The sequence below is a fragment of the Ipomoea nil genome, unplaced genomic scaffold (genome assembly GCF_001879475.1).
Source record: "Ipomoea nil cultivar Tokyo-kokei standard unplaced genomic scaffold, Asagao_1.1 scaffold2827, whole genome shotgun sequence".
Lineage (NCBI taxonomy): Eukaryota > Viridiplantae > Streptophyta > Magnoliopsida > Solanales > Convolvulaceae > Ipomoea > Ipomoea nil.
Genome location: NW_017619255.1, coordinates 1,142,961 through 1,214,119, shown reverse-complemented (window position 1 = coordinate 1,214,119; position 71,159 = coordinate 1,142,961). Strand labels below are relative to the sequence as shown.

The window sequence follows — 71,159 nt, the reverse complement described above, 5'->3', positions numbered from 1 at the left end:
AAGTTCAAATTCTCGGAATCGTGCAACCAATTGTCGAGACTACCATTGCTCATGTAGTCGTAGACTATGGCCTTGAAGTCATTCCCTTCATGGTCGATGCTACAACAAGATGTCAAAACTCTTACCAAGTTTCGATGTCTAATTCGTCTCAATGCTTCACATTCAGTAAGAAAGCTCTTGGATGCTCCTCTTACATGAACTTTGATCACCTTAATTGCAATAAATGTTAAACCATCCTCAAGAATGCCTTTGTAAACTGTGCTGAAGTTTCCTGAACCAATTATATTGGATTCAGAGAATCCATTAGTTGCCTTTTGGAGAGTCCAGTAAGACATCCTAGGGGAGATTTCTATTGTTGATTCCAACAATGAAGACTGCTTCTTCTTCCACTTGTAAACAAACACAAAGAGAGCCACCAATATCAAAATCAGAGTCCCACTCGAAATGAATATTGCCAATTTTTTGTTGCGTGATAGACGATCTTGTCTTTCCCCTTCTCTGATGCACTTTGGCAATCCAAACTGAGGAATGCCTCCACAGAGCTGCTTGTTAGCACTAAGCTCAACACCACTCTGGTTTTTGAAGATTCCTTCAATCGGTATCTCACCGTAAAAATCATTGGAAGATAAATTTAGGTGGTTTAAGAATTGAAGTTTACCAAGGAATTTCGGGATTTCACCCGTGAGGTTATTACAAGACAGATCTAAAGTTTGAAGGCTTTTTAAAGAGCTAAAAGAAGGGGGGATAACTCCATGGAAAAAATTGTTCCTGATGTTGAGATCAAACAAGCCACTCAATGTAGCAAGGGTACTGGGAAGTTCACCTGATAACATGTTATTGGAGAGGTTCAGTGAGACCAACATTTTCAACTCAGCAATTTCTACAGGAAGTGGACCTGTGAAGTGATTGTAAGACAGATCTAAATATACCAGTGATGAACTAGGATTGAAAAAGCTTTTCGGGAGGTAGCCATTGAGATTGTTTTTGGCTAGCTAGATTTACATCTAACAAATTCTTGGATTTTTCAAGACATGCTGGAAGAGGACCTTGTAGATTATTGGAGTGTAGGTAGAATGTACTTAGCACGGACAAATTTCCTAAAGAAGATGGAAGCACTCCAGACAATTTGTTTTCTGAAAGGTCTAAATAAGTAAGCAAATGAAGATTTCCCAATGAACTCGGAATAGTACCACTTTGCTGGTTTCCATTGATGGCTAAACCTTCCATGTTAACCAGAAACTGAATTTCATTTGGGATATCTCCATGAATGACATTCCCACCTAATGAAAGCCCCCTAAGCCTCGTAAAATTGCCTATATATCTTGGCAAAATGCCTCCAAAGTTGCAGCCAAAGAGAATTAAGTCTCGTAATGTAGAACTACTATTGAGAAGAGACAACATGAAATCCAAGTCAGTGGATTTTCCATTACCAAGAGGATTCCTACTAAGCCCAAAATAGTCTAAATGTCTATGATTGCTAAATGACAGAACTCCTCCGGTAAAACCATTCTCAATAATACCAAACATCTGCAAACTTGTAGCATTTGATATTGAGATGGGAAGTGGCCCAATTAAAAAATTTGCATTAATACTAAGACGCTGTAGAATTGGAAGAGCAGAGCCTACAGTTGGTGGAAGATAGCCTTGAAGTCGATTAAATGATAGTTCAAGTACTTCCAATGATGACAAATTGAAAATGGATGTGGGAATGGTGCCAGACAAATTGTTATTACTAAGTTGAAGTAAAAAAAGTTGATGTAGTTGCCCAAGAGAAGTAGGGATCTTTCCTTCAAACTTGTTACTAATAAAAGAGATTTCAAGGAGTGATGTAAAATTCCCTATGTAAGCAGGTATTTCACCAACCAAATTGTTTTGGAAAACACCAAGGTATTTAAGCTTGAACAAAGATTGGAACTCCAAAGGAAATCTTCCAGTTAGATTATTGGTACCCAAAGAGAGATCAATCAAATTAAAACAATTTGATATGTTTTTTGGCATTTCACCTGAAAATGAATTACCCCTAAGATTAAGCACTTGTAATCTTGACAGGCGACCAATCTCCTCCGGAATTATGCCTTGAAAGCTATTGTTGTAGAGCATTAATTCCCTGAGAAAACTCAAGTTACCAATGGAGGGTGACAAAGAGCCTCCAAGATTGCTTGATTGCAAATCAAGTTTGGTGACTCTCTGGTGCTTGCGACCACAAGTGACTCCATACCATTCACAGAAATGAGTGGACTCATTCCAGGAGGTAGTAAACCGAAGAGGATCTGTTACTATGCTTGCCTTCAGTGAAAGCAAAGCTTGATGGTCTGTATAATTTCCAGGTTTGGGGAAGGAGGTGCAGGAAGGTAGGAAAGTGGAGAAAATCAAAACAATAAGTACTGCGGAGACCATTTTGTACTTAATAAGAAAGAGCTGAAGATATAATTAATGTACATGTGATACTTCGCTGTGGGTTGTTTATATAGGAGTTTCAAGGTTGTTTATAGAAATTAGAAACAGAGGTTTTTGGAAAATTAGCTTAGTCTGCGAAGTTAATCTCACGCTGAGCTTGGTCTTCCATATTTTATATGCAATTGTTTTCAAAAATTGTATTATGCAGAAATTTGTACAATAATTTTGTAAACATTCTACAACTACTGTCAAGACAAGATCCAAATTTCCATGTGGAGTTTGGTCCCCCAAAATTTTCACAGCCATTTTGCACATATTCATTTTGAAGTTTATATTTTTGAAATTAGTATGAATGAATCTAATACTTGATTTAATTCTTTCCAAAATTCATAGGACCAAAAAGTGAAATTAATTCTTTCCGGCAACTAATAATAAGCAACACTTGAAATCACATGCATGATTATCGGTGTGTTTCGCACATAATTGTGAAAATTTCCAGCAAGTAATAGTAAGCAACAACAACGACGACCATCATCATCAAGCCTAGTCTGCGAAGTTAATCTCACTCTGAGCTTGGTCTTCCATATTTTATATGCAATTGTTTTCAAAAATTGTATTATGCAGAATTTTGTACAATAATTTTGCAATTGTATACATTCTACCCGTTACTGTCAAGACCCAAAATTTCACCCGGAGTTTGGTCCCCAAAATTGAAATCATATTCTATGAATCATGGTCTATACAACTCTATCACCCAATAGGATAACTCAAGTGGCAAATGAGCTCTCTTTGTGGGGAAAAATTTTGGGATAACTTGGGTTCGATTCCCACAAGTGACGATTCGCTTTGGCCCAGCTCCTGTGCCTCTCGGAGTGAACCGGGTGGACTTGGACTGTTACACGAACAGAGAAAGACCCGAACCATATTGTGGATTACACCCAAAAAAATGGTCTATACAACTCTATGGATCATAAATAAAAATTATATATATTTTTAATATACTAAAAAGTATATTATTTGAATACTGAAAGTACATTATTTTGTATACTAACAAATACTATAAATTCAGTATACAAATAATGTATTTTTAGTAGAATATGTTAGTAATATAATCCTACGAAAATGATTATTTTCACCAAAAATTAACAAGCACATGGAAATTTAAAGAGAAAAAGTTTAGAGTTATTACGAGTCGAGTAAAACATTCTTTCCTTAAAATCATATTTGTTACCTCCCAAATGTGCTAGTAGTATTGTAGCTTAGGTTTCCCAGAATTAAAAAAAAATACTATAGTTTAATGTTTGAACATTCAAACAATTAAACCCAGCGAACTAGAACTAGGAATAAACACAAAAATTTGAGGAGATTGAGCAAAATTTCGGGTGAGAAAACATGGATTTTTTTAGTGTACAAAAGCATATGCTCAACCTCGGTATATATAAGAGAATGAAGGATAAATAACATTTATCATGTCATTAAAACTGATAATAAAATCAGTCTATATAACCCTCATAACAGACAATCATGACTCCGGAAATTAATTATAAAAATTTAAAAATTGAAAATAATTCCTTAACATCAGAATTAATACCTAGGGTTTGAAAGGTAAGCCTAAGTTACTACGGGACATACGCGACATTCGTGCCAACACGATTTGCACCCCTCGTGTATATCGTGCCAGATAGACGAGAGAAAACAAACTAGTCAAAGGAACAAAGGAATAAAGTAGAACCAAAAGAAAACAAAATAAATGGTAGAAAACCTGTCAAATCTGTAGAGTCTCTGAAGCCTTCTCTGAAAAATGATCGGAGGTGATATGAGATCTAACACTTATTCCTAAAACTGCCAGAGGATGGAGTCTACTAATGGTACCGTCGGCTCAATCCTCCATCAGAGCGTCAGCCGGCAAGTCGTCGGGCCTTTACTTCGTGGAGCAGACGAAAATGGGAGAGAAAGCAGTTGAATTTTCAATTTTCGGGAGGGGATTCCCTAGTAGTTAATTTTTAAATTATTAAATTCTTTGCTTATTCAACATGATAAATTGAATATTTTTAATAAAAAAATTAGAAAAATTTACATTGACGAATAGTAAGAATACTCATTTATATAAATTGAATTTAATATGCAATGTAATGATAATTTTTGTAAATAAAGTAATAGTTTTAATTTCATTATTTACAAATAGAAATTACAACTTAGGCTGTGTTTGGAAACTAGGAAAACAACTTCTGGAAAATGAGTCATTTTTTAGAAAATATTTTCTTTTTTCGGTGTTTTGGCTGCTTTCCAGAAAATAGTTTTGATGTGTTAGGTTCATTTTCTGAAAAAAATTGCTGTTGTTGTTGTTGTTAATAGAGTCAGTAGCATTTCCGGAGTAGAAGAAACTTGAAAAACCTATAAATTGGACTAATTCCATGAAATTAGTTAGTTTAGGGACTCAATTGCATGTTTTTGAGTTCAATGACCTTATTGCATTTTGGTGTGTAGTTCAATGGCCTATTTGACATTTATTCTTTACATTTGATCTTAAACCGACCTAACGGACAAAGATCCATGAGTAGGGATGTGCAAACTTCGGATAATTTTTGGTTAACCGACAGAATCGACAAAGTTCAGTTAACCGTTTTCGAACCGAACTTTTTCGGTTCAGTTAATGGTTAAAGGAATTTTAAAACTTCGGTTAATGGTTAATTCGGTTCGAAAGGTCGGTTAACCGAATTAACCGAAACGTTAACCGAAATTTTTAATATATATATATATATATATATATATATATATACTAATTTGAAGTTATGGATGTTTGGAGTTTATAATTAATGTTTTTGTATATTTTGTTATGAATTTATTATGATATGTATTTTATTTTAATTGGATTTATTATTTTAGGTGTTATTTTTAGAATTTAAAATTTTAGCTTTAAAAAGTTCGGTTAATCGGTTAACCGACCGATTAATCAAAAAAAAAAAAAAATCGGTTCGGTGAATTCGGTAGAGCAAATTATATCGTGCACCAAAGCATTGTGCACCCTGCCCAAAACGACGTCGTTTTCCATTTCTGCCATTAACTTCTAAAAAAGATCACTGTTTCGGATGTATAGATTGTATAGTAGAATACACATAAACTCCTAACATAATACACATAATCTAACATAAACATAATACACATAAACTCTTAACATAATACACATAAACTCTTAACAGAATACACATAAACTCTTAATAGAATACACATAAACACAAATATTAAAAAAATAATAATAAAAAAAACTGTAACAAAATTGGACGCACAAAAATTCCCCACACAACTTATAAAAATATAATGTCATTTCGCATTTTGTGCCTGGTGCACGATATAGCGATTGATAAACTAGGGAGCCAACCACTGAACTTGCCGCACAATAGACTCCACTGGCGCAAAATCAACTCCTTCAAAACAGTCCAATTGTTCAAAGTCGGTTGCGAGATCACGAAATGTTGAAGCCATGTTTCTTTCAAATATTTAAAAACTCTGAGATTGTTAGAAGAAAAATAAAGAAACTGTTAAGTTTTGGCCTATTCGCTCGTTGGTTCTCGCGTGATGCTTGTACGGTTATACACCTGGAATTGCGTATGTATATGTATGTGTGTTTGTAGGTGCATAGAGGGGGAAAAGGAAGGAGAAGAATAACACCAAGCTATAGCATAACAATCATGTAAGTGTGTCCCTTTCATTCATCTTCACTCACTTTATATAGTGGTCATATACAACCTTTCAAGTACACAACATCAATACATGATTAAAGGCTAAGCAAGTGAAAGGTCTAAATAGTTTAATGGCCATAAATATAAATATTTACAACACTCCCCCTTGGTCATTAAATAATTATACTCATGCCTCGTTAAAAACCTCGCTAGAAAAACCATGTGGGAAAAGCCTAGTCGAGGAAAAGAGTACATGTAGTATCAATCATGTGTTGCATAGGTTGCCTCGTTAAAAACCTTAGCCTAAGAAAACCCAGTGGGAAAAAAACTTAGCCAAGGGAAAAATAGTACAATCATAAGCCTTCCGGGCATCATCTTCATGATTTAAAAGTCTCCTAGACCGAGTTTATCGCTCCCCCTGAAGACAACTGTCTTCCAAGCCTCAGCATCCCAATTTTATAAACATACTTCTCAAAAGTGGATGTAGGCAGGGACTTAGTGAACAGATCTGCCAGATTTTCACTAGAGCGAACCTTTTCAATGAGTATTTCACCACTCTTCTAGAGTTCATGTGGGTAAAAGAATTTAGGAGCGATATTTTTAGTAAGGCCTCCTTTAATGTACCCATTACTCATTTGTGCAACACATGCTGCATTGTCCTCATATAGGACTGTCGGGGAATCAACATTGCTCATTGTTCCGCATGAGCGATGGATATGTTGTATCAGTGATCTCAACCATACGCATTCGCGTGCGGTTTCATATAAAGCAATTATCTCCGAGTGATTAGATGAAGTAGCAACTAAGGTCTGTTTAATGGACCTCTAAGATATAGCTGTACCTCCACAAAGGAAAACATAACCAGTTTGTGATTTAGCAATATGAGGGTCAGACATATAACCAGCGTCTGAATACCCTGTCAAAGTAATGTCCTGGTTGTTTTCAAAATAAAGACCAATGTCTTTTGTCCCTTGGAGATATCTAAAGATATGCTTTATTCCACTCCAATGTCTTCTGGTTGGAGAGGCACTAAATCTAGCAAGTAAATTCACTGAAAATGCAATACCAGGCCTTGTGCAATTAGCTAGGTAAAGCAAGGCTCCAATAGCACTTAGGTAATGAACTTCAGGTCCTAGAACCTCCTCATTATCCTCCTTAGGTATAAATGTGTCCTTTTCCGCTTCAAGGGATCGGACCACCATTGGAGTGCTAAGGGGATGAGATTTATCCATATAGAATTTCTCCAATATAATTTATTAATGTAGTTGACTTGGTGAATGAAAATTCCATTTGGAAGATGCTCGATCTGCAGGCCGAGGCAGAACTTAGTTTTTCCCAAGTCTTTCATTTCAAATTCTGCTTTTAAGCATGAACATGCTTCTATAAGGTCTTTCTTTGTCCCAATAATGTTCATGTCATCGACATAGACAGATATAATGCAGAAGCCATTAGATGACTTCTTAATGAATATACAAGGGCAAATATCATTTTTAACATATCCCTTCTTCAGGAGGAATTCACTCAAATGGTTATACCACATTCTACCAGATTGCTTTAAGCCATATAATGACCTTTGAAGTTTGATGCTATACATGTTTCGATCTTTATCCCTCATATTGAAATTTTGAATACCCTCGGGTATTTTCATGTATATATCAGCATCTAGTGACCCATAAAGGTAAGCTGTCACTAAATCCATCAACTGCATATCTAATTTCATACTTACTGCCAATGATATTAAATAGCGGAATGAGATGCCATCAATAACAGGAGAGTATGTTTGATCAAAATCAATTCCGGGTCTCTGCGTGAACCCCCTGAGCTACCAATCTCGCTTTATATCTAACCACCTCATTGTTTTCATTCCTCTTCTGTACGAATACCCACCTGGATCCTACTGGGATCACATCTTTTGGGTAAGTACGGTGGGACCAAAAACTTTCCTTTGATTAAGCGAGTTGAGCTCTGCCTCAATTGCCTGTTTCCACTTCAACCAGTCAGAGCGCTTCCGGCACTCGGTTATTGACTTTGGTTCTGGATCCAGATTATTTTGTGGAATATTACAGGCAACTATATAGGTAAAAGTGTCGTCGACGACTATTAAATCTCTATTATATGTTTCTCCTGTATCAACAAAATTTATGGCCGTTTCTATATTGACATCAACCAGATCATCGTCATTTCCCAAAATATTTTGATCTGGATGTTCGCATCAACCAGATCATCGACATAAATCTTTGCTTGTGGATTTGGAATTAAGTCCCAATTTTTTTGAAGGGAATTAAGTCCCAAATTTAATTTACTAATTAATGATGATTGAATTACGCGTATGTAGTTAATAACAGCGCATCTGTTACTTAAGAATATGGCTAATTCAATTCACCTTATAGGCGATATATAAATATACCCACACCCACAAACAAATATTAGAGCAATCAAACAACACACTAAAATAGAAATAGGATGACAGAGAGGGATAAGAGTAATAATCAATTATGAGTGATAAATGCATTATTATGATGTTTGTCTTAACTATTGTTTTACCTTTATTAGTGTCATGCAATAATCCACCTTCTACATTTGAAGACACTATAAAATATACTAATGAAGAGGTAGAAGGAAGAATTCAAGAATGCATTTATCAAGAAACGAATTATGTCTATGCTTTTAATAATGTTACTCCTCTTTCTCCCGACATGAAACAAGAGATTGAAAGGGACTGCAGAGCGTTCACGAATTGTTATTTAGTTGGCAAAGATTGTTAAAAATTAATTACAATTAACCTCAGCTCCATCTTTTTCATATATGTTATTTTTTTCCTTATGTTGGTGACAATTTAAAAATTCCAATGAACTAATCACTAATGAGGGCCGGATGTATGGTAGTCAGACATGATCATGACCGGTCCTGCATATGGAGAAAGGAAGCCAATTGCAGCCCAATAGAAAAGAAGAACGAGAAAAAATTGTGATTTGTCGGAGACTGTGCGGTCTTTAAACCGGCCGTTGGGTTGCATCGCACATAAAATGTTTCTCCACGCCGCACATGGGGTTCCCCTTTCTTTTCCCTCCATAACAATTCAAATGCTCCAAATGAGTTGTTGTTAAAAAGGAGATAAAAGGTTCTTTATGAAAGCAATGTAGGACACAAGGAATGATAGGAGTCATTTCTACACGTTATTGAATGTAGACTCTAACAGGGTTGATTAGCCTCAACCTGTTGAGCATGTTCATATTCCCTCTGGCTTGCAACATAGCATTTCCAAATCCTGAGGAAAGAACTCTGGAATGAATAAAAGTTTTAATCAAACTGAATTGTCGCGATCTACCAATCTAATCAATAAATTATATTTTAATATGATCAAAATATGTTTTGTGAAAGAGTGTTTCCCCTAAGGTCCAAAGTGTAGGAGTAAAATCACGATCTTTATGCGTCCAGAGACCACCACGCCATAAATCCCGTCATCTTCTAAGGAATAACTCATCAATCTTCAATTCGTATATCTTAATCATCAATTTGATGGAAAACATTATCAAATAAAACTAAATCTAAAGATCAGCACGGCTGGTGTTGTGGTGGCAGAGATAATGTGAGTGCCACATAAGCTATCGTCCTTAATTGTTTCCCAATTTTAAAGTATAGGGACGTACCCTGCACCACGGCGCACATAACACTGTGGGTCCCGCGTCTCTCAAAACGACGTCGTTTTGGTAAGTTATGTAGGGAGTTGACGTGATTATGTGTATTTGTTTATACAATTATGTACATTCATGTATACAATTATGTGTATTCTAGTATAAAATTATGTACAGTTTTTAACATGAGATTTTTTTAAAGGAAAATTTACCGCCAACACTGGGTAGCGAAATTTCAAAAAAAAAAAAAAAATCTTAAATGACGTCGTTTTGCATCAGGGCACAAAATGCAATGCGCGCCCTGGTGCACGATATAAATTGTCGGGACCTCATTGGTATTTTGACCGTGAGAAAATGAAACTACAAAATAGAGCACATGCAGTAATGTATATTGTCAAATGAAATTGTAGTGTAATTAAAATGATACTTTGATATTGCTATAATGAAACTACTGTGCGTTGAAAATGAAACTGAAAAACAAAGCAATATTGTCAAATGAAACTAATGTGTAATTAAAATGAAACTAACTTCATGGACCACAATGTTACATGCACCGTGGTCCACAGTAAAATTTGCCCACTTGTGTGAGACCGTCTCACGGATCCTTATCCGTGAGACGGGTCAAGTCCGGTCAATATGCAAATATAATACTAATTAGGGAAAAAAAAGTGTTTGTTACTTAAGGAAAAATATAATACTTTTGATGAAAAAAAAACAATACTTTTACATCAAAATGTAAAAATATTATGTTTTTATACATAAGTAATAATTTTTAATGGTCATGATTGACCAATAATTCAAGTTAAAATTGTCTTTAAATATGGATATGGGGTGAAATAGTAAAATAAAGAAGAATATTTTTATGAATTAAATTATACTCCGTATTAAATATCACGTTAATATTTGTAGGAAATTTATTAAAGGTATGAATACAAATAATATAATCTATAATCAAATATCCTCAAGAAATGCAGACACGACGGTAACAATGGACACACTATGGGCAATGGAGAACACAGGTACGCTCGTGTTTAACACAGCTACACTCGTGTTAAACACCAGTGTGTACAATTAGTGCATGTGCAATCATGTGCGTCCGATCACCATGTGTGCAATCAGTTTCTGGTTAAACACCAGGACCTTAATGCACATGTGCACAATTATGCACACATCTAATAGCACTAAATCCATCATTCATTTCAGTCTTGTCTTGAACTCAGTACTAGAATGCTACAAACACAAACACGCCCACATGATTGCACATACATGCACAAATATGTTAACTTTGTTGCACATCTTATATTTGAAGACTTCATACTGCACTTGTTAACACACATGGGTGGAGATCTATTCTAAAGATTTTGACTACTTACCCCCATCAAACACTACGTTATCAACTGCATAGATCCTTCAATTCATTCGTCACCCCTCAATTCTATAAATATACTATTCCTATAATTGGTACGTATCCTTGTGCAATCACAAGTGATTTGCATGCACACAGCACACACCCATTCATCTTTTGTTCTCGCACACCTCCACTAAAAGAAATTGTCCTCTCAATCTCACTACAAAGATCCTTAATTTTTAAAAAATATTCATCACACGCGTATGCAAACGGACGTTGCCCACACTGCATACGTGTGTGCGTATGCCTCCGGCCTTAACGGCCAATATGCTAACGCATACATGCCCACACGGGTAAAAAGTGTTAATTAGATAAGAAATAAAAATTGTTGTAAAGGAAATTCGTGCATAAGAGATGAAATTTTGTGTTGGGCTTTTTTTTTAGCAAACCTAATTATGTGATGAGATATTTTTAATGCGGTGGACCAACAATGCCATATTAAACGGAGTAACAATTTTACTCCATTGCAAGCTGTCTAATATATAAAGTAGTAAGTATCAATTTTCAATGTCAAGCTATAGCTGCTATCATATCAAATGCCATTAGAGAAAGGATAAAGCATTCACTGAATAATGCAACACAATTACTCTTTCATAATTGTTAGGTAATGTGATTAATCTGTGTAGATAAACAAAAATTTTTTTTTTATCAAAAGCAATATTATTATATTTTGAAATGTGTTAAAAGTTCTAGGAATATGGTTAAATAAACTTTCAAACTATCTATAAAAATACATCTAACTCTTGAACTAAAATAAGGTTCAATTGACTCCTTAAATTTGTTTTGTTTTAAAAAAAAAAATTAAAATTTGTACCAAAAGAATTTAATTTATCATATTCATTATTGCGTCATTCCAAATTTTAAATAATTGATTGACTAGGGGTCGATCCTTTTGTTTCTTTATTTGACCAAAAAAAAAAATAGTGCAATTTAACTTCTCATAGAAGATGATGACGGTTTGTGCTGAAGTTTTACGGCCTAAACCCTAATTTATGTTTGTAAACAAACATCCCGAACTCATAGGTTAGCACATTAAGTAATTCAAGTACTAATTATATTAATTTTAATCCATTGCATGTGGAGTGATGAGTCTATTATTAGATACTAGATAAATAGTCCTTAACAATTATTCCATAAAAGACATCAATGGAAAGTGGTCCATCAATCTAATTATTTAGATGTGATGGATTGCCTTTTGTGTTAATTAGAAAAGAAATAAAAAAATGTTGTAAAGGGAAATTCATGGATGTGAGATGAGATTTTATGTTTGGCTTTTTAAGCATAGTGCAAACCTAATTATTTGGTGAAATATTGTTGATTGGGTGATTGTAAAATGTAATTTGTAATATTTATTCTTATTGAAGTGAAACATTGCATGTGGAGAGCATTAATGCGATCAAATGTATACATATGAGGTGCTGCTCAGCATTATTGATTGACTTGATGACTTTGGTTCAAATAATATAGCACCATATATTCTACTCCGTATATGGTAGAATTCTAATTACATATTTTAATTAAGAGTTAATTTCCTTATTAGTTCTAGATTTATAGGTAATAATCCACTTTTAGGACCAAAAGTGATCATATCACAATAATACTAAGACTAAATAGAATGTTTTGAAAAAAAAAAACTATAAGTGGACTGGCACATAAATCTAAGACTAAAAGTAGACTTACTACGATTTTGTTGACAAATGATCATGTTACGATAATACTAAGAGTAAATGGGATGTTTAAAATAAAGACTAAAAATAAACTTAAAAAGAGTCAATACTACCCCACTAGGACTTCATGAACCCATAATTTCAACTACAAAAAATTACTTTGTGCCACTAAACCACAATATCATTTTAATAATTGAATTAACTCTTAAAACTATAATTTTGTAAAGATTTATGGTTAGGCGGATAGGATATAGAGTTATATATAGTGCATTTGCCTGCCCTTTCATAATAAAGAAAAGAAAGACTCATCTCCTTTCCTTTCCTTTCCTAAATAACCTCCTTTCGTCCTTTCAACGAGCTTGGATTTTCCGGCGAGATCTCCTTCAATATACAGTTTTCCTCTCTTATTAACTACCTATCCATCTCCTTCAGAATGGCACAGCTATATCAGTGGGTTTGCTTCTTATTTATTTGCTTATTACTGAGTGTACCAAGCAAGAGAGAAGCCGCCATAAACGTTACTTTAACCATTGTGGAATCTGCCAAATCTAAAGGAGCAGGTAATATTTAACAGTGTATTATTTTAAGCTAATTATTATTAGAGTAAATTTCATTTTTAGTCCTACTGTTATAAGGATCATTTCAATTTTAGTCCACCATTATTTATCTTATCATGATTACTGTTATTATAAGTGTTCCACTTTTAATTCATTCACGGTTAACATTTCCGTTTGCTTATCGCTATAGTTGGTTGTGATCAAAATTAGAATTGATGGCACCCATCAACTCCAATTAATTTTCTACATGAGCAATTTTGATCACAACCAATTTTTGATACCGAAATACTTGGAATTGATGTAAGTACTCTGTGACCTTTGCTTATCGCTGTAAATTTCGATTTACCTTGAAATTTTTGGAACGGAATGGGGCAACCGAAGTACATTTCGAGTGGTCGAAGGCACTCCACTGGAAATCAAGAAATCCAACACTTGTCCGGTGTCTGGTCCTCTGTCGAAGTAATTGCCTAAGAAAATGATGAGCGCAGATTTGAAATCCGATGGGTCAACGAGGGATTCAAGATTGGATGTCGTAATAATCCCTTGGAGTATTTGTTGGTGAGGGCGCTGCCGGAAGTATGAAATGAAGAAATTGGAGGTTTAGACGTTCAGTGGGCGGTGAGATACTGAGATTTGTATTTTGTGGTGGAGAAAATGCTTTCTTTTTCATCCATTTAATGGAATTGTGAGCTTGCAGAGTTATTGTGAGACGGGATCCATGGCGGCGGCTTTGGGGTTAAGGCTGGAAAATGTGTCGGGGAAGACAAATATAAAAAGACTAAAATGTCCCTGGATTATAAGGCTATGAGACGAAAATGTTAACGGTGAACTAAAAGTGAAACACTGGTCGCAATGTGGCAAGGCAAATAATGGTGAACTAAAAGTGAAATGACCCTTATAACATTAGGACCAAAAATGAAATTTTCTCTTATTCTTATTATTATTATTATTATTATTATTATTATTATTATGTTATCAAAGCTAATATTTTTGACATTTTTTTTTAGTTTGCACTGACGGTAGTGCACCTGGATATAGGGGTGACCGCGGTTCAGGTTCCGGTTCCGGTTCCGGTAGTAAGGTTTCGGTTCAGATCCGGCAGTTCCGGTTGGAACCGCCGGTTCTAACCGGATTTATTTTTAAATAAATAAATAAAATAAGTTATAATTTTTAATTTTTTCTGGTTTGGAACGGGAACCGCCGTTTCCGGTTCCTTTTCACCTCGAACCTTTAACCTGAACCTTATAGGTACAGGTTCGGAACCGGAACCGGAATCGTACGGACGGTTCCAGTTCAGTTCCGGTTAGCACAATAACGGTTTCGGCCGAACCGTGTCACCCCTACCTGGATATTACTATGACAAGGGACATGGGGAAGGCATGGAAAATTGGGTGATATTTCTAGAGGGAGGAGGGTGGTGTTTGGATGCTCAAAATTGTAAGTATTGAGCCATGGGAAATTTAGGGTCTTCAAAGTACATGTCCCCAGTGCATGAATTGAGAAAACTTTTGAGTGAAAATCCTAATGAAAATCCAGATTTTTATAACTGGAATAGGGTTCACGTTGCTTATTGCGCCGGATCATCTTACACCAGTGATGCTAATGAAGTCGATCCGGCTACAAATCTAACCTATAGTGGTGCAAAGGTTTTTTATGCTTTAATGGAGGAGTTTAAGGCCAAGGGTATGGGAATGGCGAAAAACGCAATCTTTGCGGGGAACTCGGCTGGAGGAGTGGCCGTGATGTTACATTATGATCGCTTTGGAGCTTTATTCCCAAATACAACTCGGGTAAAATGCCTTGCAAATTCGTCTTATTTTATCGATGTCCAAAAATTAGATGGTGATAAACTGTTCCAATTCTATGAGTTTTTGGTCGGTTCAGTGGGATCAGCTAAATGGATACCTCAACAATGCACTTCAAGAATGAAACCTTCACTTTGTTTCTTCCCTCAGAACTCACTACAATATGTCAATACTCCGATTTTTCTGACCATGTCCTCATTTGATCAAACCCAGCTTAAGTATGGCTTGTCCATGTCACATGAAGTTTGCGTGATCAATAACAATTGCACCCTCAATGAGATTAGAAGAGTGAAAGAGCTAAGATTGGACTTTTTAAGTTTATTGCCAAAAACCAAATCACACTCATCAATAGCAATTTGGGTCAACAACTGCACCAGCCATGAATTCACATATTTCTCATGGTATGGATCACAAAAACTCAAAGTCATTGGCAACAAGACTTATGGAGAGGTATTTGTTGATTGGTATTTCGATCAAAATGCAATTAGTCCAATTCAGATAATAGACAAGTCTGACAAGCCTGTTGATTGTTCTGCATTTGGGCAACGCCCATGAAAGCCTTAATTAGAATCTCATATATAGTCTATATGTAGAATTAAGGTTACATGAGATTCTAATTAAGGTTTTCGTGGGTTTTGCCCAAATGCAGAACAATTAACAGGCTTGTCAGACTTGTCTATTATCTGAATTGGACTAATTGCATTTCGATCGAAATACCAATCAGCAAATACCTCTCCATAAGTCTTGTTGCCAATGACTTTGAGTTTTTCTGATCCATACCATGAGAAGTATGTGAATTCATGGCTGATGCAGTTGTTGACCCAAATTGCTATTGATGAGTGTGATTTGGTTTTTGGCAATCAGCTTAAAAAGTCCAATCTTAGCTCTTTCACTCTTCTCATCTCATTGAGGGTGCAGTTGTTATTGATCACGCAAACTTCATGTGACATGGACAAGCCATACTTGAGCTGAGTTTGATCGAATGAGGACGTGGTCAGGAAAATCGGAGTGTTGACATATTGTAGTGAGTTCTGTGGGAAGAAACAAAGTGAAGGTTTCATGATAATTCTTGAAGTGCATTGTTGAGGTAGCCATTTAGCTGATCCCATTGAACCGACCAAAAACTCATAGCTTAATTGGAACAATTTATCACCATCCTATTTTTTATCATCGATAAAATAAGATGAATCTGCAAGGTATTTTATTCGGATTGTGCTTGGGAGTAGAGCTCGAAAATGATCACAATGTAAGATCATGGCCACTCCTCCAGCTGAATTCCCCGAAAAGATTGCGTTTTTCGCCATTCCCATACCCTTGGCCTTAAAATCCTCCATTAAAGCATAAAAAACCTTTGCACCTCTATAGGTTAGATTTGTAGCCCGATCCACTTCATTGGCATCACTGGTGTAAGATGATCCGTCGCAATAAGCAACGTAAACCCTATTCCAATTATAAAAATCAAGATTTTCATTGGGGTTTTCACTCAAAAGGTTTCCCAATTCATGCACTAGGAACATGTACTTTGAAGACCATAAGTTTCCCATGACTCGATTCTTACAATTTTGAGCATCCAAGCACCACCCTCCTCCCTCTAGAAATATCACCCAATTTGCCACACCTTCCCCATGTCCTTTGTCATAGTAATATCCAGGTGCACTACCATCAGTGCAAACTAAAAAAAATGTCAAAAATATTAGCTTTGGTAACAACAACAACAACAACAACAACAACAACAACAACAACAACAACAACAACAACAACAACAACATCATCATCATCATCATCATCATCATCATCATCATCATCATCAATCAATCATCATCATCATCATCATCATCAATCATCATCATCATCATCATCATCATCATCATCATCATCATCCATCATCATCATCATCATCATCATCATCATCATCATCATCATCATCATCATCATCCATCATCATCATCATCATCATCATCATCATCATCATCATCATCATCATCATCATCATCATCATCATCATCATCATCATCATCATCATCATCATCATCATCATCATCATCATCATCATCATCATCATCATCATCATCATCATCATCATCATCATCATCATCATCATCATCATCAATCATCATCATCATCATATCATCATCATCATCATCATCATCATCATCATCATCATCATCATCATCATCATCATCATCATCATCATCAATCATCATCATCATCATCATCATCATCATCATCATCATCATCATCATCATCATCATTCTATATATTAAAGTCACCTCCATTTTCCCGCTCAAAGTTTTGGGAGTTTTTTTTTTTTTTTTTTCTTTTTCTGATTTTTTCTTTTACTATAATAAATAAATACAGGCTGCAATTAATATCTAGCTATAATAATTGTGCCACCCAGGCGCTTTAATTTTTTGTCTTGAAACTTTAAAAAGCCTGCTTGAAAGCTCTTCGTATACATAAACTATACTTACAAACCATCAATATGTGTGAATACAATGAATTTAAATGGGAAATGACTGTTGAAATCTTCAAAACTAATATTAATTTTAAAATCAACTTTCCTATATATATATGTGGATATGTGGAGGAAAGGGCAGAAATCAGCAGGCATCCATCATAACCACGGGGCTGCAGGTAAAGAACTGGTCCAGGTCCAGTGTTTCTTGAGCTTTCAAAGAAGATTTTGGAAAGCTTTCAATAGGAGGAAGAAGACGTTTGCGTGAAGATTAAGATGTGTGTTGAGGCCAGAAATGAGAACAACTCCAAAGATGACCCTTATACACTGAGGTGAGCTGATGACAAATGGCAGCTGCAAAAAAAATAGAATTCAAGCAAAATGACAATAAAATGAGGTATTAAAATCTGTCTATTCTAGAAGAATAGAATTGCTATCTGATTTTATAGTTGACTTTAGTATGTAAGTACCAACAATGAACCTTAGAGTTGTCTAGATTTACAATGTCTACACTTAATCTCTTTTTACATGTCTGTTTACAGAAAGTTCTATTTGTCTCAATGAAGCTTTGGAGTCAAGTGGGTCTGGTCGTCCAATATACAAGGTAAGTGCAACAATGATAGTGATTATAGTGTTACTAAAATCGGTAAGAAAGAAAGAAAATAGAATGGAAGTATTTTTACACTAACCTTAGTGTCTGTTTTCTATTATCATTTTGATTTTCAGTTGGACAAAGGACCAAATGAACAGATATCTCCAGGTTCAACCAAGAAAAATTTGATGGACCAATTCTCATCCTATGTTTTTTTTATCTTGGTTGTTTTAACTAATTATCTTATCCTATGTTTTTTTTATTGTGTATTCTTTTATAAATGCTCATGACACATTACTCATTGAAGAATGAAGAGCATCAATTTGTATGAATTTGTAAACATTTATAAATGTCCATGGACCTTTTGGTAAACATTTATAAAAGGATCAACATTCCTAAGAAGTCAAAAGTGCAGCAGTTGTGGTTATGCTTTTGGAACTGCATTTGTAGCAGTGGCTAACCCTTTCACATTGTAATTAATGATTGATCTAAATTTAAGTAATGTATGCATTTATGCTATTATGGTCCTATTTCCAGGCAGACACACAAGTGCTAACAGTTACGTCATTGAGCCTGCAACTTATATTTAGAATATATAAGAAAATTGGACTGAAGCTTGAATCAAAATTAAGCCTTCTCCAAATTATTCAGAATTTTGTCATATTTGGATAAGTACACAAATAAAGTGAACTGATCATTGTTACCTTTAATCCTTCTCCTGATTACATGTAAGAAAATTGGGTTGAAGCTTGAATCATTGAGCCTGCAAACTGCAAAGTCAATTCACATCAAATATTACAAAAGACATTCATAAAGTACAATAGTCTGATTTACACCAGTAAGTTTAATACTATTAGATTCCTTCCACTAATTTATCAACTTGATTTGTTAGGAAACCTGTAAATAAGGTAAAGAACCACTGTCTTTATATTTTGTAGACAATACAAAAAATTTTACTCACTGAGATGTTAAATTTTGATCTCTAATGGGATGCATTCCAATGATTTATAGTGCATGACTACAGCCTCCAAATTTTGTAATTAGAACACACATATGAAAATATAATGACTAAATATTGTTCCAGGTTAGAATAATCTAAAATAAGGTCTATATACTTTCTATAGTTAGAAGTCAGAAATAAAATTAAAGTTAAACAGTGATGGAAAAATAGAGAAACATAATGCAGTCACATTATTAGCCACATAAACCTATAAGCTTTCCAATTCTTCATAAGGTTTCAAGTAATGGAGCTAGACATGAAAAGGGCAGGAAAAATAGTGCAGATGATGAGAACAAAGTGTTATTGATTATTTTTTCCTTAAGGTTGTCAGTTGATCCGTTATTTGCCACCAACCCACCATCAACATGATGATGAGACCGAGTATATCATAAAATGATTTGAAAATAAAGAGTTAAAAATACATAGAATGATAAAAAGTAGAAGCTAAGGTAAACATTTAGCATGTTAGCCTATTTTTAAGATAGACGGTAAGGAACATTTTTTGAAAAGCAATATTCAGATTGAATTAGTTGTTTGATTTAATGTCTCTATTCTCTGCTTTTATAAATTCAAAATTACCTGCTTCAAAATTACTTTAAGTTAAATATTGAATGGATACAACTAAAAAACAACAAATTTTTTTTTTTTTTTGGGTTTAAAGAAATTACCTAACAGCGAACCTGCTTCAAGCCTCTGACCTTCAAATAGCTTGCATTGAGACAAATACTGAAAAAGAACAAGTTGTAAATTTGAATAAGCAAAATGGCATTGTATGGTAATGAATATATGCTTATGTACGGTTATGATTTCCTTTCCCTTCTATAATTTACTCGGTGTATGTCTACTTTAGTATGATTTAAAAAATAATATTTGTAAAAAAAATTACAGTTTGCAATTTAAAATTAAACAAACTTACATATATTGTAAAATAATTAGATTAAAAATAATAGAACTAAATATTACATGGGATTAAAGCGAATCTGGAAATCTGGAAATACTAAAACAGATTTAGTATCATATTTCAACAAATTAACATGGTCACTTTTTCGGATTAAATTTCAAAGAAATATGCATGCAGAGCAAAAAAAAAAAAAAAAAAAAAAAAAAAAAAAAAAAAAAAAAAACAGATTAAATGATTGAATATTCTAGCTAAATATTCTATTTCAAATTTTAGGTCATAGAATTATTTGTTGGTATCTCTTCGAATACGTTTTCAACTTCAAAGCGTTCTGCATTTTTACACATATGCCGTGTGTGTATTTATCTACGAATTACATGAAGACATGAATTAAGGTTTCCCGGAAAATAGTTAAAATTACTATTATATATTGTAAATAAAATAAAGAAATAATTACCTGAAACTGTAGGATATTGCATGCGTTGCTATTGAAGACCATATTTGTCGGTCGATCTGTTTATCGTGTAATTCTTTGAATCAGTTGTGTTTTGTGTTTAAGATTTTGAAATGACGGAATTGAAGGCATTTTTGTAGTATTTTCAGCCATGCGTAGCTTGGATTTAGATTTGGGGGTAAGAAATTTGTTTGGTTTCCATATTTGGTGAGAGCGAGGGTGATTGGATAGAGTAGCGAAGAAGAAGACAGAAATGGGGGAGGGGAATTTGGGTTAAACGGGTGGGTTTTTATTATTTACTTTTATTTTATTTTTTTTAAAAAAATATATTTTTTTAATTGTTTTGATTTGTAATATTATATTTGTTGTGTAATTTTTAATAATTATTTAAATGACAGGTTTTTTTTTTTTTTTTTTTTTTTTTTGTATTCATTGAAGCTCACGAAAAATTATGAAAAGAGATGCAGAGATTGTGATCGTTTTCTCTATTAAGGAAGGACTTTGGTGAATTCTACAATAATGTCTTCGTCAAATTCTAAATCGTTTTCTTCATCTTCATCCAATTTTACTATGCGTAATTTTAACTTGCAATATGAGCTCACTTTTGTATTGCAAATGTGGGTTGAAATCTCCGTTATGTATAGGTCGTGATAGTGGACATAAATTTTTTGATTGTCAACCGTGGAAGGTTAGATTACAATTCTTGATAAAAAATTATTTGAGTATGTGGTTAATTTATATGAATCTTTTAATATCCCGGAAAAATGGTTGTGAATTTTTGATATTTTTGGTTATGAATGTTCAAGTTCAAGAAATCCCGGACATTGACTATGGGGCAACACTAAATGAATCACAAGATTTGAGTTGTATTACTCAACAACTAAGAGATGATATGTCATATGTATAGAGAGAATGGGAGAGAGTTAAGATGTCAATGAGTGGTGCTACTAAAGTTGAAAATGAAAGTTGGTCGAAGATGCTTTAGGTGTGGTTTTATTAGCAATGTTGCTATGCTTGGGTACTAAAAAGAGTAATAATTTTAGTGTGCCCTATTTTGTAATGTATTAAAAAAAATTAATGTTGTAATGGAAAAGATGTGCTGATTGTTTTTTTTAAAAAAATATATATATTTATTTATACGTTAAAATTTAGAGGTCTATTTTTAGGTGTATTAAAAAAAAAATTTAGAGGTCTATTTTTTAAAAAATAAAAGGTTAAAATTTTGTATGTTTAACAGATTTAATACGAGGAACTTTTTAAAAATTAAAGGTTCAATTTTTTCAAATTATATCATTATATTTTTAAATATAAAAGAGTTAACAGTTTTTGTTCTCATGAAAATTAAATTATTTAATGAGAGTTTAGGTGTATGAAAAAATGTATATATGCTCCCATAAAAATAATATAGTTTCTTATTTAAATAATTTAATTTTAAAAATTTATTTTATTATTTTAACAATTTAGATAGTAATATGAATTCATACAATACAGTTATTAATATATATATGCTTCTTCTTTTTTTTTTTTTTTTAGAGAATGTTGGCATATTGTTATTATTTTAGTGTTAATGGGTTATTTTGTAAGGAACAATGAGAGTTTATTGTAGTGTTTTTGTCTACTCATGTTTATGACTTTGGTAAATTTAATATTGTTTTTTAAACATTTTGTACTTTATATTTTGCATTAAATTTATTATATATTTTTCTAAAGATGTGTATTAGCAATACAATTTGAAAGTTGAAAACCCACTGATCGTCAATTTTAAAATTTGAAACTAAACATGGTAAAATCACTATACTTGGATGACCACAAATTACCTCAAATGGTCATATATGACATTAACTCTTTTTAATAATTACAGAGTTTAAATATCAATTTTTATTTTAATTAGAAAAAATTATAAAATAATTAATCTCATGTTCGAAATTTAATAGCGTTAATATTTTTAATAATATAACATAATTTTAATATTTCAAATATTTATTCTGTGCATCGCACATGTTTGTTACTTAAAAAATCGATTTTGTATTGAACCTAAAGGTTTGTTTTTTTTTTTTTTTTTTTTTTTTTAATTATAAGGAAGGGGATGCCCTATATACATACCACTTACCTCAAGTGAGGTTCAAACATATCACCACCCACTTAGAAGAGCAACCAGGTACCAATGGATCACAAGCCACTTAGTACTTAGAGGTCTTTTAAACAATACCCAAAATGTAGTTTACAAATAAATTTTTATTGATGTGTAATTCTCTTAATTGCCATAGACGAATCAATTATATTTTATTTATTTACTATATGTTCAACATTTTATTTACTATATGTTCAACCTATAAAAATATTATATCTTGCACCATAATAACATTGCCGCGCATCGCACGGGTGAAATAGTAGTAGTAGTAGTAGCAATAGCAATAGCAATAGCAATAGCAATAGTAATAGTGATAGTAATAGTAATAGTAATAGTAATAGTAATAGTAATTATAATAATTATAATAATTATAATAATTATAATAATAATAATAATAATAATAATAATAATAATAATAATAATAATAATAATAATTAGCTTTAAAATAACACACTGTTAAATATTACCTGCTCCTTTAGATATTGCAGATTCCACAATAACGGTTAAAGTAACGTTTATGGCGGCTTCTGTCTTGCTTGCTACACTCAGTAATAAGCAAATAAATAAGAAGCAAACCCAATGATATAGCTGTGCCATTCTGAAGGAGATCAATAGGTAGTTAATAAGAGAGGAAAATTGTTGGTCCCGATAGGGTATAACGAGAGCTTAGAGGGGGTGAGTAGACTCTATCCGATTTTTCTTTTGAAAATAACTTTTGGGTAAAAATGCACAGCGGAAAAATGTGAATTCGTTTTAATGTATTCTTTGCACGCTTTTGATATGGAAAGTTACGGTTTGGTCAGTATGCATGCAATGCAGTAAGAGTAAATAACTGAAAGTAAAGAGAGAGAGAGTGAGAGAAGGATTTTTATAGTACTGGTTCGGCTATTAACGAAGCCTACTCCACTCTTCTTCACAACTTGTGGAAGGGTTTGCACCACCACTCCTAGTACAAACTAAACAAGCTAGCTTCCTTGATCACTAAGCCGGACAGCTACTTGTGTAGGTTTTTCAACTCCTCGAGTTTACTCCGTTTCTATCAACTTCTTCTTCAGAGTTAAGGGTTGGAAAGAATTGATGATGTTCTCCAATTTGTGAAATCTTGACTTGATGTTGCTTGAATCTTCAAATATATGTGGCAAGATTTCCTTGTGTTGTGAAGGTTTGAAGTTTGGATAATCTCCTTGAGAAGACTTCACAACAACACACTGGTTTTGAAAGCTTTTTGGAAGATATTCGTAGACAAAGCTTTTGAAGATTAAGATTGAGTGAAAAACCAACACCTTCTTCAGTGGTGAAGAGGGGTATTTATAGGTGAGGAAAATTCATCCATTGGAGGATTTTATACATCCCCACCCCTAACCGCCACCCCCTAAGGCGGGGGCGGTTAGCTCCGCGTTGACCACGTCTTCTTGACCGCTTCCAGGTCGGCCCGTTGATGGCCGACCCCTCCGGGTCGACACCCGCTCCGGCCGAGGTTCTATGGACCGAGGTCCCATAGACACCGGGGTCCCATAGGCCGAGGTCCTATGGGCCAAGGCCCCACGGGTCAGGACCCCGGATCTTGCTCTACCTCCGCGGGTCGGTATGCTCTGCTCGTAATATATCCATCATGAAGTATCGCACTTCCAAATTCTAATGCGATCAAAACATGTTTTGTGAAAGAGTGTTGCCCCAAAGTGCAGGAGTAAAATCACGATCTTTATGGGTCCAGAGACCACCTCGCCGTTATCTCCTAGGGAGTAGCTTGAACTTCTTGTCGTTATCTTTTTACATGTTTTTAAGTATGAGAACAGAAGAACACATGGAGTACGTACTATTTTTTTTTTTCTTTGAGGTGATTCCATGGCAGGAAAATTCATGGAGATCAACAATGAAGTCGATTTTTTAATGAAATGGGCTTTAGGATCGGAGTCGATGTCATCAATGACAAAATGTCCTTTGGTAATATGGAATAAGGGTCAAATTATTTATTCAACTGCATACAAAAATACAATTAGATCATCCAACTAAACATATATGTAATTAACCCCCTGAATAAGTCATTATCTTGCAATTGGGTCAAAAGTGACGGGTTATTCAGATTAATTGCTAACGTAGTTAACATTTAATAAATTATTTTATTTTATTAATTTTAATATTAATTTTTCTTAAAAAAAAAAAAAAAAAAACAACCTCACCCATCCCCTTTGTCGTCGCCGATCATCTCCGATTATCGGCGACGAAGTGCAAACTTCGTCTGCACATGGTCAATCTCCGGCCATAGCGTTGTGGATTTTGCCTTCCATAGGGCTTTCAGTTGTGTGGGATTGATGATCCTCAGCTTGTAGCATGTTTTTATGGTATGTGAAACATGCAACTACGGCTTTCAGACATGCTTGAAAGAATGTGTACATGAAAATGGTTGTTGCTTGTTTTTATGCTCCAAGTCCAAAAGCGCATAAAACTGTCCAATGCAAATGAAATATGCATATAACGGGTTATGTCTCATTTCGGACAGAGTCAACGAGACACAAACATCTTCCCAAGACTTGAAACTCGACAATCTTGTAGTGTTAACAAGTTATAACACTATGGTGTGTTACATAACACAACATACATGCCATATACGGTATGTTGGTATTACTTTCTCACTACTATAGAAATATAATACTACGTCACCTAGTATACATTGATTTTTAATTTACTGCCGTATAAAGTATTATTTACGGTGGTTATTGTATTCAACCGTTGTAGTTGTACATACTATATTATTTTTAGATTTTTTTAAATAGATGTATATACAGTAGTTATATAGTTAACTGCCGTAAATACTGCAATTAATTTTTTTATTTTTTAAATTAAATATTAATGTATATACGTCGATTATACTGATAACCTTCGTGTGTGTGTGTGTGTGTATATATATATATATATATATATATATATATATATATATAATAATAATAATAATAATAATAATAATGTATATACGACGGTTATATGGATAACCACCATATATACTATATTGTTTTTATATATATTTTATTTTTTAAACACTTCACCGCCATATATATTACATTAGATTTTTAAAAAAATATTGATGTATACACGACGGTTGTATCGGCTAACGGTCGTATATAATTTATTATAATTTTTTATTTTTTTTTTCAAACAGATGTATGTACCGTGGTTATACTAACAATCATGGTATATACTATATTATGTATTTTTTCAAATAGATGTATATACGTTGGTTTAATTTAAAACCGATGTAATATATGTATATATTATAAATATTATATACGGTCTCTTAAAATTAAGTAGGCGAATAAATATACTATTGTTTTATCCTCTATAGAATTTAATATACGGCTGTCCTAAACAACTGTCATATATAATATTTATTTACTACGTGGTCACCTATACGTCACGTCGTCACTTAATAAATCACCGTATATGTGTAAAAAGAAAAAATGGTGATAGTATCTATTTTTTGTAGTAGTGTCTTCAACTACCATGATCAATTGACAACCTTTAATTTTTATGTGCATTTTTTTTTTTTTGAAAATATTTTTATGTGCATTTGGTTGACTATAGAGTATAGAACCAAATACCCATGGACCAAGAAAAGAATAGATATCTTGCTTTTCCCGAACAAGCTAAGCTTAAGGGCATGCAGAAATTAAAGAATATATCTCAATTAATCAATTGATTAAGCATTGGATTGATCTCTTCAATAAATGTTCAGCTCCTCTGATCTCCTCCACCCAACACCCCAAGCAAAATTTTCATTAGAATTGTCACAAAGTATACATATTTTTGGGGTAGTTTTGAAGGGGAAAATATTACCAAAGCGATGGGTTTCATAGTCTGGTTCTTGGTTGGAGCTGCATTGGGCGTTGGAATGATAGCCTGTTTTGCAAGATTTCAAAATATGAGGTCCATAAAACGCATTGAGTTGGTATGTAACTATGTCAATCCTTGTACCATATGTACCAGAGTTCACAGTACACTGTGGACCTGGTGCATGTGTATGTTTTATGTTGTGAATTTTTGTATTTTGTGTTATGAAATTCTGTACCTAAAAAAGGTAACTAATGAATTTTTTTAGATTATTATTATTTTTTCTGAACTAAATATGGCAGGCAACAATAGTTGCAGCATTTGCAAGAATGACAGTTGAAGATTCAAGAAAAATCCTTCCAGCTGAAGCATACCCTCCTTGGGTTGTCTTCTCACAAAGACAAAAGTTGAGTTGAATTTCTTGTATATAATTACACTTTGATCACTATTACTATTTATTTATTGGGTTATTCAACTTTTACTCCTTTTTGGTTAATTACAGTTAAAATGGCTTAATCATCATCTTAAGAAATTATGGCCATACATTAACGAGGTAACTGTGACTTCTGATCTGTATACTGTAATTCTTTGATAGTTAAATTTGATTCATTCTTCTTAATTATTTTCTAATTTCACTCAAAAACTTGATATTTGTTTGATAATATTTAGGCAGCATCAGAAGTTATTAGGGGAAAAGTTGAGCCAACCCTTGAGAAATATAGATCCCCTATTATAGATGATTTGAAGTTTTCAAAGCTCACATTAGGTACTGTGGCTCCACAGTTCACAGGTAAATTCATTGCCTTTTTATTTTTTTTACATACTGCATTGATATATAATCCAGTCGAGTTTTGGTAGGCTCGTTCGGGGGAAATATTGCTTGTTGATCTTACAGGATAATTGAGAAGGGGGCTTTGATCTGATGATCTGATTATTCAGTTTGCTAACATATATAATGTGTCACCTGCATTTCAGGAGTTTCGATTATCGAAGGTGATCCTGAAGAAATTATTATGGAGTTGGAGTTGCAGTGGGATGGAAATCCACACATTGTACTTGATGTAACTACTTTAGTTGGAGTGTCACTGCCAATAGAGGTATTTGGGTATTTCTTCGCATCTCACTATACCATATTGACATTGTCAGCGAGGGGATTAGTCACTGTGTTTGAAGTCTTGATCAGTAAATCGATTCATTTTTCATGTCTTGGAGAATTTGCAGGTTAAAGACATTGGATTTACTGGTGTTTTCAGGATAATATTCAAACCGTTAGTTGAAGAGTTCCCATGTTTCGGAGCTATTTGTTACTCCTTAAGAAATAAGGTAATGTGCCCCCCCATTCTTCCCCCGAGTTTTTGTTGTTTTTATCAGAAATCATGCCTCGATTCTATTCCTGCAGGAAAAGCTCGATTTCACTCTCAAAGTTTGTGGCGATATCTCAACCATTCCTGGAGTACTAGATGCTCTTAAGGTTAGGTTTGAGATCTCTTTGACAATGATGAATGTTGATACTTACTAGACCAAGGCAATAATGTGATTTCTTCATTGATTACGTTTATTTGCCTTCGTGTAGAGTACCATACTGGACGCGATTGAAGATTCTATCATGTGGCCAGTTCGCAAAATCATTCCCATATTACCAGGAGATTACAGGTGTGCCAAGAACTTCTTTCTAAACCTATGTTAACTCGAACTTAAAATTTTAAAGAATGAAGATTTAGTGGTGATTTCTGGTGTGTCTTTATAGTGATTTGCAGTTAAAGCCTGTTGGAACATTAGAAGTGAAGCTCATCCAAGGTAAAGAGCTAACAAATAAAGACTTGGTCGGGAAATCTGATCCGTTTGCTGAGGTATTCATTCGTCCACAGCGCGAGAGGATTAAGAAAAGCAAAGTTCTTGTAAGATTCGGGTGCTCATACTTATATTCCCCAATTCCAATAACCCCGCTTATCCTAGCGTTTTTTGCTGTTATTTTTGGATCAAGAACAACACTCTAAACCCGATCTGGAACGAGAATTTTGAGTTTGAAGTTGAAGATGCATCGACTCAACACTTGACTGTAAAAGTATATGACGACGAAGGCATTCAAGCTTCTGAACTTATTGGATGTGGTCAAGTGCAGTTAAAAGACCTCGAGCCCGGAAAAGTGAAGAGTGTGTGGTTGGCACTGGTGAAAGATTTGGAAATTCAAAGGGACACGAAGAACAGAGGCCAGGTGAGAATTTTAGTTTGCACTTTTTTCTTTAACTGCTAATCGAAGAATGTGTTTGATGTTTCTTCCCAGAATCTGAATAACTTTTTATAGTAACATGAATTGCAGATTCAGTTGGAGCTGCTATACTGTCCTTTTGGCACACAGAACATATTTATGAAATCCGTCGACCCTGACTTCAGGCTGACTGACTTGGAGAAGGCTCTTCAGCATGGGGCAAAACCTGCCACGCAGAAGACACGCAATCTCCTCTTCCGAGGGGTTCTCTCCGTGACAGTAATATCAGCCGAGGACTTACCAGCCACCGACTTGTCTGGAAAATGCGATCCATATGTGGTACTGATACTGAAGAAGTCGGAGCAGAGGGAGAAAACTAGAGTAAGCAGCTTCTGATTCTTCGAAGCACACTCCTTTCGTGTTGTTTCTGATTTGAATTTTCTCATCTTCTTGAATCTCAGGTTATGACCAACTTATTGAATCCAGTTTGGAACCAAACATTTGACTTTGTTGTTGAGGATGGACTGCATGAACTGCTAATATTGGAAGTTTGGGACCATGACATATGTGGAAAGGTAAGCATTTTCCATCCATTGATTCTTCTGCCTTGACTGGTAAGTGTTGGGCGGAGGCCGGTAAATGCCAAGTCTAGCACTCACCCAGTGGCTGGGGCATTGTTGGGCGGAGCCCAGTAAAAGACTTAGGGCCACCCAGTGTCTTGAAAAACGTGATGGCGGTCTATCAGGAAATAAAGTTGCGCCTTTGCTATTAGCAGTAGCTTTTGGTATAGTGGTAAGTGTTTGATCCTAACAAGTGATATCAGAGTCATGGTAGTAAGCGCTTGATCTGGTATCAGAGCCAGGTCACGGGTTCGTAAGAATACTAGCTAGGGATGGCAATGGGGCGGGACGGGGACGGGGATTTGAAAAAATTCTCCGTCCCCGTCCCCACGGGGAATTTGGCGGGGACGGGGAATTCCCATCCCCGATTAACTCATAGTACAGTTTAAAAAAAAAAAATTGAAATCTATAAAAGAAAAATTCAACATTCAATATTCAATAATATATAATATATTTGAATATATATACAGTATTAGTATAGCAATGCTTATGTAATTATGTTCAGAATTTAAATACATATATTCTATATAATATTCAATATATATACACAGTACACAATGCTTTATACAATTATGTTTAATTACATACATTATATTCTATGTAATATTCAATATACATAGTATACAACATGTTTTATGTAATTAACTAATTATGTTTAAATCAACAGTACACTGTATTAGCCACAGATAAAAAGAAATTCTAATAATCTATATCTAATTTCTAATTCCTAAAACTATATATATTTTATTCGGGGATGGGGCGGGGCAGGGAGGGGTATCCCCGTCCCCGTCCCCGTCCCCGCCGGGGAATTTCACAAACTCCCCATCCCCGTCCCTGATCCCCGAATTTTTTCCCCGTCCTCAACGGGGGCGGGGATCCCCAACGGGGACGGGGCACATTGCCATCCCTAATACTAGCTAGCATATTTACTTATTGGATGTGGATTTCAGGATAAAATCGGGCGATGCATAATGACACTCACTCGAGTTATACAAGAAGGCGAATTTACAGATACCTTCGAGCTTGATGGAGCGGAGTCTGGGAAGCTACACTTGAACCTTATGTGGACACCGCAACCAATAATCCAAGATTGATCCATTACAGACATCCTGGAGATGACTTCTGAGGTAAGAATTAACAGAGTGAAGAAATTTTACTGTGTGAATACTTGTAACAGTATAGATGTGGTGTACAAAATTGCAAATATAGTGTAAAACGACTAGTATAAAAAGGAACTTCAGTGCTATACATACAAACAGAATTTCAACTTTCTATTTACATATTTCCAGATTATCATATCATTAGGAAAGAAAAAAAAAAGGTGTGTATAGACACTTTTTTGGCATTTTAGGACAAGGTTACCTTAAGCCATGGTTCTAGGAACAATCTTAGCTTAGCTCTACTCAAACTAAATACAATTAAGCAAAAGAAACTTATATAACTTCTGTGAGTGAATACTTGAAACTGTTTTGTTGTATCCTCTTCAAAAAATCAGGAACTTTGCATCAAGAATGTTATAATCACAAAATTTTTGTGATTCGTTCTGAAACGTTAGCTATTACAAACCCAACAAATACCTGCAATTCATCCAACAAAAACGAAACCTTTTAGCATAATTCTTGCTCTATCAACCAGAAGTTTAGACAAATGAGAACAAAATTGAGTGTATCAACTATCGAATGCCCATTGATCCATACACTCTCTAATGCAAATGGAATGTGGTAAAAAGAAAAAAAAATGCAATCTTTTCACATTCTTGAAGTTTACCTGGACAGAACCGAGAATATAAACCGTGGAATAATGGCGCCCATGAATTACCATGTCAGCTACCATTGCGAGTGGAATTGTAAGAGACATCCCCAAGGTGGCTACCACTGGAGTTGTCCAAACGACGCATAACGCCCTGAAGGAAAGAAACGCAGGTCGGTCCATTGAGGTTCAGTGATACCAAGTAAAAAAGAAACTTGCGTTGACACAGATATGATATCAGTACCAAAAGTAGTCAGAGATAACACTTCCAACAAGTCCATTGGCGAGGACAATTTCATCAGTTTTAGCAGAATGAGGAATCGTAAACTTGGGTTCGATGCCCACGGCTGTCAATGGCCATACTGAAATAAAAGTTATCCTGTAAGCATTAACTTTGAAATTGAAGCTAAGGTTCATTTAGATCATCAAAGCAGGCGGTTTTAGATTTAAAGGTCTTACCAAGCCACCACATAGCCACGAGGGAAAATAATCCCATGTACCCAAACAACTTTTGCATATCAACCCTTTCTCCTTCTTCACCGGCAAACTTTTTAAGAAGTACTGCATCATGGATTGGGCGTAATAATGATCAAAGCTGTTCGCTTACATACACGTAATGTATCTAAGGATTATAGAAGATCACCTGTAAACAGCCCATATGTTGTTGCAGATAAAAGGCCAAAACAATCCCCAATAAGAGAGCGCTCCCCATCTCTTTAAAACAACCAAAATGGAGTTCATTAATCATAACCACATAGTATGTAAACCAAATTGCAGAAGTTATATGAGCAGAATAAATTAAAGACGTACAACGAAGAATTTAACTCAGGTTCATCAGCTGCCCAAGTTTTCCCTAAAGTGGTCATAATAACACCAGCGAAGCTAACTAACACCGCAACTACCTTAGTCACATTTACGGTGTCTTGTCCCAAAAGTACACCAAAAAGAAGAGTGAATAATCCCGAAGTAGCAGATAAGACAGTTGTACTTGCCACACTGGTATAGGAAAGTGCAGCATTTGAAAAGTACTGCAAAAGAATCAAAAGTTGTCGGGATAAGGAGATATTCCAGCTTCTTTTTACACAAAAATACTCGAACAAATGCTGATGTTGAAGAAAGAGGTAAGTTAGAAGCATACCTCTGTAACAAACCAGATAGGGGCAATAAAAAATCCATATTGAGCGATTTCTCTGGTTGAAACCTGTTTATTCTGATTAATCTGATTAGCATCACCCGTGCCATTTCTAATCAATGGCAGTCCTTCCTCACCTATAATATTTGCATCACTGTCTTTTCTATTCAAGGCTTGAATTTCAATCTCAAAGACTTTTGTAGGGCTAAAGCCAATGCATGATTCATCGTTGTTTCCAGTGCTTTTATTACTTTTGTTAGGCTGTCTCTCAAGACAACTGCGTATCGAATCCTTAAGAAATGCTACCGGGAGATAAATTACGAGTAAAGAAGCTCCAAGATATGTCACTGCAAACGGTTGCTTGTAGTCCGTGAAAATGTCCTGCACAATAAAAACCTTTCATCCATCACTATCTATCCGTCTAGCACAATATTTTCAATGTGTGGGGTTCCAAATTAATAAATAATGTTTGCTAGCTAGCTAGTTTTGCACAAAATCTTGTCAAACTGATGTCCCATAACTTGACAATATTCCTTTATGGTTCTATAAATATTCCTTTATGATTCATCATTCCTGGCAATAAATTCAAATCATAATTTCATTTTCATTGGCAACCCTATACATATCAAGTATTAATTTTGTAAACAACCCCTTTCACAAACACAAAAAGAGAATCTTGAAACAAAAAACAAACCAAATTAAGCACCAAGAATAGAAAAAGAAAAGTTTTTTTGGGAATTAAAGAAAGAGTTTTGACCTGGGTGACTTCAGCAGAGGTGACCCAAATGATAACAACCGCAGCAATAAGGAAGAGACCAGCTTTGTATCTCCACCCCATCATTATTGAAGATTGAAAACCCAATATTTGTTTGTAATAAAGAAACAAGAAAGAAGATCTTGAGAGTCTCAGATCTTCCAGCAGTTGTTGAGCATTTGTTCGTTCCTCCCTCCCTCTTTTTTTCCAGCAAGAAAATTGAGAAACAAGAAATAAGGGTTCAATTCATTCCCAGGGAGAAATGTGAAGCGACCCAAGGTTGGTAGGTGGATTGCAATACAAGTGTTCGAGGCTGTTGTTGATGCTGGAGGCAGAACAGAAGGTACAAACAGGAAAAGGATGAATATTTAAGGCCAATACGGTTGGAAGAGAGGGAAAATGTGTTAGGTATTTCATCAGTTAGGACATCATCGTTAATCATTCAAACAATTTTGGATGGCAGTTGCTATAAATATTAGCCAAATACCTCACTTTTTCAACCCTCCAAAATCCAATATCTTTTCCTTTTTTAAAAAAAATCTAATTTACTGAAAAAATATTTGATGTTATAAATATTCTAATTATTCTTGGTTATATATTTTTTTTTTTTTTGAAAACCACATAACTCAAATTCATTAAAACAAATGTTCAATACAACGCGGTAAAGAAATAGACCAAATCATAGGATCAGGTTGCGAACGTGCCGCTCTAGCCAAAGCATGAGCCGCCATATTCACTGATCTCGAAACATACTGAATAGACACTATATCAAAGTGTCGTTGAAGATCTCGGCATTCACTTAGGATACAGCCGGCGTAGGTATAGTCTGGTAAAGAGCCATTGAGCAACTTACATATCATCTGGCAATCAGAGTGTACTCTAGCTTTTAAAATACCTCTCTCCTTAGCCCAAGAGAGAGCTTCCTTGATAGCTATGGCCTCAGCTAAATGAACATCATCCATGCATTGTACCTGGCCATTCTTCGCTGCGACAAAGTTACCATTTGCTTGTGTAATCACCACACCGTAGCTAGCTTCATGTGTGGCTGTAAAAACCGCTGCATCGACATATAGCATAAACATATCAGCCGACACCGTGTTTGATGCAGAAGTATTTTCCAGCCTTGCGCCACCACCTTTCAAAGCTTCCATTCTCTCCTGCCATTCATGTACAAGACGTGCTACTTCCAACTTGATGTGTGCTGGTTGCCAAGATTTATTGTTCCAAACAATCTCATTGCGACTCCGCCATATACACCACCATAGAGCAATACAATTAAGGTTGGAGGCATTATCAGAGAGTGCAATATTACCAGCCATCCAAGCCGCAAAGTCTGTAATAGTACCTGGCAAATTGCACTGCATTATATCCTGCCACAAAGGAATCACGAGCCCACATTCGCAGAACAGATGCATAAGTGATTCATTGGACTGCCTACACAACGGGCAAGACATATCAGCTTCAATACCTCGACTCCTCAACGCCACCATTGTAGGAATGACACCATGCAAACAGCGCCATAAAAAGTTTTGAACACTAGGTGGTATTCTTGGTTATATGATACCATTGGAAAAAAAATGTACTTAAAAAGAAAAAGAACTCAAATATTTAATATTTATACTCAAATATTCGATATTCTGTTTAAGGGATCTATTGGATGTGGCCCAAGAAGAGTTCAAACCATTATTATTGTGTGAATCATATATACTATCAAATAATGTATATTCAATATACAAATAATATATTTTTAGCATATTAAAAATGTATATTGCATTCATGAAAAATACATTATTTGAATATTAAATGTACATTATTTTGTATAGTGTACATTCATTACACGAATAATGTACTTTCAGTATATAAAAAAAAATGTACTTTTTATTATGGCCCACACAGCACTGTGTGAACCATAGTTCATACAATAATTTGCCGAGTTCAACCATGCTCAAGTGGAGGGGGTTCAAGGAAGCAAGGAGTACGGCACAAAAACAAATTGAAGACTAGTTACTCGATTTTGAACTCGGTTAAAAGAAGCAAGGAGTAAGGCACAATCATTACTAAAAAATTGATACTCATAGACCAATTATGCAAGTGTTAAAAGTTGTGGATTCACATTGTTAATGTCACAATACTCGTGGAACCAAAAGTACAAAAAATTCTAAAATAGATAACAAAAATCATAACGGCAATAACTTTTGGTGTCTAAAAATATATATAATATTGACTCTTATAACAAAATAAAAAAAATGAAAAACAAAAACAAAAAAAAAAAAAAGAAGCAAGCAAACAAACATAATTGAAGTTATCAACCTTCATCGAATGCACGTTAATGGTATGTGTTCGAACCCATGTCCTATGGTCTGGCTCTGATACCAAATTGAAGCAACTGCTCTATCTCAATTAAAAACTTAAGCTGATAATTGGATTGCACATTAATGGTTATATGCTCAACTGGTTAGGACATCATTTTTTTAATACTATTAACTCTATTACTGTCACGCCCCACTTTTAGGACATGACACGGCCGTATCGTTACGTGAAGACCTGTAACAATACGAAGCCTAACCATACATACCTCTCAGAATCTTCATAATAACTCTTGAATATACAATAATTCCACAACCCAAAATTACAAAATATAATCGACTTGTTCTTCCCAAAAACTCATCAAATCCACTATTAGATATTTATAATTAAGAGTAGTATGTCCAAAATGCATCACAAGCACCAAAACCAAGCACAATGGTCTACCAAAAATACAAAGGGTCAAAGGAAAAGTCTAAATAAACAAAAATCCATGATAAGCTCCAAAACTAGGACTAAGTCTCCAAGTTTCAAAAGTCACCTTCGAGACCCCACCACTTGTGCTCGTGCTATTCACATGTCCTTAACTACTCTGAAACATGAGAAAAATACAAATAATGAGCTAATGCCCAGTAAGTGATACTCCTCTCAACCCCGGATCAAGTAGCCGCAAAATAATACAAAAAGCTTTAGAGTAACAACTAGATGCAAAACTCAATCCTTAAATTATATCAAAATCATAACATACTTCCATCATACTATACACAAATTCCCAAAACGAGAAACTTTAGCTACATGGGCATCAATATTATTTCATAATACAGTACTTTCAAAAGCACCAATTATTCCTTTACATATAACTCATTGGCAACCTACAACCACCATTATATTATGTGGCACATGCCATTATCGGTATAATGGTCCAAAAAGACTCGACGATTCGGAATGAGTCAGGCTCGACGATTCAGAATGAGCCGGATGGAACGTTCCAACAAATAATTCGAAAGACTCGACGATTCGGAATGAGTCAAGCTCGACGATTCGGAATGAGCAATTAGGAACGTTCCAAGCCAAACAAAACAAACAACAAAATGTAGGTTGCCTCATGAGTTTGATCAAATAATCAAAATAGTTCTTATAATCAAATAGCCCGATGTAGCAAAAATCATTTGCTTAAAATCACATAGCAAAGTTCATATTTCCAAAATAGGTAATAAGTTTATCAAACTAAGAAATATGCAAGGTATAAACCATTCTCAAAATAATAATTTTCTTAGTACATAACTCTTTAGACATCATAGAATGGTTTATTAAACCAAAGTAATTTCAAAAGGATTGAAATGGCTTAAGTGGAAAGAACTTAAAGTTAATAAACAAGAGGTTAAGAATTCAAATCTCACTTTAAACAAACAAACCATTTTTATAAGGCATATGATATAAAACAAACACACACAATATGCTAGTTGTTGGAGTCAAACCCACACCCTACTACCTGCACAACAGCCACAAAACCACTCTACCGTCTCTACACATGGTGATTATATCAGTCAGAATTAATTTAGCTTAAAATACATTCCGAAATCACAATTCCAACGAACCCAAATACAATTTCAATCCAGAATTCAGCTTAGCCTTTCAGACCCAAAACATAATCATAGTCCAAAATATTTTTAACTCATACTAATCTTAAAATGGGGATTCAAAGTAGTGGAGATTATTTCATAATATTTAGGAGTTTTCCAAAATAAGGAGAGAAAAGTTAATCACTTACCTAAAAACATCCAAATCTTAGCTATTAAGTTCGCCCAAATACTCCTTGTCAAAATCCCTAATATTTTCAAACATTAATCTTAGGGCTCAAGTGATAAACCCAACTCAAAGAGTGAAATATAGAGGTCAAACTTACCTAGAATACTCCAATAGCTTTGAGATCTAAGCTTGAAGAAGATGGAGATCAAAGCTCCAAGGTTTTTCCTTCCCCTATCTCTCTCTAGTTAGCTCCCCTTATCTTCTTTCAAATGAAATGTTTATCCAAGACCAAAGTTGTTCCTTAACCTTTAAGGGTAAAGAGGGGTAATTTAGTAAATTCATCCAATATCAATTTTAATAACCTTTGACTTGTTGACCTATTTTAATAACATAGGTATATTTTTTTATTTCCAAGATAGTGGGTATTACAATTACAATGCAGTATCTGTTCATAACTACTTTCTCAATATATTGAAGCACAAAGAGTCAACCTCCCATGTGAGAGTTCAACTTGGGACCATTAGACCACCAAATCCTTGGTTCGGTTAGGACATCATTAATATAATCATTCTTCTAAAAGGTAGAACCCCAACCCTAAGGGCCCCCCACACCCTGACCCGACAGAGCATTTGGGAGGATGTAAATCATGGTAACTCAACTGAACATGAACCACAGAGGCTAGACATTGCTCACTGCGCACAAGAAACCCCCCTCACTTTGAGAGGTTGCTCCCACACTGTCACTGGTGAGACTTGATCCCTGTGACGTGAATTACAAAGAAGAGAGAAGAAAAAAGTGAACTGTGTTTATTCAATGTGTGAACAATTGAAGCAGAAGCAAGCATTTGTACAAAGGGAATTGGAGGTAAAAGACGGTTACAACTAACTTGGAATCAGGGGCGGAGCCAGGATTGCATAGTGCGGGGGGGCCAACTACAGTTAAAATACTAAATCAAATACATTGATATGCAGTTAACTTATTTCAAAATAATCATTACATTACAAATTTAATAAAGTTTAGAATAAATCATTTATAATTGAATCTATATAAAATTATTTCGTAATATGCTTTTCAATGCACATTGCTTTGTACGGTTGAAAGAATGAAAACATTCATGCTTTTTTAAAATGATTATTGATTATTTCTTGAAAACTATCATCTTCACAACATAACATAATAGCAATTGTTTTCTCAAATACATATACTACACAATTTTTACATTATTATGCATGTTAAATTAAATACAAATTTTATCACATAATCACAAATTTGCATAATTAACCAAACAAATGCACCTTGATATCCATTATTTAGAATCAAACAAAACCACTATTTAAAATAAACAATAGAATATGAAACAAAAATTAACCAAACATGTAGTTATAAACAAAACAAAACAAAAACAAAAAAAAAAAAAAAACAAAAACAAAAATTAACTTGAAAAATATGCATAGATTTTAGTGACGAATTGTCTTGTTATAGCGTATATATTGCATATATGTATGGTTCTAGAGAGAAAAACTAGTAGGTAGGTTAAATGAGGTTTAATTTGAATGTGAGTCAATAATATAGGGAATACATAATTTAAAATGGGAGAGAATTGGAGAAGATGAGGAAATTATAACTTAGCCTGTAGGATTAATTTAAGTGGGAGGGAGGCCAAATATTTTGAAGGAACAACAAAATTTTGATATTCTATACAATATTTTTTTAAGAAAATAATATTATATATAATATTAAAAAAAAAATTGGAGGGGGGCCAAGGCCCCCCATAGCATACCTTTGCCTCCGCCACTGCTTGGAATGGAAATTACTATTCAGTCCTTCTATTCTTCTCCAATACCCCACCCCCCGGTAAGGTGGCGCATGCAGGTTCTGGATGCCCAGCTTAGACACAAAGGTCTTGAACATTGTAATGGGTAAGGGCTTAGTAAAACAATCTGCTGTTTGGTTTGTTGATGATACTGGCAGTAGCTTAATCAAGCCATGGGAGACCTTTTCACGAACGAGGTGACAATCTATCTCGATGTGCTTCGTTCTCTCGTGAAACACTTGATTTTCAGCCATAGCCACAACGGATTTATTATCACAAAATACCACTGCCAGTCTCTGCATAGCAATCTGCATGTCTGCAAGTAAAAACATTAACCATTGTACCTCACAAACAGAAGAAGCAATAGCACGGTATTCTGCTTCGGATGAGGATCTTGATATCGTTGCTTGTTTCTTTGATCTCCAAGAAATGAGGGAAGAACCAAGGAAAACACAAAATCCAGTTATGGACCTTCTCGTTTCTACACACGCAGCCCAATCAGAATCCGAAAAAAACATTAAGCTGTAAGGCATTGTCCCTGGGATAGAACAGACCTTGACCTGGTGTACCCTTTATATACCGAAGAACTCTCTGAGCAGCACTTAGGTGCTTGTCGGTGGGAGTGTCAATGAATTGACTCAATTGTTGCACAGTGTAAGATATATCCGGTCTTGTGGCCTTGAGGTATAAGAGACGACCAACGAGCCTTCTATAGCCATTGACATCACTGAGTGGTTCACCATCCGTGTGGTTGAGATGATAACCAGGAACCATTGGAGTGCTTACAGGTTTTGATTCAAGAAAACCTGCTTCTGCCAGAATATCCAGAGAGTATTTCCTTTGACAGAGATTCAAGCCTTCACCATCTAATCTTGCTTCAATCCCTAGGAAATATCCTAGCTTCCCTAAATCTTTGATCTTAAAAGCATTATCAAGCACTGTTTTGAAATCAGTGATTAGATTCAAATCAGGAGTAGTCACCAATATGTTGTCGACATAGACGAGGACTGCTATGAAGGTGCCACCTTGCCCTCTAGTAAATAATGACGGATCAGCTTTGGACTGAGTGAACCCCATACTGGACAGAGCATTGCTTAATTTTGCATTCCATTGGCGGCTTGCTTGTTTAAGACCATAGAGGATCGGAGCAGCTTGCACACTTGGTTTGGCTTTGCAGGTTGAAAACCGGGAGGCAGAAGCATATAAACTTCTTCGGTTAAATCACCATGTAGGAATGCGTTATTTATGTCCAGTTGATGAATGTACCAAGCCTTCGAAGCTGCAATTGCTAGGAAGGTTCGAATGGTTGTGATTCTAGCAACCGGTGAAAAAGTCTCAACATAATCAACCCCTAGCTATTGGGTGTATCCTTTTGCCACAAGACGTGCCTTGTATCTTTCAACCGAACCATCAGCCCTTAACTTCACCTTATAGACCCATTTGCAGCCTATAGGAGTTTTTCCCGCAGGGAGAGTGGTGAACTCCCATGTTTTGTTATCCTGCAGTGCTTGGATCTCTGCCTTCATAGCTTCCCTCCAATGTTGATCTTTAATGGCTTGGTTGTAGGACTTTGGTTCATTGGCAGAAGTCACAGCCATAGAGAAACATTTGTGTGAAGGTTCAAGGGCATCAAAAGTTAAGACCTTAGAAAGGGAGTGTGGAGAAGGACCTTTACTTATCACAGCTTCACAGAGATAGTCTTGAAGTCTGTTTGGAAACTGCATTTGTCTACTCGATCTTCTTAGTTGAACCTCATCACCATTGGTTGTCTCATGTGAGGTGTGATCACACTGTTGTAGTGCATGCATGCTCTCATTATTAGTTCTGGACTCATCATCAGAACTAGAACTGGAATGCTGTGACAAGGCTCCTTGATCTACCACCCCTTGTTGCACAATCTCTGGCTCGACTTCATTGGCAGTATTAGAACTGGACTGCTGTGAACCAGTCCCACCATGCTCATTAGCATCAAACAGCTGCACCCTGGGAACATTATTAGAGGGATCATAGTGAAGTCGAGTGTTAATAGGAATAATAGGAAGGGATGGACCTATTAACACAAGATCAGGATCACTTTTTGATGAAATTTCCTTTTCTGAAAAGGGAAAGACAGATTCATAGAACCTCACATCTCAAGATACAAATATGTTCTTCTCTTCTAAATCATACATTAGATATCCTTTAGTATAAGCAGGCATGCCCACAAAAATGCACTTCTTACTCCTTTGATCCATCTTGTGCTTGGAGGGTGATAAGTTTGAGGCATAGCAAAGACAACCAAAAATCTTGAGACTCATTAGATCAGGGTCTCTTCCATACAATCTGTAGAAAGGATTAGACAACTCAATAACCGGTGAAGGTAGTCTGTTAATGAGATACACAGCGTGCATTACGCATTGTCCCCAAAACTCAAGAGGCAAGGAGGCTTGAAACCGAATGGATCTTGCCACATTGAGAATGTGTTGGTGCTTCCGTTCTACTACTGCGTTTTGCTGTGGTGTATAGGCACGAGATTTTTGGTGGATAATTCCTTTCTCGGCAAAGAACTCGGCCATGTTGAACTCTGCCCCATTGTCGGATCGAAAGGCTTTGATTAGCTTCCCAAATTGAGTGAAAACCCATGCATGAAACTTCATAATGAACTGTCTAACTTTAGATTTGTTTCTCATAAGATGCAGCCAAGTAAATCGTGAGTAATCGTCAACCAAAGTTAAGAAATAATGTTATCCTTTCAACGAGCAAACCGAAAATGGTCCCCATATATCGGTATGGACAAGATCAAAAGCTGCCTTTGAAGTGGTAACACTTAGGGGAAACGGTGAACGTTTGTGTTTAGAAATATTACAAGCATCACATACAGAATTCTTAACAGAAACGTTCCTGATCTCTTTCAAACAATTGAGTTTATTGAATGGGAAGTGTCCTAATCGTTGGTGCCAAATCTCACCACTATTACATTGTACTGCCAAAATGTTATGAGTAACTTTCCTTGGTCTTGGTGGTTCCACCAGTAGGTACAGACCATTTATGTGTTTAGCCAAACCAAGTGTCATTCCAAGAGCATCCTGAATCAAGCACTGACCAGGCGTAAATACAACATTGTGAGAAGTGTCTTGTAAGAGCTTACTCATAGAGATCAAGTTGAAGTGGAAGGATGGAATATGCAGAACATCCTTCAACCATAGCTGCTCATTCAATTTAATGTCCCCTATGTGTTTGACAGATATGGACTTCCCAGTGGGCAAACTTACTTCACTATTGTGTGTAACACGATAAGCATCATAAAAATCAGCAGAGCAAACTATGTGATCGGAAGCTCCTGAATCTAATATCCAAGTAGAAGGCGATAACAAGACAGAATTAATATGAGTGTTAAGAGACTTGCCTTCATTTATTGAGTTGTCCTCACAAAACCGAGGAGTTAGAGACACAGCATCTGTGGTTTTGGCACTTTGAGCTTGTCCAGTTTGAATCTGAAGAAGGGAGATTAGCTTCTCCAGTTGATCAGAAGTTGAACCAGTACACATGGTTGAATCTAGACCAGTTGAACTGGAATTTGCAGCAGCTATTTGCCTTCCCTTCGACTTGTAACCACGGATCCATCCCGGAGGATAACCGTGTTTCTTGAAACACTTGTCCACAATATGTCCACTCATTCCACAAAACGTGCATTTCGCCGCCTTGTTTGTATTCGTGTTCTTCCTGAAACTGTGAGGATTGTAAGGATTTATAGCTGCTGCTACATTTTCATTTGAAGCTTCCTGATCTTGCTACACAGCATTGGCTTGGGTGAGTTCAATAGTGCCTAAATTCAAGCTTGCCAAGGCAATTTGCCTTTCTATCTTCTCTGCCATAATAAAGATTTTATACACCTCAGGAAGAGGATCAAGGACCAAGATGTTGGACTTAAGGCTGTTATAGTCCTCATTGAGTCCCTGCAAGAAGCGGATGACTTGATCTACATCACGCTCTTTTCTGATTTTTGTGACTAGATCACACGAGCACTTCGGATCACATCTATAACACGGGAGTGGCCTTAGTGCGTTCATCCTTTCCCATAAGGTTCGACATCGCGTATAGTAGTCATTGACAGAAAGTTTTCCCTGCTTCAAGTTGTATATTTCATCTTGCAGAGCCGCAATTCTCTGGGCGTCGCATTGTGAAAAACGACGTTCCAAATCCTCCCAGATTTCTTTGGCCTTATCTAGATGCATGATGCTCTGCGCAATAATAGGATGAACAGATTTAAAAAACCACGAACATACCATGAGATTGACTCGCCTCCAAGCCGCGAACTGGAAATGATCTCTTTCCGGCGCGATGATGCTCCCGTCGACGATACACCACTTATTTTTGACCTCAAGAGCGATTCTCATTGAGATGCTCCAGGATCCATAGTTCGCGCTTCCTAGCAAAGGCGGACTAACCAGCACGTTGTTCGGATTATCGTTGCTGCTAAAGAAGAAAGGATTGTCGAGATCCTCCATGCTCTGAGTTCTCTGCTGCTGGTGGAATAGGCTCCTCTGTGGAGTTCAATTCCTTTGTGGAGTTGCGGTGGATGTCGGATGCATCGGAGAGTGTGCGATCGGCGCCGATCCTACCGGCGTCTCTTGTTCTGGCTCTCCGGTGACCATGGCGGTGTAAGAACTGTATTTGTTCATCTTGCCGAAACATAAGCGTGGAGTTCTGATACCATGACGTGAATTACGAAGAAGAGAGAAGAAGAAAGTGAACTGTGTTTATTCAATGTGTGAACAACTGAAGCAGAAGCAAACATTTGTACAAAGGGAATTAGAGGTAAAAGACGGTTACAACTAACTTGGAATGGAAATTATTATTCAGTCCTTCTATTCTTCTCCAATACCCTGATCATTAATATAATCATTGAAACACATTAGGATGCCAGTAGCTATATATATATATATATATATATATATATATATAGGCATGCACTCAGGTGCGAATAAGTGTCCAGGAAGGAATATGCGAACGAATCAGCGCGCAACACGTGTCCAGATCTAATAACTTAAAAAAACGCGGTGGTATTTTCGTAAATAATTGAACATCGAAGTGCAAGTAAAATCACTTACAAGTGCACCTACTTTCACCTATAAGTGCATATAATTTTGCCTTGTTAGCATTCACTTCCCGCAAACATTCATGCACTTGGGTGTGCTTATAACTATAGGTGCAACTATTTATAACTATAGGTGCAACTACTTATAACTATAGGTGCACCTACTTTCACCTATAAGTGCATGTAATTTTGCATTGTTAACATTCATTGATCTGAGTTCAGCGAGTAGTAATACCCCTGAAAACCACCCGCAAACATTCATGCACCTAGGTGCAACTACTTATTACTATGTGTGCAACTACTTAGAACTATTTGTGCAAATACTTATAACTATAGGTGCACTTAGTATTGATGCTCAGAGTAAATTTTAACTTGCACTTATAATACATTTGACATGCTCACATGCAGTTGTAATACATTTTACTTGCACTACGATGTTCAATTATTTATGAAAATGCCACTGTATTTTTTTAAAAAAATCAGTGTTTCTCATCCATTAAATCAGAACACGTGTACGGACAGAATCAATTCCTATTTCGCGCCTGGGCGAAGCATTCGCACCTGAATGCGATTCTATATATATATATATATATATATATATATATATATATATATATATATATAGCTAATTTACTGGAAATGGTTAATTATATCAAAAAATTTGTCAAATAGCTTATGTTATGACATGATAACAAATATATTTTAATTTTATTCATTAGTTACCATGATTTGGCCAATTCATTCTAAATTAAAAAATGAATATAGTTATTAATCAAATATAAATCATATATTGTTCATGATTCGTTCTATTTCGTAATTTAATGGTCTTGTTGAGAATATCTACTTTGAATTGGTTTCCAGTTGCCACCTACATACATATATACTTTGAAGAATGCATGCAACTGGTCAGGATACCGACCGGTGAGAAAACTGAAAATATGCGTAATGGATCTTTGTTCTCAAACTCCATGATGTTATCGATTTTTTACATAATATATATATATATATATATATATATATATATATATATATATATATATATATATATATATATAGGAAAAAGTTCAAATGCGGCGAAGACTTTAGGTGTGACGGTGCGGAATTTCAGAATACACCAACAGTCCAACAGTATTAACAACATGCACCAACAGTGTAGGGAAAACACACTACAATGAAATGCAAAAAAAATACCAAAAATACACAACAGACCCAAAAAAATACACCATATAACTCACCACCCCAATGGTATATTTTCGAACACTGTAGGGTGTTTTTACTCACACCTAATGGTGTTTTTTTTATGCGTACCTAATTTGTGTGTGTTTTTGTAGTGTATTTTCCTAACGTTGATGATGTATATTTGTTGAACTATTTGTGACGCCGCACCATCGCACTTGAACCTTACTATATATATATATATATATATATATATATATATATATATATATATATATATATATTGTAGGGTTCCAATGACAACACTTGCTTAGGTGAGAACATGAGAACAAATCGTGTGCATCCATCTAATATTTTTTAATGGTCTAGATTAGATTTAGTGTGTGCAAACGCGAATTAAATGTGTGCAAACACACTTAATTGCGTTTGCATACATTTAATTCGCGGTCGCACACTTAATCTAATCTAGACCATTAATAATTATTAAATGGATGCACACGATTTGTTCTCACGTTCTCACCTAAGCAAGTGTTCTCATATGATCATATATATATATATATATATATATATATATATATATATATATATATATATATATACATATATATATATATATATATATATATATATATAGAAAAGTATTCTAGTGCAAACTAGTGTTAATGTCCACACGTGCACAAACATCTTGGCCGTGCATTTTTGCTTGTGCGACAGATGAGGATTAGTGTGCACGGGACCATGGTGCACTCCGCCACATTGGGCACTTGCGTAGACTGAGTTATTTGTGGGCGGTTTGGTAATTGTACGGGGGCCAATAGAATTGGTGTGGGTTTAGCGGGATCGGGGGTTTGTATTTCACTATACAGAGCACTGCGTAGCTGTTGGTCTCGCCAGGTGAGTGTCGATGGCAAGGTCAGGAAACAATCGCCGCTCTAGGAGATGCTGGTCCGGCCTCTCATTCTCGCCGACGACGCCACCATCCGCTCTGTCGCGCAGGCACGCGGAAGCATCTAGGGGGTTCAGGCGCCGGGGTAGCTCACGGTCGCCGGCATTCAACAATAGCCACAACTCCGGGCACAACTCCGGGCGGGCCATGGCGGGGATTGCTTCTAGGGTGTCTGCCCGTCGGCGGAGTGCGAACCAGTGGGGTGTGCCAGGTTTGTCTCGGTTCTATATTTGTTTATGCGAATTCTCGGGGGGTTTTTGTAAAGTGGGGCTGGGGGGTGTATGCATGTGGCTCTATGTGTGTCTTTTACAACCTGCATCGGTGACTCTGTAAGGTTGGTGATCGGAGGGTGGTAGGAGGCTCAGCGGGGTTACTCAATTCAGGAGGTTGGAGGTAATGTCCATTGCGTGCATTTTTGCCAACATAAAATGTGTATATAACAAAATGGATGTGGTTCTGAAGCTCTGTATGTGGGGGGTTTTTGTTAATTGTGGGGCAGGTGTATGTATGAAGCTCTGTATGTGGCTAGCTGTGTATAAAGCTCTGTATGTGGCTGTTAGAACTTTCAGTGGTGGTTCTGTAAGTTTGGTGGGTTAATGTTACTGCTATCATCCTTTCCTTTTTCCCAATTTGTTTTCCCCTATTTTTTTTCACAACTTAAGCTGGGTAATCAGACTATAATTCCCACAAATCCCAAATCTAGCCTAGCAATTGACGTGTCTTATCTTTAACCAGTTGTGTATCAAGGAAACATAGAGAAGTAGAGACTTAGAGAAATATCTTCCTAGCTATAGAAATAAGAGAAAAACAATAGTTACAGAAACCACACTAGAATCTGCAAGCAAGAGCATGTAAATAAATAAATAAAATAAAAAAATCAAACAATAGGACAGGATTTTAGCAATAAAGCATAGGGGATAAATTAATAACCTTTTCTTAGGCTATCATTATGATTGTTGAAGTTTCTTTTAGCATTTTAAAGCAAAGTAAATGTCATCCGTATAGCGAGTATTTCCCCCAACAAACTTGGCATCAGGTCTGACCGCGGGATTCCCGTTATGAGAACTTCTATTTTCCTGCAGTTCACCATCTTCACTATTAAATATTGCAGCTGTGTTTTAAAAGTTATCAAGGTAGATACAAGTTCAAGCGAACTCCTGGGAGAGTAGGTTTGATGGTGGCCTGCTAAAACAGAAAACAAAACAAAACAAACAAAAAAAATGTATGCAATTAGTAGTGATATGGTTGTAGTATAAGCCAATACTCTGGTGTTAATGGGACTGGTGGTATACGAATACACGGTTGGTAGTTGGGTACTTTTGCGGTCTAATTAATACGAATTCTGTAATTAAGTACTTTTGGCTGGCGATTGTGATTCGCATGGCGGGGTTTAATTGCCGGCTGGGTTACTGTTTAATTAGACCAGCCGGAATGCACGGCTGATATGCGATCTCACAGTCGCACATATCATCAATTTGCACTAGTAATTTATTCTATGTATATATATACTGAACCTAAGGTTCCAAGAAAACAAAATGTAATGTATTTTAATTTTATTAGTAAAAGAAAGATGCTTTTAACACGGAAAATTTCCAGATCTGTTTTGTATTTCAATTTTATTAGTAAAAGAAAGATAAGGGACTTATTTCTTTGTTGAATTAAGCAAAATATGGAATGTAATCATGGAATTTAAAAAAACAGGTTAAAGTCTACGTTATTTTATTTATTTATTTATTTATTTAATTTTTTTTGGGCAGTAGGTTGGGACTTTATGGAAAAAGATGGGGAAGTAGGCAGCGTTGCTTTTTGTTTTTGTTGTTTTTTCAAGCCGTTCCAAAAAATCCCCCCGAGTTTATGTTTATGCAGAGTTTGGATGTTCTCTATATGTCATGTCATATTAACTAATTGTTTTTATTGTAGAGAATGCATATAGCCATTCCCTTTTTGATGCATGTATGCTAACAGTAAAACTAGATATGCAGTATATATTTTCAGTTGTCTGTCTTCTATAGTTCTCTCATTTTTCATTTCCAGAAAAATTAAACCCAACGCCCATTGCTAGGCATAATTCGTGTTATGTGTTTCTTAAAATACGGTATGAGTACCTAGTGCAATAATCGGGCTGTGGTTTGTCTTTGTGGTAATGTAGGGCACGACGGACAGGACCCGGTGGGTGGTAGCGATACAGACGACGAGTTTCTCACGCCGCCAGCGGACTTCAATGAGGTTGAGGGTGCGGGATTACTTCATGGTGCGCCGGCCCCTGTAAGCCCCCCGTTCCCTCGGCTTAAGACACGGGGGAGCCCGAGGGAGCTTGTCCGCCTTGTTGGCTCGCTCACACCACGGCAGAGGCAAGACGTGTGTGAAATGGGCATGGAGGGACTTTTGGGAGTGCGGATTCAAGTGCTGCCCGTGCGGCTTGGTCATTGGTTACTCAAAAATTTTGACCCGACGGAGATGAAGTTAAAATTGAGCCACGGGAGGTCAATCACCATCACGGAGGAAGATGTTGCAGCAGTACTGGGGCTCCCGCATGGGACGGTCCCGATCACTGAGCGGGATAGCCATCTGGTAAACCCTGACCTGCAAGCTTGGAGGATTAAAGTTAGGAAGGAAGAAGGCAATATCACCGTAAAGGCTCTTACCACGCAGATCTTAGAACAGAATGTGTCCGGCGTGTGGTTTAAGAGGCATTTTTGTGTGATAGCGGTTAGCAGCCTCATTGTTAGCACACTGAACGGATATGTGAACCAGAGGACGGTGCATATGTTTCGGGACACCACCAGCATTAGAGAGCTAAATTGGTGTGGGTACCTCTTGCGTACACTAGGCAGTACACACGCAAGTTGGAAGCAAAGCTCTTCAGGGAAATTCCTGGGGCCGTTATTGTTCTTGACGGTAAGTATAGGGTAATATGGGTACATGCGTATGCGGGGGTATGTGTATTGTTTGTAATGTGGGTTATTTGCTTGGTGCAGCTCTTATATGTTGATAGGGTGGTCGTCGGGTCGAGAGATGTACCGAGAACCGTGCCAGCGCTCTATGGGTGGACGCCAGTGCGGCTAAAAACACGGGAAAGGAGGGAGGTAGATAGTGGGGGTTTTGGGACCGGCCATCTGGATGAACCGATACGTGGTTCAGCACCGCGGTCCCGCCGTTCGCAGCCCCACGGGGTACCGCAAGACGAGGGGGACGACGGGGGGCCACTCCCAACCCACAAGGAGCCCGTGCGGGGGGTAAAGTGTAGTTTCAATAGTTTCTGTACAACTAGTGATACTGGGGGGTGGTGTTTAGGGGTGGGGGGGTTGATAATGTGCCTCAAGTGGATGGTTTTGTGCAGATGGATGCGTTGCCCCAACCAATACCCACGCGACCACGGGGTCGTACCGTCCAACGGGTTGCACCGGTGTCATTGCTGCCACGCGAGGATGTCATTGCTGCCACGCCACACCACGTTCCTGCTCCAAATTCCCGCATGGTATGTCTTTTTCAATCTTTATGGTGTTTATTAGTTGACACTTTTGTACAGATAAACCTTATCGGGGAGGGGGGGGGGGGGGGGGGGGGTTATTACTAAACCTTAAGTGCGTGGAATATGGTTTTGTGTAGATGGATGCGCTGCCCCAAGCGGTCCCCACGCGACCACGGAGTCATATTGTCCAACGAGTTGCATCGGGCCAGGGAGGTGCCGTTGCTCCTACGGTGCACCACGTGCCTGCTACGAATGCCCGCATGGTATGTCCTCTTCATTGGGGTTTACATAGGGTATTAACATATACGCACTTTAAAATGAACACAGAAGGCAATTAATTCATTGAATTTAATTATTTAAGCACTAGTGCATTAAGCATTAGATTATGCAACTCACTCCTAAATTACCAACCACAATTAAAATATGGAATGCAACAAGACTACACCTAAACTACTTACAAAACAACATTCTAAATGCACACTGGCATACTTTCACAACTGGTGTGGCACAGTCGGTCTACCTTTAACGTGGTCTTTGGTTTTTTGGGAATTGTTTGGTTACAGTTGTTCCAACAGGAGTTCACGAACGTGGCTAAGGATTTACTATCGGCGGCTACACGGATTACTGAAATGATCCAGGAGGACCCAACTCAGGCTCGGGACCACCACGAGTTCAAAAGTGTATGCGATGCGGCTAGTTTGTTGAGGAGGGAGACACCGGGGACGCCAGAGGGCATGCACCACAGCAGCAACACACCAATTTAGCCGCCAGTTGCATCCATAGCTCCCCCGGATGATGCTATGTGGCAAGACACACAGTTTTTAAGGGAATTGGACCGGGTGGAGGATGCAGCAAGACGGGGGTCAGCAACTTCCGGGGGGCCAGGCCAAGCGACCACAAAAGAGTTTGATGGGGTCGATGCACCATCTTTTAGCTTAGGCTTCACACAGGAGCTACAAACCCCAAGTGTCGACAACCGCACGACAGAGCTAACGGACATACGGACGCCATCTCCACAGGCATGAACTCTAACACCCGCATGCACGACTATATATTTCCATGTTTGTCCGTCTTAATAAACGCAGGTACCCGTACACGCAGGTACAACGACGGGAGACTAGGGCGGGGACAACAATGCAGGGGGCCTCAAGGCTGAGAGTTGATGTACGCCGCAAGGGCAAGAAGCCCCAAGAGCCCGAGGATGAATTGTTTGGCATGTTTTTCAGCACCGCCGATGGGTACCCTAGCATCTCACTTCCACCGATTTATGTCGTACGGATGTGGCTGTTTGGCTCTCCGCATAGTGATCGGTAAGTCACGTGGGGCTCATGCGCTACCTAATCTGTTACTGACCCCGAACTCCATGTGCTGACCCTTGTTGGGGTAAAATATGACAGGAATCAAGTTTTATTCCAACATGCCGAACGCAAAGCTAGGTGGGCGGACTTCTTAACCTTGAAGGAGGGAACGAATGTGGCCAAGGTAATAATAGATGCGTGGTGTTCGGTGCTCAACGCTAGGGAGCAACCTCGGAGGCGCGGGATGCTCAGTCGTCTGTTTTTCTCAACAGCTGCTACGGTATGTGTCCATTCTCCATTTTCTGCTGTTTATTCCATTGTCTGCTCTCCCGCTTTACTGCTACCATGCCAAGTGTGTCTTTACTTACTAAAAAATGCGGGTAGTGCACACCGCATAATATATTCCTCCTTCTCATAATATGTGGACCACAGAAATTGACATTCCTTGTTCGTTACTTCTGCATATATATTTTTTTCCTAATCTGTTTTTGCTAAACAGTTTGAAAACTCATGTGTGGGTAGGGAAATTGAATTCATTATTCTGTTTTCTATATGGATGGTGTGTTGTGAACCAGGTTAATCTAAAGATGTCATGACCTCCATATTTGTTAATTAATGTATCATGTGCTGGCAAGGTATAATTAATTTTATGCCCATTCGGGGGATTGCGTTTATGGAGTTGCCCTTTTTTTTACAGACACAGCGATAACTAATAATTGTTGTATTTACAGATTGGGACAGTAACGGGGATCTCAACAAGCCGTGATGCAAGGGTGTCGTGGTTTAAACGCCGGCTAGATATCGAATTCCACACCACTGACCTATTGGGGACAGCTACAGTAGACATGGTAACCCATCCCACGTTTTTAATACACTCAGCCCCCAACAGTATGTGTTAACTGAAACTGCCCTATTTCTTGTAGTATGTCTTCCCCATATTGCGCAGGCCGCGTTTTTATGTGATGTGCATCAATTTTAAGCACCCCAAGTTTGTAATCCTCGATAGCTCGTCGTCCACGGACATGTGCACAGACCAATACGGGGGAGCACCGGAAGAACTGGTAAGCACAACCATTCTTACTCCGAGTGTGGTTCGTACTAAACCAATGGGATGGTGCACCTTTAATTTATGTAATTACAATTTGCAGAGAGACCTCCTAGCCGCATACCTCGATACCAAAGAACACACTGTCCGTGCTCTCCGGCTGAGGGCCATGCAACCCGAGAGGGTGCGTTTGGCATGGAGTGACACAGTTGCTAATGGGGACTCGGGAATATATGCTATGAGACACATGGAATCATTTGTTGGACAAGATGCCGCGAGTTGGGATAGTGGACTTCGGACAGGGGATCAACTGGTAATTGGATCCTTGAGGAGGCGGTACTTGCACAACATCTTGCTCAGCGCAGTGAATTCCAACATGCAGTATGTTCGTGCACAAGCCGGGAAGTATGACCAGGATAGGATGAAACGGTTGCTCACCGGTGCACCGCACACACCGGGCACCAGTAGTTAACACTCAGGATAATAGGGAGGCATTAGCATGAACAGTAGTGTTTCCAAGACTAATAGCAACTTAATTGCCTGTTGCTCATGTAATTCTTATCTTCATTTTTTAGCCACTAGAGTACAATAAGGAGCGTTCGTTGTTAATAAAATGCTCTTCGGCTGTTTTTTTCCCCCATCGGGCAATGATTCTCTGTTCAGATTATCTGTTTTTATAGTAAGTAAAGACACACTTGACATAAAAGCAGTAAAAAGGGACAGCAGAAAATGGAATAAAAATAAAAGACGCCAGGTTCATGTTTCTGGGGCATTCATGAAATCCAGTTTTTTGAGATTGGTAATATACTTGTGCCATATGACACTTGCAATTCTTGGACTTGGAAATGGTTTATGTTATTCTCCCAATTAAAATTAAAGTTAAGAGTATGCTAATGCAACGATTCTGTCCTTGTTCTATTAATTTATCTCTTCCACAACAAATTTTGGCCTTTTTTGCATCATTTATCTTGTGAGAGGGTAAACAGTGCATGCTTAGAGTAGTGGTTAGTTCATAGTGCAATATCAATGCCCAAAAAAGCACGTACGACCGATGCCATGGTACAACGTCAGATTTTACATAGTAAACACTTACACTTACCTACCCTCCCTAAATTTTTCCTAATTTTTCTTTACTGCTAGTTAACACTCTCAATGGGTCCTAATTTTAATTTCTTACATCATGATCTGCCTCTACCCCTACCCTCCCTATCTAACTACAGAAATCTAGTAGTACTCATTTGCAGCCATAACACACCATTTAGTAGTAGTCATTTGCAGCCACAACACACCATCCATAAAGAAAACAGATTAATTAATCCAATTTCCCTATCCACACATGGGTTTTCACACTGTTTAGAAAAAACAGATTGGGGGGAAAATATATATGCACAAGTAATGAACAAGGAATGCCAATTTGTGTGGTTCACATATTACGAGAAGGAGGAATATATTATGCGGTGTGCACTACCCGCATTTTATAGTAAGTAAAGACACACTTGACATATCAAATGATTGTCCGCAATTAATTATTACAATCGCAGAAACAATGTGCGAACGTTATTACAATAGTATTACTAAATAGAAGTGCAAACGACATTTCAATATTATTACTAAGCAAAAAATGAAATTCATAAGTTGGAGAAAACCGGATTCAGGCACCATTCACTTTAGTGGACAACTGCGGGCATTGTGACGGGCGTACTCACCGCATACCCCACATTTTCGTCCCTTCTTGGCACTTCTCTCTATGGCTAACTCACGCTGGCTTTTAATTCGCTTTGCGGTCCCCTTGTTCTTTGCTTGTGCGGGGGGTTTGATAGTTATAGTTGTCGGGGGTTCCACACCGCACAAAGCCGCTATGGCACCACGATTACCCTTTGCATGGTCATCACCCATACCATCACACAAGAACTCACTCGTCAAATCTTGTATTACCTGCAACATCCGTGTCTGTCGTGTTGTATTACTCCCTATAATTGCGAGGCAGCTATGTATCTCGGTCCACAGTCTATTCGGGGCGTGATCCACGGAAGGGCAGTCAGAACGTTTAGCACAATAGCAACTTAGTCTAGTGTGCTTACACCAGCGAGGAGTGATGCATTCAGGTGGCAAGCTCTTTACCTGTGCAGCCCGAAACACCGAAAACATGTGCTCGCAAACCAACCCCAATCTTTCAAACAACTTGCAGCTGCACGACGCACTAACCACAGTCGGGTTAAATTCAACAGTATGGGTCACACTGTAACTCCCTTTAATGTCATAGTGGACCAGCCCATTATCTTCACGGATTCCTACCACCCCACAATAAAAACATGCAGATTCAATCTCTTTTTGCAACTCATAAAAAATTCTTAGGGTGAATACTTGTGCCAGGTGTCGCTCGATTGCGAGGGGGGTTTTAAACTCGGGTAAGGACCCTTCACTCTCAGAATTCAATTTGTCCTGGGTATGACGTTGTGTTTCCAAAACGCTTTCGTATTGCATGTAGAACTCAACTACACTACAGTACGGGCGGGTGCTTTTCCCGTACACATTATTCGTTGCTTCAGACCGGGATGTGGTGCGTAACAGCCCACCCATGGGTAAGTCTAAGAAATAGGCAGGAATCCAAAACTCCCGCTCCGCGTATAGTTTGCAAAACCATCGGTGCCCTGTTAAGTTGTTCTCTTCCATTAACAAGTGCCATTGTGCCTCAAACTCACCAATGGTAATGGTCTCTCCCCACACAATATCGTTAAGTTTATTACGGAATGTCTCGTTTTGCGCTAATGTGCTGCCCAGTTTCTCACTGACCTTGGTCATGATGTGCCACATACAATACCGGTGGCGGGTTTCCGGCAATACCCGCGCAATAGCAGACTTCATGGTCGGGTCCTGATCTGTAACAACGCACATGGGGCTCTTTCCCATTGCATCTTTAAACCTATCTAGGACCCACACATATGATTCTGTGTCCTCCCTAGTTATCAGTGCTGCGCCAAATGTAATACACCGTTTGTGGCTGTCAACCCCAGTAAAAGGCACGAACACCAAATCGTACCTGCAAAACCACAAGCAAACAAATTACTTTGCACTTGCTCGTCATTATCAACTGAGTAATACAAATCACTGAACAGTAATCAGTTATGCGGGCAGGAGTGCAAACATGGATAAATCGGATATGTATGAATTACGCATTAACGTGGTGAATTAAATTAATGGCACAGGGCGGGGCACAAAACGTGGCACTGTACCTGTTCGTGCCGTAGGTTGCATCGAAAGAAATCATATCACCAAAACTCGTGAAACTAAGACGGCACGTGTGGTCAGCCCAAAAAAGACGAGCAAGATGGGCTTCATCATCAAGATGGTAGTCGAAGTAAAATTCCTCACACACCTCACGCTTTTGTCTGAATTTTGCAATAATCATCTCGCCGTCCTTGGCGTCAACATACTGTTGTAGGTCTCGCTTGAAATTGTGAAACTCCATTTCTGTTGCACCAACATCAGCAAATGACCCCGCTGCTTCCTTGCATAACCGGAAACTTTTAGAACCGCCGACATTAGCTTTAACACAGTTTGCAAGGAATGCTTGTTGTGCCACATCAAGCTTCCGATTGATCCTCATGAATAGCCTCGAAGGCTCGAAACACATGCTGTGGGTGTGTTCTTCAACAAAAACTGACACCACAAATTCCCCACCCGTGTCCTTTTTCAAGCAGATCTTAGCATTGCACTGAACTCTGTTCGACACCCGCTTCCTACGTTGTGTGCTTTTACCACTACCGCTGCCAACCACGGGGGAAGGCTGGGGCCGACCAGTCCTTTTCACTCCCTCCCGGTTACAGACTAAGTAACGCGTGGTAATTTGGCCGCCTAGCCCCCGCTTCAGGGAGGTGTGACGTACAGAAAACCCACATGTTCTAGCGTATGTCATGTAGAAATGAACACCTTCAGCCAGTGTTCTGAACCGACGCCCGACGAACGGGGTTACAGCGCGGTCCACAGTAGGCCACCAATACCTGACTGGTACGGTGGTGTACATATCGTTGCTTCCACCATCGGTCACATTCGCCTCTACAAGGACAAACCAAATCTTGATTAAAAAGGGTTCTAGCGATTACAAAACACCAAATAGACGCCCCCCCCCCCCCCCCCCCCCCCCCCCCCAAAAAAAAAAAAAACATTTCGGGAAATACGAAACTAGTTAACAGTGCAGGTAATGTCATAGTATTATTACAATTAATTCAAAAGACACTACTCATTTCGCATTGGGGTTTCCACCAATTGGTTTGGAAACAACTAAACAACTTTTAGGCAGTGCAAAAATACTAACCGTATGCCTAGTATGACATCACAAATTGACTAATACTACTATTAATATCGCATAACCGTGGAAATTACAGGGTGGGGTGATCCTACTCCTGACCGGATCTGGTCTAATAGTAATTACTTTGTTAACCGGAAAAAAATTGCAAAAACAAAAAAAAAAAACCAAAAAACATTTCGAGAAATACCAAACTAGTTAACAGTGTAGGTAATGTCATAGTATTATTACAACTAATTCAAAACAAACTACTCATTTCGCATTGGGGTTTCCACCAATTGGTTTGGCAACATCTAAACAACTTCTAGGCAGTGCAAAAATACTAACCACATGCCTAGTATGACATTACAAATTGACTAATACTACCAATAATATGGCATAACCGTGGAAATTACAGGGTGGGGTGATCCTACTCCTGACCGGATCTGGTCTAATACTAATTACTTTGTTAACCGGGAGAAAAACACAAAAACAAAAAAAAAAAAAAAAAAACAAAAACCATCAAACAATTACAGGTTCAAACGATCAAAAAAACGATGATAAAAGAGGATCAAACGCAGTGCAATTAGCTAATAGGATTATAATAATTCAACAAAGTTAACATACTTATTGATAACCTGTTCGATGGTGAAAACCCTGGGTATACCAAAAAAAAAAAAAAGTCAACTAACATCTTAAACATTATTTGACATGTTTCTATTAAGCCAGTTGGCATTTAGTATGGTCTAACACTCTAATGTCTTGTATTTACTTTAGTTGTTCATTTACCAGCGCAGTACAAAACACTTCTATAAATACTCTTTCTCTAACCTTAAATGTAATTGTATTAACAGTTCACTTGATCTATCTATTACGTCTTTGTTTCCTTGTCTATAATATCTCTCATTTAACTATATGTATATATATCAAACCAAAATTACTCATTGATAATGATGGAGACATGGGACCCCGGGGACCCATTTTAATGAACTAAGCTCTTGCTGAAAAAACGTTTCACATCAACATAGGGGAGGGGGAGGGTGAGAGAGAAGAGAGGAAGACGCAGTAATGGAGGGTGGATATGATGGGGATGGGAACCAACTGAGTGAAGCAAAAAACACAAGAGAACAAAACAGAGGCCCTCGTGCAACTCTGCATATCTAACGTCATCACTCATTCAATGAACATACAAAAAATATAATTACAACTCAAGAAAACGATCAAACAATTTCAGGTTCAGACGACCAAAAAAACGATGGAAAAAGAGGATCAAACGCAGTGCAGTGGATTCACATCATTCCGTGTTCCAATTGGATTGCCAACAACAACCAATAAAAAAAAAACCCAAAAAAATAACAATCAAACAAATAAACTAGGCAGTGGTGGGGAGTGGTGGATACAAAATTTTGTGTGGTGCTCTCTGTGTTACAGAGTTCACTGGTAGTGGTAGTTATTAAAGTCCTCGTAGAAATCAAAACAGGAGGAACATAACCCATAGGCAATTGTTTTGATCACTGTTTTGCTATAACCTTGTCCCAAAAAAATGTTCCGGTTCGGATTGAACACTGGCCACCGCAATTTGACAACGGAATTCAGCGCATACCTGGTGTTAGGGAAGCCTCCGCAACGTCGCCGGTCGGTAGAGCTGGTGGCAGTACGGTTTCGATACTCATCGTCGCAAGAAACCAAAAAAATCGCAGTCGCAGGGGGCGGATTCAATATCGTCGCAAGAGACGGTCGGAGTCGCAGTCGCTTCAATTCGCCGCACGCACTATCCAGCGGGGGACTCGGTATGGTTAATTCAAAATGTATACAATGCAATTACCCAATCACCCATTAACATTATGCTCGCCGGTGTATGATAACTACGGTGTGATATTTTACTAGCCATCCGATAATCCATATCAGTGCACCGTATGTGTCCGCACGTTCATACCATAACACAAAACTGCACCAGAAAAGCACCCTATATATATATATATATATATATATATATATATATATATATATATATATATATATATATATATATGTGTGTGTGTGTGTGTGTGTGTGTGTGTGTGTGCGCACTTTCATGCGAACGGTCGCCCAAGAAGGAGTTGAGACCCATCCAGTGTGTTACGTGTCCATATCTAAGTGCACTTGAATTTTTTTTAATCATATATAAAAACTGATATAAATGTGTATTGCTTTCAATAATGAAGACATTTATATATATACTCAGCAGCCATTAGAACATTTGAATTGTCATCAACTCTTGATTGATTCGATCAGCAAACGCATTATTTGAGATCCTATTAGATTCTTTGTGCAAAGAAGGGAATGTTAGGGTAGCTTCAGAATATATACTTTGAGAGGCAAAAGGGTCGAGACCCCAGTTGGGATCCATCTAAAAGAATTTATAATGGCCCGCTTTGGTAAAATAATTAGTTTATAGGTCAATTTTGACTTATTTGACAATTATTAATTGTTTGATTTAGTTTAAAAATTAATATAAGTGTTTGGTTATTAACTTTTTGTACACCAAAATGCTAAAATTAAAAAGCTACTCAAAACAACTTTTTTAATTAACTTTTGAAAAAAGAAATTATACCAAATAGCTATCAGCTAACAGCTAATTTATCAAACACATTTTTACAATCAGCTAATGTTATCAACTAGTTATATCATCTAATTAACCCAATCAGTTAATAGCTAATAGCTATCAGCTAATAGCCATTTACCAAACAGGGTTAATATTTTGCTGAATGGATGGTTCTGGTACGGTCTAGAAAGCTGAAGAAGCTAAGGCTGAAGGGCTATAATTTGGGTGGAGATGATGAGAAAGGAAAACATTAGTCCATCTATATCTACTTACAATTCACTAGTGAAGGGTTTCTGCAAGGCTGGGGATCTCTCTTAGGGGCCTGGCCAGTACGATTCTTAAGATGATCGATGATCATTGAAAAAGGTGGACCTATTACCATGTTTAATTTTCATAGATGCACCAGTCATGCTTTTTATCATTAAAAGGTCATGAAATATGTGGTGGGGTTGCTCATTAGCCAGACAGAATAGTATCAAGATTTGTGGGCTGTATAGTATGTAATGCATATGGAACTTTGCTACGCATTTATGGGGTTTGCTACATCGCTCTAGACCTTTCTAGCATTTGTATATAGCATTTAATAGTTTGTAGAATAGTCATGTACATAGCAACTAGCTAGAGATTCTAGAGATGCTTAGAACATTCTACAACCTTAGAGAAATCTCAAGTTTGTATAGATAATTTGGAAGGATTCTAGAGAGTAAATCCTAGCCATAGGATTAAGTAGATTTTCACTATCCATCAAGAAGGTGGAATGGTATAAATACACCTCAAGGGGCCTCATGTGTAACCATCTAAGAGTTCAAGCAATTCAAGTTTCTTACAAAGCTTTCATGTGCTTTTGCGAGATTCTTGCCATACTCACTTTTCTAGCCATCCATCGTTCACTTAGCACCACTTCCGAGAGAACGAGTTCGTGACATTTAAGAAAACGAGTCTGTGACATGTAGCCAATATGAGGCATGCGCTAATGCATCAAGAGTACAAAATTGTCAATTATACAAAATGAAAAAAAATATGGGATGGATCTGATCAGATTTTAAAACAAATATAGCCAATATGAGGCATGATGTGATGCATCAAAAGTACTGCAAAATTGTACTACTCCAACAATCAATTCAATATGCTAACGAAAATAACAAATAATAGCACTTAATGAATGCAAACAGAATATGGAAATTGAGGAAAACCTGAAAACTAAACGCCAGCCGTCGCTCAACCGTCATCGGAAGATCAGGATCTTCTAGTCCTAAGTCGTAAGATCAGGATCTTCTAGTCCCAAGTATGAAGAAGGCCAAGCGCGGAGCTTCTTCACAGGAACTTACTGCCCAGAAACTAAGATTGGCCGAGAAACTAAGAAGTCAATAGTCAGAAACAGGACACGGCGACACCCCATGCCAGACCTGACGCCACCAGTCACAGGCGTGTATGCAGTGTTGCCAGTCGCCGGCTCAGGGGACCACGCCACCAGTCAGTTGATTTTTACTATAAAGTACCGGCTCAGGGGTATGCAGTGTTGCCAGTCGCCGGCTCAGGGGACCCACGCCAACCGTCATTGGCTCAGGGGGTATGCGGCTCAGGGGACCCACGCCACCAGTCATATGCAGTTGATTCTTTACTATAAAGTACCGGCTCAGGGGTATGCAGTGTTGCCAGTCGCCGACTGCAGTTGATTCTTTACTATAAAGTACCGGCTCAGGGGTATGCAGTGTTGCCAGTCGCCGACTCAGGGACCCACGCCAACAGTCATCGGCTCAGGGGGTATGCAGTGTTGCCAGTCGCCGACTCAGGGGACCCACGCCACCAGTCACCGGCTCAGAGTACTGGCTCGGCTCAGGGGTGGGGTATGCAGTGTTGCCAGTCGCCGACTCAGGGGACCCACGCCAACAGTCATCGGCTCAGGGGTATGCAGTATTGCCAGTCGCCAACTCAGGGGACCCACGCCACCAGTCACCTGCTCAGAGTACCGGCTCGGCTCAGGGGTGGGGTATGCAGTGTTGCTCAGGGGTATGCAGTGTTGCCAGTCGCCGACTCAGGAGACCCACGCCAACAGTCATCGGCTCAGGGGGTATGCAGTGTTGCCCGTCGCCAACTCAGGGGACCCACGCCACCAGTCACCTGCTCAGAGTACCGGCTCGGCTCAGGGATGGGTATGCAGTGTTGCCAGTCGCCGGCTTAGGGGACCCACGCCAACAGTCATCGGCTCAGGGGGTATGTGGCTCAGGGGACCCACGCCACCAGTCATATGCAGTTGATTCTTTACTAGCTCAGGGGTATGCAGTGTTGCCAGTCGCCGACTGCAGTTGATTCTTTACTATAAAGTACCGGCTCAGGGGTATGCAGTGTTGCCAGTCGCCCGCTACAGTTGATTCTTTACTATAAAGTACCGGCTCAAGGGTATGCAGTGTTGCCAGTCGCCGGCTCAGGGGACCCGCGCCACCAGTCACCGGCTCAGAGTAGCCACCAGTCACCGGCTCAGAGTACCGGCTCGGCTCAGGGGTATGCAGTGTTGTCAGTCGCCGGACCCACGCCACCAGTCACCGGCTCAGGGGACCCACACCAACAGTCATTGGCTCTGGGGGTATGCAGTGTTGCAAGTCGCCGGCTCAGGGGAAGTTGATTCTTTACTGTTGAGAGTGTTGGCTCAGGGACCCACGCCACCAGTCACCGGCTCAGGGGTATGCAGTGTTGCCAGTATCCGGCTACCCTAGACATCCCACATGAGGGAGCAATCGGATACCAGTGGACTACAAGCCACTTGGTTGCTTTTTATCTTTTTAGTGTCTCAAGGAGTAAGCCACTAACGTCTACCGTCTACAGCTGTCATGTACTAAACCACTAACGTCTCAACTATTGTATGTTGAAGTGATGTTTACAACATACACGCACATTATTACATATGTTGCCACCCCACAATGAGTTGAATATATATATATATATATATATATATATATATATATATATATATATATATATATATATATATATATATATATATATATGTATGTATGTATGTATGTATGTATGTATGTATGTATGTATGTATGTATTTGTTGTGGGTGCGCAATTAACCACGTGGTGAATATGCAACCATACACTCCATGCAGCAAGGATTTAATCCTTTGAATAATCTGTTGTGAACGTTCATTTTTGCGTTTTCTCTTTCAATTTACGCAAATACAGTGAGAACAGTGAAGTGATGGATAATCTCCGGCAGCAATTGACAATATAAAGCTACCGCCAGTATGGTTCCTGAATGGAGCATCTTTAGGAATGATTGATTTTCAGTGGAAGATGAAAATACCACTCTAACGAACCCAAAAAAATTTCTTATTCGTTGCAAGTCTTTTTATTACACCCGCAGATAAAGGCTTGTTTGATAAAGAAAAACGTGAGAATATAAATTTTACATGATTGAAAAGCCAAGCTCCAAGTTACAGGCTAGGGAATTAAGCATGCATGTTTTTAAGGATTTTTTTTTTATTTAAATCTTAATAATTCAGCCAGGTAGTTGAGTTTTAATGAGAGTTTGAAATTTAGTAAATTTAACATAGAATTAACAGAAAATTCTAAAACTAATAATGGAGAATATAATTTTTAACGGGAAATTGAATAATATAATATTGTTGAATAGAAATATGAATTTTAATATTGTTGTATTGTATTACGGATAGGAATTGTAACGTAGAATTGTAGTACAAGGAAAGTATGAAAAAATATATTATATTAGGAATTGTATTACACTATTTTATAATATTAGAATATGAATTTTATTCGGGTCGGAGTGTGGGGGCCCTTAAGGTCGGGGATTCAACCTTTAGGGTAAGAATATGAATTTTAAGGTAATTGTAGTACGAATAGGAAAGCATGAAACAATATATTCTATTAAGAATTGTATTGCACTATTTTATAATATTACGCAAATCACTATTTTATAATATTACGCAATCTTAATAGTATAGGACTGTTTTGGGCGAGAAGTTAAAATGGAGGATTTTATTTTTGTATATAGTATAGATTATACCATTTGAAAGATTTTATTAAGACGATTAAAATAAGACTAAGATTGAATATATATTAATTAGAAATTAAAATACCTAAATCATAATTTTAATAAAATTAAATTGTACTAAAATATTATTATTTATGTCACAAATTATATTGTATATTAAACTAATAACTTTTTAAATTTTGAAAATCAAAATTATTTTAGTGTAGAATAACATTTGGTATAAAATTTAGTGTAATAGGTTGGAGATGAATCCAAATTGGTGTAAGAATATTTATTCTTATGTGAAATTTGGTGTAGATTCTTTTTTTTTTTTTTTTTTTTTTTTTTTTTTTAGATGGAGATACAAGGATAATGTGCATTTCTAATTTTGGATTACGATTACATGTATGAGGAATAACAAATTTTATGGGAACTTGTGCATAGCGTGGTTATGTGTTCATAACTACTTTCTCAAAGTACTAACAACACGTTTGGTTTACGAAATGAATTTTCAGGTAATAGGAATGTTATTCCATAAGGAATGGAATATGCAAGGAATAGAATAGGAATTGTATTCTGTTGTTTGGTTCGCGGAAGGAATAGACTTTAGGAATTATATTATAGTGTTTGGTTGATTTAAGGAATAGAAATGAAATATATTTTAAAAGACATAAATACCGTCATAAAAATATGTGATGGTGGCGATGGTGATGGCGGTGACGACGGTGAAAAAATAGGAAATAAATTTAATTGGGGGGTAAAATAGGAAATAGAAACTTTAGGTAACAGGGGGCCCCTATAGGTCATTCCCACCAAACATAGGAATAGACCCACCAAGCAGCCCATAAAGGTAAGAGAGTCAATAGGGGCTAGGAATAGACCCACCAAACAGCCCATAAAGGTAAGAGAGTCAATAGTGCCCCTATTAAAACTCGAGCCCATAACTTCCCATGCAAGAGTTCAACTTGGTACCATTGGGCCATAAGGTCTTTAATACCATAATTAATGTTTTTTGACTTGTTTCTAATTTTGAAAATCCAGCACCGTGTGCTCTAGCTTAGGGTCCCGTAGATGTTCCTATATATATAAAAGCATGCATAGTAAAGGGTATTTTTAGTATTATAATAAAAAAAGCTAGTTCTGAGTGCTTGAAAATAGTTAATACCAGTCCCCCTAGAAATAGAATAACTCATTCTTAGAAATGTTATTTCCAAGAATAAATGACTAAGACAAACAATGGAATATGTCTATTTCTGTGTATGGTAATTCATTCATGACCTATTCCATGAACCAAACATACTGTTATTGTAATGTTGAAGTATCATTTTAATTACACTTTAGGTTCATTTGATAATATATGTTATTGTATGAGCTATATTTTTTAGTTTCATTTTCTACATATTAGTTTCATTATAGTAAAGTTAAAATATCATTTTAATTACACTTTAGATTTATTTTGACAATATACGTAATTACATTAGCTCTATTTTTAGTGTTATTTTTAACATACACTAGTTTCATTATAAGAACACTAAAGTATCATTTTAATTATACTATAATTTCATTTGATAATATACATATTTGTAACATGATTTGCAATTGGTTCATGGTAATGACAAACAACGGAAAAAAAAAAAAAAGAAAAAAAAAAAAGGCATCATATTGGACCATGGTTCACACAATGCTGTGTGGATCATGGTCCACCGTATAATTCTAGGGGTGTCAATACAAATTATGCCCTGGACCCGTGTCCACAATGCATTATGGACACGTGTCCAAAACGACGTCGTTTTAAGGGAAAACGCGTCATTCCAGTTTTTTTTTTTTTTTTCGTCTCGCCGTTAACGACGTTATTCGTTTGTGCCATTATGAATGTACAGTTATGGAATTATGAATGTACAGTTATGGAATTATGAATGTAAATTATAAAATTATGAACACAGAAACTTACAATTATGAACATATAGTGATAAAATTATGAACATAGAGCTCTAAAATTGTGAACATGGAGCTTCGAAAATTATGATTTTATAGTTATTGAATTATGAATGTACAATTACGGAATTATGAATGTACAGTTATACAATTATGAATGTACAGTTATGCAATTATGAATGTACAGTTATGGAATTATGAATGTAAGTTATGGAATTATAAACACATAGCTCTGATATTATGAATTTACAATTATGAACATATAGTGATAAAATTATGAACATAGAGCTCTAAAATTGTGAACATAGAGTTTCGAAAATTATGAATTTACAGTTATTGAATTATAATGTACAGTTATGGAATTATGAATGTACAGTTATGCAATTATGAATGTACAGTTATGCAATTATGAACACAGAGCTCTGACATTATGAACTTACAATTATGAACATATAGTGATAAAATTATGAACATATACTCCTATAACAAAGTGATCTGAAATTTTTTTCTAAAATAATAAGCTGCTCCACCTCATTAGACTAGTTAAAATTTTTGTAGACCCTTGTAGGCTGGGCTGTGAAGCCCGAGGCTAGAATTCTTCAATCTTAGCCTACCTAGTATTATTTTATATTTACATTCAAAAAAAAAAAAGTATTATTTTATATTTTAATAATTTAACATAAATAATATTAGATTCTTCCGTGTTTAAAATTTTTTTTTTTTAATTTTTATATTTTGTCTAATGATTAGTATTATATGTATACATAGGCACACGCACACGCACACGTGCGCGCACACACACACATATAGCCCGCAGCCTGTGCAGGTTAACGCGTATAGCTCGCGAATTTGCGCAAACCAAGCCCTCAAGGCCCAACTTTTACTGGTTAAATTTTTTAGCCCCTAACCTGAACCACCACGGGGTGGTTTAGAACTAACTCGTTGGCGTCAACTTTCTTTGACACCTCAACGTATAATAACTATTTTCACTTTGATCATTTGCTTAAAAAATGGATTGATATATTTTTCATTTCTCAACAATTATTTTTGTTCTGAAAATGGTCTTTCAAATATTTTTGCAATTACAATCTAACCTATTTTTATAAAATGATTGAAATAAGATTCGAACATGTATCTTCCGTTTAAAATTGTAACAGAAAAGCATTTTAACACTCATTAAAAGAGTTAATTATATTTTTTGTCCTAGATTTATAGCTGACAGTCCACTTTTAGTCATAGATTTATCAAAGCATCCATTTTTGGTCCTAGTATTATTGTGACATGACCAATTTTGATCATCTATCAACAAAATTGTTGAAATTTTGTTAAATTGAAGGACACACTTTATGTTAAAAATAAACATAAAAAATATAACGGGTCGACACACTTTGTATTAAAAATATCAAAATGTCCTTCAATTTAATAAAAATTTCAACGATTTTGTTGATAGAGAACCAAAATTGGTCATGTCACAATAATACTAAGACCAAAAATGGATGTTTTGATAAATCTAAGACTAAAAATGAATTGTCACCTATAAATCTAGGACTAAAAATAGAATTAACTTCTCGTTAAAATGAGAGCAAAATTAAGAATTCAGTCCTCAAACCCTAACTAAAAATTTCATAAGCACAGCTCTCTGCCTTTCTCCATCTTTAAAAGGCAGTCAGAGCAGATCCCACTACTCTCCTTGAAAATTTGCACTGAATTATATTGGTCAATTTTTTAAAGCAAAATAATAAAGTGGAAAAATAAAATTATCATAAGACCATTTTTGAGATTAATTCGTTATTTTTGTAAATTATCGTTTTGTGGGTTTCCGACGCCATACCAGTGCCGACTCCCTCGCGAGGAGAAATTCCTTCCCTCGTTTTGATCGGATTTTCAAATCGCTTTTTCAGTTTCTTTCGTTGTAATCTATACTCACAATAGCAAATCGCTATGACTTGGCCGATCTTTTTCCCACTACTCTTTCTTCTCCAACTCTGCTTCTGGTCTCTCGCCGTTGCTTCCGGGTATGCTTTCTTTCAAGGCCTACATTTTATTAAATTATTTTAATTTATACTCCTCACTTTGAAGATTTCTCTATTTGGGTGCTAATAAATTACTGATAAAGAGTCGAAACTTAGTGATCTTTAGTTCCTGAATGTGTAAAGTTAAGATCTAAAGGTTTTAATTTTTCCTAATATCGTTTGAAATTCATCACTTTTCCAGTTCTTTGTTGATTTGATGTATTTATTATTATGGGCAGGAACAGCGATGGGTATACTATAAACGGACGTGTGAAATTACCAGGTCCGAATGTAATTTTTGTTGATATTTGTCTTCCACTCTTGTTTTCAACTACAAAGGATACTTTGTTGATTATCCCTTATCTTTATTGATGCCAATGAACATATTGCCACGTTATTTGTATGAGATGCAGTTTAGTTCTTATGTGAAAATATATTTTAGGGTCAAATTATGCAGGTAGCATTCATACCTACCTCTAGTTCTTTGTAATTTATTAGGGGTTTATGAGGTTTCATCACTTAAGCATGAATTTTAGAAGAGACCATGCTGTATTCTAATGGTTGATGATATTTTTAGCAAAGAATAAGGCTTGAATGAAAATGTTCAAACAGAAAAATGTCATGGAGAAGATGCTTGTTGAAGATGATCTGTTATTAGTTTTTGCATCTTTGGAAGCTGAAAAGTGTCATATTATGTATTGTTTTATAGTCTTAACTATCACTTATTGTATTTAGTTAGAAAGACTGCTAAATTGTTCTGAGTATTTCCGACTCAGTGTCCAAGATGATTTATGTTTGGTTGGGGTCAAATATCACCTTTTATTGATGTGGTACTTTGACCATCTATCTATTGGGCTAAAGATGGCAAATTTGTGTAACTAATACAATGTTGCTTCTCTTTCATTAGTGGATTCATCTGAGGTTTCTCTTTTTCGCTGTGTTAATAATAATACATTGTTTCTTTTGGTTCACAAACGTAGAAAGGATTAATCACTAAAACACTCAAACAGAGAACAAGAATTAATCATCTTTTGGACTAAAATACAAAGTTGCTTAATTTTCATTGGAGGATCTTAACCTTAGCGGTTTCTCTCGCTTTCATATGTTTAATTATATGGTGCAGTATCCATCTGTTTCAGTAAAAAAGGAATAGATCTGTGAATGAGAATTGATTTCTCTCTTTAATTGCTGATTGGTTTCATTTAAAACAATAATTAATATCGAAATGGAAATATTCCTTAGGATAAAAGTAACCAAACTATCTTGGTTTAGAAAGTGAGGAAAGGAAAGGAGAAGAATCAAATTATCTTGGTTGGTTAAAAGGAAATGGGTAGTAACATGTACCTTCTGTGCTTCACTATTTCTTTCCTTTCATTTTTCTTTTAATTTCCACAAGCCTGTGAAACTTATAAGAACCTTGGGATCATAAACAAAGTGAAATGCTAAGTTTAGTCTGTGAGAGCATTAATCAATTTGTGAAATTTCCACTATTTTATATCTAAACTTTTTTATTTTTGTAGTTTGGGGGAGTTGCCACTTCTTTAAGCTTTATTATCAGTCTCTTTTCTATTTTCGTTGTGTGTAAAAAGCTTACTGTTAACATTATAAACATATGATGTTATTCAAGGGGAATATTGATCAAATGCGAAAACTCCCAGTTTTTTGGGCCTGCTAATTGGTTTGGACTGTGGATCTGTATTATAACACTCACACACACACATAGATATATCTTATTTTGCTGGCCACTGGCAGCCTGAAAATTGAAAAATCTTAAGCTATGTAGTGACTTTCTGAGTTAAACTATTGGCTGAGAAGGCATGCTAAGCCTAGCCAAAACTTTTTATATAGTGACTTGAAGGACTTTGGATTTTGTAGTCTGTCACTTACGTACTCCATATTTGCTAATTCTTGGTGATGTAATATAATATGTAATGCTGACTTGCTATATGTTCCAATATGGTTGAGTGGTTGACTTTCTTCTTCCTCCTCTTCTTTTGTGTGTCTGTGTGTTTAAAAATTTCAGACACTTCCCTTTTTAGAGGGGAACTGATGCTATTCATCTTCTGGTGTTACATAGATTTAACAAATATGTGTTACATGTTATTTCAATTCTGTACAATGGGTGTTAAAAATACCTTCTTTTGTTATAATGTGTATAGGCTTTAACTTGAAAGGATCTGGTCTGCTGGCTAAGGCTTCAGACGTCAAGGTGTTACTCAATGGTGGCCAAAGAGTTACTTTTCTGAGACCTGATGGATATTTTTCATTGTATCCTGTGACTTATGTTTTAATGTGTTAAGCTAATCCTCTGACTTGTCATTTGTGCATCCTGTCTTCCTATGAGATTCAATAGGGTTTTCTACGTTTTTTATTGTAATTCCTTAACCCCATGTGCTTAAAGCCATAACGTGCCAGCTGGGACGCATCTGATTGAAGTGGATGCAATAGGCTATTTCTTCTCCCCAGTGAGCTTCTTACCCACATCACTCGTACAATTAATTATCTACACAGATTTATATGCTTCTTACCACTATCTGGTCCTCAGGTCCGAGTTGATGTGAGTGCCAGAAACCCAGGTAAGGTTCAAGCAGCACTGACGGAGAATAGAAGGAGTTTAACTGAACTAGTGTTGGAACCATTGAGGGAGGAGCAGTACTATGAGGTCAGATTGACTTTGACTTCAATCCCGTTATCCCACTCATTTCCTTTTATATTCTTTAAAATGTGATGTATTTTTCTTTCCCTTGCAGATTAGGGAACCGTTCTCCGTAATGTCTATAGTAAAAAGCCCCATGGGTTTGATGGTTGGCTTCATGCTGCTTGTGGTGTTTGTAATGCCTAAATTGGTTGAAAATATGGGTAAGGATGTCATATAAAAGTTCATTAGCATTTTCAAAGTTAGGATGCCAATGACCTTGTGGTCTAGTGGCACCAATTTGCTCTCCCATATGGGAGGTTGTGGGTTCGAGCCTCAGTGGAGGCGATATTGACTCTTTGTGCTTCAATAGGTTGAAAAAGTAGTTATGAACAGATACTGCATCGTAACAGAGTCAGTAGTACTAAAAAAAAAGTCGGGTTTCTCAAGAATGCTGGTTTCACACTTCTTTGTGGAGAGAGATATGGGTTGGTAATTGGCATGGAGTAAATAGTAAAACCTATATTGTATTGATAACTGTAATCTTCATTCCCTTTTAATAAGCAACACAATTATCGATTGTGAAAGATTCTGTGAGATTGAACCATGTTAGTGATAGAATTGGATTGGTAAATCGGGATTTCTCCAGTCATGTAGGATGAATCCATTAGAAACACTAAAGATACATGAACTGCACTTCATATGTGATTTATATCTTTTTCCCTTCGATTTCAAGAAGGCATCTTAGTATAGCGACAATTGTTTTCAAGAAAGACATCATGGTAGTGACAATTGATTCATTCGCGAACTCATCTTTATGAATCCTGGTACAGTGTTTATGCTAACACTCGATTTTATCTATCTTGGGCAGATCCCGAAGAAATCAGACGTGCACAAGAGGAAATGAGAAGCCAAGGAGTTCCCACCCTTTCGAGCTTACTACCCGGGGCCGGGGCCGCGGCACAAAGGAGCACTAGACAATCGGAGTAGCAACAGAGCCATCCTAACTGCATCCGGAGGCTGAAACACTGCAGATTTCCATTTTCATAAAACGAGAATTTTTACTGATGTCAAGCTATAGATTTCCCTTCCCTTTTCATTGATTCTCAAATAGTGGCAGTATTTAAGTTTCCTTTCATTCTAAAAACATAACACTTTACTCTTCCATCATTTATCATATCTGTGCTGATTAATGAGAGATTGTTTCAACTTTTATTTAGGGGGCACATAATGAACATTTTTAATGAACTTATTGGTGTTAATAGGTTTCTGATTAATGAGAGCTTGTTTGAACTTTTATTTAGGGGGCACTAATGAACCTTTTTAATCAACTTATTGGTGTTATAGGTTTCTGTTTCTACTATCAACAGTTTGTTATAGTCCGGTTTAAACAAGGATTAGTTTGAGTATGATATGGGTTTAAAGTTGTTTCTTATAGTTAGGATTTACTCAGGACACCTTGTGGTTTAACAAAAAAAAAAAAAAAAAAAAAAAAAAATACAGCTTCTTATAGCTGAATTTGAACTATCCATTCATTCATGACATTGACCAAAGCTTACCTAAAAAGGAACTATGAAATTGTGACTTTGACCAAAATCTTCCCATGTAGGCATGTAGTTGCTTCAAGAGGTAAATTTGCCCCTTGGACTGATGATAGAGGTGGCAAATAGATTGTGTTGAGCTAGCTTGGTCCATTTTATGAGCTAATTAGGTTTGACTTGATGAGGTTATTATATAACCTATGAAGAATGGAACTAAATCACAGTTCATGTATCACTCAAAATTGGGTATACGTTAATAGCTAACTCCTTAATTGGATGTCTCATCTATTTTAAAAGGGTCACTATAAGACAAAATAGATAGTTA

At 36.8% G+C, this 71,159-nt stretch overlaps 8 protein-coding genes across 11 annotated transcripts in view; 3 read left to right on the top strand and 5 right to left on the bottom strand.

The window, feature by feature from the left end:
- LOC109159461 (probable LRR receptor-like serine/threonine-protein kinase At3g47570) overlaps positions 1-2,397 on the bottom strand; it is a 3,641-nt gene extending 1,244 nt beyond the window's left edge. Inside the window, exons 1-2 of the mRNA XM_019307562.1 lie at positions 2,019-2,397; positions 1-823 (exon numbers count right to left, since the gene is read on the bottom strand). The exon at positions 1-823 is cut by the window's left edge and continues 230 nt beyond it. Of these exons, the coding sequence (XP_019163107.1) occupies positions 1-823; positions 2,019-2,397 (1,202 nt within the window). The remainder of the gene's footprint in view (positions 824-2,018) is intronic.
- Positions 2,398-13,074: 10,677 nt separating this feature from the next.
- On the top strand, positions 13,075-31,301 carry LOC109159484 (synaptotagmin-5-like). 3 transcript variants are annotated; one of them, XM_019307586.1, is made up of 14 exons: positions 26,427-26,622; positions 26,807-26,911; positions 27,007-27,057; positions 27,174-27,294; positions 27,480-27,601; positions 27,726-27,827; positions 27,904-27,975; positions 28,078-28,157; positions 28,252-28,402; positions 28,489-28,719; positions 28,825-29,094; positions 29,175-29,288; positions 30,284-30,460; positions 31,109-31,301. In XM_019307586.1, exons 1-13 carry the CDS (start codon positions 26,518-26,520, stop codon positions 30,425-30,427), a joined length of 1,668 nt encoding a protein of 555 aa, XP_019163131.1. In that variant the 5' UTR covers positions 26,427-26,517; the 3' UTR covers positions 30,428-30,460; positions 31,109-31,301. The 3 variants fall into 3 exon arrangements, with proteins under 3 accessions (XP_019163132.1, XP_019163131.1, XP_019163130.1); XM_019307587.1 differs by lacking the exons at positions 26,427-26,622; positions 31,109-31,301 and adding an exon at positions 13,075-13,237 and having other exon boundaries at positions 30,284-30,581; XM_019307585.1 differs by lacking the exon at positions 31,109-31,301 and having other exon boundaries at positions 30,284-30,581.
- LOC109159487 (pectin acetylesterase 8-like) lies at positions 14,901-23,694 on the bottom strand. Its single transcript, XM_019307590.1, has 2 exons — positions 23,147-23,694; positions 14,901-16,821 (listed from the first exon to the last, which is right to left on the bottom strand). Exons 1-2 carry the CDS (start codon positions 23,274-23,276, stop codon positions 16,307-16,309), a joined length of 645 nt encoding a protein of 214 aa, XP_019163135.1. The 5' UTR covers positions 23,277-23,694; the 3' UTR covers positions 14,901-16,306.
- LOC109159408 (pectin acetylesterase 8-like) lies at positions 15,006-15,704 on the top strand. The gene has a single exon (XM_019307520.1). It carries the CDS (start codon positions 15,006-15,008, stop codon positions 15,702-15,704), a length of 699 nt encoding a protein of 232 aa, XP_019163065.1.
- Positions 30,540-33,396, bottom strand: LOC109159486 (uncharacterized vacuolar membrane protein YML018C-like). Its single transcript, XM_019307588.1, has 8 exons — positions 32,972-33,396; positions 32,221-32,595; positions 31,893-32,110; positions 31,726-31,796; positions 31,542-31,643; positions 31,327-31,444; positions 31,101-31,236; positions 30,540-30,910 (listed from the first exon to the last, which is right to left on the bottom strand). The coding sequence occupies exons 1-8, from the start codon at positions 33,053-33,055 to the stop codon at positions 30,854-30,856; spliced, it is 1,161 nt and encodes a 386-aa protein (XP_019163133.1). The 5' UTR covers positions 33,056-33,396; the 3' UTR covers positions 30,540-30,853.
- A 207-nt stretch (positions 33,397-33,603) lies between these two features.
- LOC109159406 lies at positions 33,604-34,458 on the bottom strand. Its single transcript, XM_019307519.1, has one exon. It carries the CDS (start codon positions 34,456-34,458, stop codon positions 33,604-33,606), a length of 855 nt encoding a protein of 284 aa, XP_019163064.1.
- A 19,052-nt stretch (positions 34,459-53,510) lies between these two features.
- On the bottom strand, positions 53,511-57,806 carry LOC109159405 (protein FAR1-RELATED SEQUENCE 5-like). Its single transcript, XM_019307518.1, has 3 exons — positions 57,737-57,806; positions 55,082-55,904; positions 53,511-54,888 (listed from the first exon to the last, which is right to left on the bottom strand). The coding sequence occupies exons 1-3, from the start codon at positions 57,804-57,806 to the stop codon at positions 53,511-53,513; spliced, it is 2,271 nt and encodes a 756-aa protein (XP_019163063.1).
- Positions 57,807-66,409: 8,603 nt separating this feature from the next.
- Positions 66,410-70,541, top strand: LOC109159492 (ER membrane protein complex subunit 7 homolog). 2 transcript variants are annotated; one of them, XM_019307599.1, is made up of 7 exons: positions 66,410-66,661; positions 66,904-66,941; positions 68,818-68,926; positions 69,060-69,123; positions 69,204-69,320; positions 69,409-69,517; positions 70,165-70,541. In XM_019307599.1, exons 1-7 carry the CDS (start codon positions 66,588-66,590, stop codon positions 70,281-70,283), a joined length of 630 nt encoding a protein of 209 aa, XP_019163144.1. In that variant the 5' UTR covers positions 66,410-66,587; the 3' UTR covers positions 70,284-70,541. The 2 variants fall into 2 exon arrangements, with proteins under 2 accessions (XP_019163144.1, XP_019163143.1); XM_019307598.1 differs by having other exon boundaries at positions 66,898-66,941.
- The last annotated feature ends 618 nt before the right edge of the window (positions 70,542-71,159 follow it).

What these genes read in the sequence shown, in the direction of transcription:
- LOC109159408 (XM_019307520.1), top strand. Translation starts at nt 15,006, where the DNA reads ATGGAGGAGTTTAAGGCCAAGGGTATGGGAATGGCGAAAAACGCAATC.
- LOC109159487 (XM_019307590.1), bottom strand. Translation starts at nt 23,276, where the DNA reads ATGGCACAGCTATATCATTGGGTTTGCTTCTTATTTATTTGCTTATTA. An exon ending in TGCAATATCTAAAGGAGCAG is followed by an intron (nt 16,822 to 23,146) that starts GTAATATTTAAC and finishes CATTTTTTTTAG; the next exon opens with TTTGCACTGATGGTAGTGCA.
- LOC109159484 (XM_019307586.1), top strand. Translation starts at nt 26,518, where the DNA reads ATGGGTTTCATAGTCTGGTTCTTGGTTGGAGCTGCATTGGGCGTTGGA. An exon ending in TATGGCCATACATTAACGAG is followed by an intron (nt 27,058 to 27,173) that starts GTAACTGTGACT and finishes GATAATATTTAG; the next exon opens with GCAGCATCAGAAGTTATTAG. An exon ending in ATATTACCAGGAGATTACAG is followed by an intron (nt 28,158 to 28,251) that starts GTGTGCCAAGAA and finishes GTGTCTTTATAG; the next exon opens with TGATTTGCAGTTAAAGCCTG.
- LOC109159486 (XM_019307588.1), bottom strand. Translation starts at nt 33,055, where the DNA reads ATGATGGGGTGGAGATACAAAGCTGGTCTCTTCCTTATTGCTGCGGTT. An exon ending in CCTCTGCTGAAGTCACCCAG is followed by an intron (nt 32,596 to 32,971) that starts GTCAAAACTCTT and finishes TTTATTGTGCAG; the next exon opens with GACATTTTCACGGACTACAA. An exon ending in CTATCTGGTTTGTTACAGAG is followed by an intron (nt 32,111 to 32,220) that starts GTATGCTTCTAA and finishes ATTCTTTTGCAG; the next exon opens with TACTTTTCAAATGCTGCACT.
- LOC109159406 (XM_019307519.1), bottom strand. Translation starts at nt 34,458, where the DNA reads ATGGTGGCGTTGAGGAGTCGAGGTATTGAAGCTGATATGTCTTGCCCG.
- LOC109159405 (XM_019307518.1), bottom strand. Translation starts at nt 57,806, where the DNA reads ATGAGTATCGAAACCGTACTGCCACCAGCTCTACCGACCGGCGACGTT. An exon ending in GGAGGCTTCCCTAACACCAG is followed by an intron (nt 55,905 to 57,736) that starts GTATGCGCTGAA and finishes TTGTCCTTGTAG; the next exon opens with AGGCGAATGTGACCGATGGT. An exon ending in GCAACCTACGGCACGAACAG is followed by an intron (nt 54,889 to 55,081) that starts GTACAGTGCCAC and finishes GTGGTTTTGCAG; the next exon opens with GTACGATTTGGTGTTCGTGC.
- LOC109159492 (XM_019307598.1), top strand. Translation starts at nt 66,588, where the DNA reads ATGACTTGGCCGATCTTTTTCCCACTACTCTTTCTTCTCCAACTCTGC. An exon ending in CGGACGTGTGAAATTACCAG is followed by an intron (nt 66,942 to 68,817) that starts GTCCGAATGTAA and finishes TAATGTGTATAG; the next exon opens with GCTTTAACTTGAAAGGATCT. An exon ending in CCTGATGGATATTTTTCATT is followed by an intron (nt 68,927 to 69,059) that starts GTATCCTGTGAC and finishes ATGTGCTTAAAG; the next exon opens with CCATAACGTGCCAGCTGGGA.